Source organism: Benincasa hispida, chromosome 11 (assembly GCF_027475165.1).
Source record: "Benincasa hispida cultivar pf3 chromosome 11, pf3_genome.v1.1, whole genome shotgun sequence".
NCBI lineage: Eukaryota > Viridiplantae > Streptophyta > Magnoliopsida > Cucurbitales > Cucurbitaceae > Benincasa > Benincasa hispida.
In genome coordinates, this window is record NC_143488.1 from 9,084,896 (window position 1) to 9,156,135 (window position 71,240).

Here is a 71,240-nt window from a genome sequence, read left to right on the forward strand (position 1 = left end):
ACCGTCAGTGAAGCACACAATTACACCTATAAACGATAAGGAAATCGATTTCTTCGATAAGTTTAAATGGAATATATAAAAAATCAAATAAAGTCAATATAAATACCGATGAACGAATGGAATACTAAATAAACTAGTGTGACCAGATTAATGGCGACTTTATAATACTTGAAAAGTAACGACAAAAAACATGCAAGTTCCAGTTTCGAACAACATTGGAACATATGCATTCCTCAAAGCCCTAATTGTATGTGTTATAAATAGTTAATTGAAGATGATTATCGGTTAAAATAAAGTAAAATGTCGAAGTAAAAGGCAAAATATGTTACACTTATATGAGGATGAGCGAACAAATGGTCGACGAATACTGGAAAATGGAAATCGGAAGCAGAATGTGAGGAAATAAAGAAGTATGGATTAAAGCGGTCGACACATTGTTTGAAATGGGAGTGAAGGGCGGTGTTCAATGTTGTCCATCAGAAATGGGTAGTTTTTATCATTTTCGTTCCACTTTTAAATGAATGATTTGAAATAAACAGCCTCAATCATAATCATATTGCTTTTGAAAAATTAGATGAGTAAACATTAACAATCACACTAGTTTACAATCGAGGCCTATTTCGATTAATGGTCCAATTGAAATCAACTTAAATTACACTATTTTTCATTCCCCATGTAAACATAACCTAAGAACAAAAATATTATCAAACGGGATCTCAACAACCAGATTTATAATTTAATTACAAGTTTATTTAATGTTTGAACTTTGAAATTTAGACCACTTTTAGACATTATTTGGTTACTAAACTTCTAATTAAACCTTATTTAAATATTTTTTATTAAAAAAAAAAAAACCAACCCAATAGAAAAAAAAAGGATTTTTGGTTTTAATTTAAAATGAAGAAATAAAATAAAGAAAGAAATAAAGAAATAAAGTGGGGAAAAAAGAACTGAACCAACCAAGGTTTGTTGGCGAAGATTGGTTTGCTCAACGAACGCTTCATCGGCATTATTTCCCGGCTTCAAAGGTTTCTCTCTCTTCTCTCTCTCTGCAACCACTCCTCCATTGATTCTCTCAATTCTTCCTTTGTTACTCTCTTTCCCTCTTTCTTCTTCAATTCCCCGTCTCTCTCTCTCTCTTTTTTCTTCCCTTTTTAGGGTTTTCTTCAATTCCCCCCCTTTTTCCCCTTTCAGATGCGCTATTGACTTCCGTCCACCGCCTGCCGGAGCAACGACCAACTCTCCACATTCATCACGGCGTCTAAGTAGTGGGTTTCTTTCTTTTTGTCCTCAGGTTCACGATCTGAGGCCTCCCCACCCCCCCCCCCCCCCCCCCCCCCTCAAACAATGAGCGCTTCAAGGTTCATCAAGTGCGTCACCGTTGGAGACGGAGCTGTTGGCAAAACTTGTCTCCTTATCTCCTACACCAGCAACACCTTCCCCACTGTCAGTCTTTATTTCTCTCTTTCTTTTTTATTATCATTACCACCCCCTCCCCCCCTTTTTTTTGCCTTCTTTTGATTGCTAGGATCAACGTATATGACTTACAATATTTCATAATGCCTTTGTCTTGCCTTGTAATAACAATTGGTTTCATTTAGCCAATGGATATTGCATACATATGGGATCTAGAATTTTCTTGATATTCTGTTTTGCTTCTGCCATTTGGCATCAATTTCTTGTTTTATTTATGTAAGAGTTTATGTTTGAAGCGTGGTCTATGATTGCGTTGCAGAAATTGAAGGAATGGATTGATATTTTATTATTTTCCATGTTTTCTTTATTAAAAATGAAAAAAAAAAAAAATTGATATGATCTTCTTTTGCATGTTGCCTTTTATTTATTACTTTTCTCTAGAAGATTAGAATCTGTTCTTTCTTTTTAAACAATGTTTTCTTAGTTTTGTAAGAAACTTACATTTGGTAATCTTTCCTTCTGAAATGTGCTCGAATGTAGGATTATGTGCCTACAGTTTTCGACAATTTCAGTGCAAATGTGGTTGTGAATGGGAGCACTGTTAACCTAGGGTTGTGGGATACAGCTGGTATTTTGCTAATCCATTCTCTCTTTGTTTTTTTAGTGCTACTATTACTTTCTTTCTTGGGATTGAATTTGTTGTTCTATGTAACAGGACAGGAGGATTATAACCGACTAAGGCCTTTGAGTTATCGTGGGGCAGATGTTTTTATATTGGCATTCTCTCTCATTAGCAAGGCCAGCTATGAAAATGTTTCTAAAAAGGTAAAATAAGATATGGTATGGTATATAAGTTTTTCTCTATGATAGAATGATTTTTCCCACGTTTTGAACGTTTTTAGTTCCCAATATATAGTTACTAATGCTTTATTTCAATCTTTTTGGCATAATTTTCAGTGGATTCCAGAGTTGAAGCATTATGCACCAGGAGTACCTATTGTTTTGGTTGGAACTAAGCTTGGTAAGTTATTTTTTCTTATGTTCTTTGAACCTTTTTGTTATTTGCTTCTTCTTAGGATTTGGCTTATTTGTCAATATAGTTTCTATATTATGTTTGTTTAGGCTGTGCTGTCGTTTCTCATTTTAAATCCTCTTATAAAGAAAATATCATGTCTCGTTTGAAGAAGTATGCTTTCTTTCTAAATCAGGTAAGTATTACTCTGACTGATGAATGCCTGCGCTGATAACTTGATAAGTAATGTCTGCCGTTAACGAATAACACTTAATCTTGATTACCCATCTCGGATTACTATTACACATAAATGCATTTGATGGGAGTTGGAAAACTATAGGCAAGTATAAACAAAATACTGCTAAAAATATCAGCCAGAGGAGCCGAAACTCCAGAAACAAACCCGCCCCCAAAAATGAAATTCTGCATGCAACATAGGCTCTAGAATTTTGGCAATGAAATTAGTCGAGGTGCGCGTAAGCTGGTCCAGATACTTACGGATATAAAAAAAGGGCAATGAAAGGAAAAGGTGTGTAAAAATGTATGTTAGTAATATAGGCTCTAGAATGAAATTCAAGTGTGTATAACTTCAAACCTCAGACCAATGCACCACCGTATCACAAGAAAATATCTTGTTACCCTCCAACACACTGTAGTGTGATGAAGAGTTGAATTGCCCATAGAGTCCTCACTTCAAAAACGAAGAAGGAGATGCAGCAATGCCTCCAAAATCCTCCAATCCGCTGGGAGTAGGCCGTAAAGCTCATATGGAGCAATCTGTACCAAGTACTTTGCGAAACTGAGCAATGAATAAAGTATAATCCATATCCTTGGTGCCTTCTTAGTTTATCTCAAATATGTTAAAGAAGAATGTGAGTCTAAGTGGTGGGGAATCGTCTGTTCATTTTAAGAATCTGCCCTTCATGTGACCCAGTATTTTTTGTTTTTCTTCATTGTTATTATATATTGCACATTTAAAGAATCTGCCCCTCTCCTGTACTTTTAATTTATTTGGGCTGGTGTTGGCCACCTGGTATCTTCATGTGTATTTTCAGCTAGTTTTCAGCTAGACTTCATGTGAAGATTGCTGACGGTAGCTTGTAGAATAGTTTGTTGGTATACCGTCTCTATTGAGATATAATTAGAATCCTTCTACTCCCCTTTCTCTTCATAATTGCTGGTGTCAATTTATAAGGATACTGTATGTTTAACCTTCTTTTCGTTTACATTTTTTCTTGAAGAATGTAGTATTGTTCACACTAAAAGGAGAGTACAAATAGGGAGGAAGAGAACCCTTCCTATTAGCCAGAGCAGTAAAAGAAAGCTCTCCAATTGACTTGGAAGTCTAAAGTAGATTAATTATTAAGGAAAAAAATTAATAAAACCTTAGAATGGATACACCATACTTAAAAGCACCATTTTCTAGGATTTTAAAATGTTGAGGCGTGGACAAACTGACTCGGACACTCACGGATGTGTTAAAAAAAACAAGTATCTTGTGAAGTTGTATCGTAAAATAAACCCTATAATAATGACAATGTTGCGTTGCTGCCTAGATGTTAGTCCTGGGAGTGGCCATGTTATCAAGAATGCCGAATGTTTGGAATTGAAATCATATTTAGGACTTAGCATCTGACATCACCACCATTTTCATGGTTGAAGCTAACCAGTCGTGTGGTTGATCTTGTGGACAAGTGACACAAGATTTCAGTCACTGGATTTCATTTATTGGCTTAGAGCAAGCCTAGACTTCACTTGCTGCATAGAAGAAAGAAAAACTTTCTTTATAACTTTTTGGCTATTGTGATCTTGATAGTTATCTGGTGATGGATTTGTGTTTCTTGCTTAATTAGATCATGATATCCATACATTTAACTACATAATACAGCTGCTGATTGAGATAGGTTTCTACAAGTTAATGGTATTGATTTTGTCTGTTATCTTCTCCAATTCAGTGATGGGATCTATTTTTGTGATATTCATATTTATGGTTAATGCACTAATATGTGTGCCATCAATGACTTCCCTGGATTATTTATTACTTTTGTTGATTTTTCATGAGGTAGATCTTCGAGATGATAAGCAGTTCTTCATTGACCATCCTGGCGCAGTTCCTATTTCAACAGCTCAGGTAAATTGTTGTCTTGATTGGTTTTTTATTTTCAAGCTGTTCTTGTTGTGTTAATGTAATTTGGCTTTCATGTCAATGTCAGGGAGAGGAGCTTAGAAAGCTGATAGGGGCTCCTGCATACATCGAGTGCAGTTCAAAAACTCAGCAGGTATTTGTATACGTTTCGCGAGTGACCTAGTATTTTGGCGTTGTAGTTATGGACTATTAATTTGCTTTTCAACATGGTGTAACCACAGAATGTGAAGGGAGTTTTTGATGCAGCTATTAGGGTTGTACTTCAACCTCCAAAGCAGAAGAAAAAGAAGAGCAAAGCTCAGAAAGCATGCTCGATATTATGAGCAAAATTCTAGTTGTGAAAACATGACATCACCCTTTGTCTGCCTGTATTCTCTCATCCTTTTTTTTTCTTTCTTTCTTTTTGATTCTGTAGTGGCCTAAAAGTCTGATTTATTTTTCTGTCCCGCATTACTCGCAATCTCTGTGAAGCATCAACGGGTAGTTTGTTACTGCTATCCAGGAAACGACGTGGTATCGAATTAAAAAGACAACATGTTCCTGACCTTTATTAGCCTTTGGTTTTAATTATGTACTAATAGAGATCTGGATACTGGAACGTGACACCGGTTAGGAAGAAGCAATCTGTTTGGAAAAAAGGGCAATTGGAGTTTGTATGATGTGCTTGAAAAGTGTATGTATGGAGGGAAGAAGGGGAAGGATTTGTAATGCAAGTGTGTGCTTCAGAGAGAAACATTGGTGGATTCTTTTATTTATAAATTTGCATTCTGACTTGACATTAGTGGTTTTTTTTTTGTAGCATAGAGCCATAAATAGGTTCTTTGGAGTTGTTTTCTACTTCAAATGAAGCTCCCAAGCTTGAGTTGCTTGAGTTTTTTAAGTTATGTGATTTATTATTTTTCTCCTTTAGATCTCATAGATGGTTGAAGAATTGTTCTCATTTAGTAAAATACATTTTGCCAACTGCTTATTAATTCTGTGATTTTTTGTTTTCAAGTTTGTTTTTGTGGATGTTTTGTTTTGTCCAGATGGTTAATTTGTTTTTCTTTTGTAAAATGTTTATATAACCATTTTTTTCAAAAGAACAAAATGGTTTTCTACCGTCAAGATATCAAACTTTCTTCAAATGTGTGTAGGAGTGTTTTTTAAATTGTTAAAATTATGTCATCCAAATCATTCGGATATATGTATTTAATTACTCAAATTAATTTGATATTTAATGTTATACTCTTAAATGTAATTTTTACATCATCGTTTTGAGTGATTTTCAAAATGGCAGGTGATTCTATTTCATAATCGAGTTCAAACATGCCTTAATGCTGCTAAAATGGCTACTCAATAAAAGCAATGAATGGGATGTACGAAGTTAAAGGAAATGACAAATTTATAGTACCATCAATTTCAACTTAAAAACAAAAAAGGAGATATTGTGTGTACTCGGTATTGGAAGAATTTCAAAAGATGATCATTTCGGTCATTTTCTAATAATTTGGGGTTTTTTTTTTTTTTTTTTTCCTTTCTCACTATATATAGTCGGGGGATACATTTGAGAATTTCTTTATTATTATGTTGTTGTTATTTTTTAAACTTGTTAGGAAATAAAAAAAGATGGTCTTTATCTTTTAGACGAGAAATGGGTTCTTTTAAAACTTGTTACGAAAATATTATAGTTTTATTGATCGTCATCCCTTGAAGAGATGAAATTCATTTTTGTAAGAATCTCGTTTGTCAAACAAACACATTTCTCATCTCTTTAAGAATAGAGATACAAAAATTTTAACCATGTTTACAAATGGGCACAGTAGTTGAGGTACCTTACAACAAATGAGCGGGCATGGATTCAAACTCACCCAGACACATATATTTTTAAAAAGATTAACGGAATGGTTACATTACCAATTTAGTTTTGAGTAATTGAACCATAATTAATATTTAATTAATTCAAATTTATTTAAAATAAAATAAATTAGTGTATACGTATATGGTTGAATTATGAAGTATAGAGTTAATATATTTGTAGAGTTAGGAAGTTTATGTTTAGGGTGTAGAGTTGAGTTATTGGGCCAAAGATAATTGATGCAATTTTATGTAATATAAAAAAGATATATGATTTTGTTTTGATTATTTTGGTTAACCCTTCAATTGCACATGTATTTTTTCAAATTTTTAACACTCCATTGAGATGTCAATTAAGATCTTTACATGTATTTTACAATTTTTTACATGTAACCATTGTACTTGAGGTAGACAAAATACTCTTGTTTCATACAAACAACATAGTTACGATATGCTTTTGCATTAGTGGAATGAATGCGTGCAATATGCACAAAACAACGTACCTTCATCAACGGGTTTAGGGTTTTTAATGACATTTTATGTCAAATTGTAGGTTAGGGTTTATTGTTCATGTTGGTATTGTGAATGTGATAAAAGCCCCATATTAGCATATAAGAGGACGGTCATGAGTATAAGGAAGAAGAACTATCACTAATGATACGAGGTCTTTTGGGTAAAACCAAAAGTAAAGTCATGATAGTATAAACTATTATGTAAGAAGACTACTAGACACCAAGAACTAATAATTTAAATTTTGTATTCAAAAACACTTTTGTCAACCAAGTTTTTTGTTTTTTTTTACTATATGATCGGTTGAGTTGATCGTTAGAATTAGTCATTGGAGATGACTAATAGAGTTGGTCACCATAAGTGATCATCGAAGTTGAATGTAGTAGTCATGTGGAGTTGGACATTGAAAATAGTCGTTAATTGATGAAAAAGGTCTTCAATAGTCGGTGGTGTCGAAGGTGATTGTCAGAATTTGATCACGAGAGGTAGTCATCGAAGCATGTCGCTAATGATGGTTGTTGCCATAATTGGTCCTCGAAGATGGTCACTAGAATTGGCCATCGGAGTGCGCCAACATGTGGATCACTGGAAACATTGAGGAATGAGGGTACGAGAGAAGATGGAGCTTTTTATTTAATACACAAACTCAATAATAAACATTATAAAAAATATTATAATACCAACTTGTAAAATTCGTGTGCAAAACATTAAGTTGATTGAAAAATTCAACTCAACGGAAGCCAATGCTTCAAACATCCCTTAAAATTATAAAACCTACACTATATCATCTAAAAATTCAAAAACTCCACAAATATTAAACGAACTCATTTTGAACACGTGGTTAAGAAAATGAATTAAATTAATGATGAGCAAGGATTAAAAGATTCATTGCTACATCCGAGGGCTTGACATCTAAAAGATTAATTGATATGAAGGTGAATGCTAATAACATCTATAATTTAGTTAGAAAATAAAAACTCAATTATTAATTTAACTCCTTTTTTATAAATCATTATTTACAAATATATAAATTGATATCGATATATTAATCATATACAATTGAAAACTCGATATCGGTATCAACATCGGAGGATAATCAACATTAGAAACCAAACCAATAGCTAGTTAAATGTCCATGAATCCACCAGAAACATGAAAGGACCCATCAAAGACTATTCAACTGCAGATGGAAAAGCAAGTTGTAGGGAAAACCATGAAGATGGCGTCAAACAAAAGACATTATAATCTCTGGAATGCAGGATTTCCAAAACGTAAAACACAAGAATCTGGAATTTATTGTACCGTTCCTGTCTGGAATTCAATACTGAAGCTTAGTTTCAAAATATGCACAAATGCCTCGAGCATGCCAACCGTACAACCCGAAAAACAGCCAGTGGTTTGTATCAGTCTCACATTTCAGATCACGAAGCAATGAAGTCTTATACTATAGAATCAGATTTTACAAAATAGAGAAGTAATGAAAGTCATTTTTCTACTATCGGAACGAGGAAGCTTTAACTCTTTTAACTAGAATCTGGGGCCATTTTGTATACCAAAGAAGCAAGAAGCCAACTGGAAAATCGAAAGAGCAGTATATCCAGCAAACCGGCTCTTCAGATCAATAAACCAGACTAAATTAACCCTCAGCGTATAAGGTGAGCCAACGAAAACTGGCCGTAATATTGTCAATCTTGGCAATAATCAACTAGGCATCCAAATTCAGTTAAACTTTGATGGGTTCATATTTCTCACCCACTGCACCACCTTTCTGCTTTTGGAATTCGATGTACCGGAGTGTGCTGGCAAAGAATGCATCTGCCGACAAATCCGGAGTAGTAGTGTCGCTCTGCATTTCGGTTGTAATCAGTTCAATTAGGCCCTGGATGGTAGCTACAGTGATCTGTGGGTTGCCCTTCTCGAAAAAATACAAGTATCTGGAAGCAAACAAAACAAAAATGATCTATCTACCTACCAGGAGAAAACCATACTTAAAAGTGATAAGGCTCTGAAAAATATCAAAATATAAGAATTACTTGTTCAGTATCTCAATGAAAAGAGAGACAGGCCCAGTGCTACCCCTTGTTGCATTTGACATTTGCTGAGCTGCATTTGCTATTCTTAATGCACGCTTTAGGCAAAGCATCACCCTGGTTCATCAGGAGGAAAAAAGTGATTCAAAAGGACAAGATTTCACTAACAAACACTCTCTTTTCTATTTATTTTCTGTTTAAACGGAGCAGGCAGGTAGAGAACATCAGATGTTCCATAAGCTACAGTAACTTATTCCTAGTAAGCATGACAAAGAAGAGAAAAAACAAACATTCAAAACCATAAGTAAATGATCGGGAAAAACTAGATTTTCTTTTCTACACTAGCAAAATCGCTAATGCATTTATAAAGTCTCGACCTTCAGGTAATAACCATCTGTACAACATTAGAAAGATAAGAATTGGCTAGCTATATAGACCCACATCCAACAAACATAAAACGATTAACGTAAACTTACTGTAACTTTGTTACTCACCTCTCACCATCCTTCATATTATCATGATCGTCAAGCCAGAAGAGATGCGAGCAAGCATAAACAGCTCGACATTGATCAGGTTTTTTTAATAGCTTTGCAGAGTACTGCATCGCAAGGTAACTTTGTCAAGGTCTTGGCCAAAAATATTCATCTTAATGAAATCGTTTTTTCACACGCCATCTTCCAAACAGAAACATAAACATGAAAAGGACGTGAAATAAAAATTATAAATTGAGTATATGTAAAGATCTGGACTGGACATACAGGCATTTTTATTTGAAAGGTTTGATTGTAGAGACTTAAGAAGAGGTTTCAAGCATAAGCACAAAAATGCACTTGCCAAACATTATATCATTTTTTTCTGCATTTACTTGTCTAAACCTTTGCATTCCGACATGATGTGTCCTTAAATAGTTAAATGTTTAGTGCATATGAGCATCCAAACTAAGAGTTAAAAGTAATAATAGATTTAGATGCAATATTGGACATTCAAGCACATGCCAAATAGGAACAATATAGTGCCAGGACTCTGTAGAAAGTACCCCAGTGGCTTTGTGGGTTAAAGTATCTCTGTTTTCAACACCAAAAACGTGCATCTTCTGAAGAGTGCCTATTATTAAATGTAATGCAGTCACTTGAGCTTTCGAGTCCTGTAAAAGAAAAGTTGAACGACATCATAAGCATGGGAGGAAATAAAGGGACAAGCCTTGTGAAATAAGAAATAATTACCGCGAGCACAAAGGATCCAACTTACTGAAATTTCTTCTTCATAAAGAATGTATGCTTGGGTAAAAAATTCATAAGCAACAGGTTCTAGGTCACAATCATTTGCAGCCTGATCAATAAAAATGCATGTTAAAAATTAATTAGGATACCACCTAACAAGAGTACTCAATAACACAAAGAACAAAAGAACAATAAAAGATAGAAATATATACTGCAATATCAATACTGAAACTACAATATACTTCAGCACATTTTAGAGAGCTGAGAATCCTCTCCCAAATTCCCCAAAGGAAATCCCACAAAATTCTGCATTGCCTAACTCTCAACCCACTTCCTCTCTTTATAACTAAGAGAGAGCCCTACCAAACTTACTATCTAATTACTAATATGCTCCTTTTAATAATCATACTAATATTCTACAAATAACCCCATATATCTCTAACTGGGTCCCTTACACTACTCGCCCCTTGAAAACACACCTTGTCCTCAAGGTGTGGGTTGGATAATCCATTACAAGCCTTATACCCAAAGATCACAATTACCCAGTACGTGTTTTTCTTTTTCTTTTTCTTTTTCTTTTTTTTAATTTTTTTAATGAACTGAAAACATAGAACCCCAAACCAGCAGCCGTCTCTTCAGCCTTGAAAAGAAATTGGGCTTCAATTTCTTCCTTTGGACTCAGCCCAATAAGCAACCCATGACTCCACGTTCTTCTTTCTTCATTTCCACTGGCGTTGTTCTCCTCTAATGGGCTAGGCCCATTATCAATTTGCTGTCCAAAACAACACAACAGCCTTCTCTTAAGTAACCCCCACTTCCCATATAACAAATAATGAATATAACAACCCCTTTTTACTTGGATTGCCCCACATGCACAACTCTTCAATCGTTGGGCCCATAAATCATTATCTTCCTTAAAAGTAGCAGTGGGCTTCCAGCAATCCCAACCCATAACCAAGCCCAAAATAGTGCAGCCACTTTGTCCTTTCCATGTACCCACCTCCAGCCACGTTCTTCCGGCCTTAGAGATAAAATGGGTTTCCATTAATTCCCGACTTCAGCCCATAAAACAGCCCAAGAACACAGTCTCCCTAAGGCATCTTTATTCTCTCCCAGCATATGACTATATTTTCTGTTGCAACTTTTTCCAACAGTTGGGCCCACCGAATTTTTTGTCCCTCCTCTTCACAAAACTTTTCCTTTCCACACACCTTCTTCGCCCATGGTAGTCTGTCTCCCTCTGCAACTTCCGACACCTCCTTCATGAAGACTTCCAGCCTCACTTGCGTCTTCACTGCCACCCGTATTCCAACGACCTCTGTTTGTGCATCTGCTCATCCACCACCATCGCCCAACATCTCCACTTCCTCTTCCCGCAAATAATCTCGCCAGTTGCAAGTCCTCCATTGCGACTTCCTCCCATCTTTTCCATCGTGACCCAAAGCAATTCCGTTCACCGGTCCCTTCGTGATCTCAACCCAAGAATCAGTGGCATCTTCTCTCTCCATCCCGACCAACCATACTCTGCATCCTTGAGCAATGACCATTTATTCGTTTGTCCACCATTGAACGCCAGCACGTCTCTTCGTCAATTTTTCACCAACTTTCCTCTTCGCTTTTCTGAACATGTGTTCATTGGTAGGTGCTCCTTCCTCCTTTTCTTCTTCTGACTGCCATATTACCTTCTCATTAATAATGGTTGACCACATTTCTCCGATGCTTCTACCTCCTCTGATCGGTGTTTCCACTTCCATCGAGTCCTTGTCTCTGACCATCTCACCCTTCACCATCTCACCTTTCGCCATTGGTGATGGACACAAACGATCAGGTTTCTCTTCTACTCCGGCTTCTCCATCTCCAAGTCCTCATTCTTTTTCTCTTTTTCTTCTCTACTGTGGAGCAACCCATCACCTCCCTTCTCTTCTTTTGGTTCCACCAATTGTAACTCCTCGCCATGCCCGTGGGTTCTATCAAATTCGCCTCCTCTTCAGTGGCGATTTCCTTTCAACAGCAGTTGCCGGAACCCACAACTTTCCTTCTTCCTTGATGCCATTCGAGGCTTGTGAAGATCCTTCCACAGACAAGCCTTCGATTGTAAGCTCATTGGAGGTTACAGATTCCGCTCCCATCTCCAGCATTTCGTGTTTTTCTTCCCTTAAAGGTATGATCCTCTGAATTTCAACATCCAATAGTTTCATACATTGACGTAGGGATTGCATCATTTCTTTGATCTCAGCCATGTCCCTATTGAGATCATCCAACCTCCCTTCCATTGTTTTTTGAACCATTTTCTTTTCTTCTCCCCGGTTTTCTTGCAACTTCTTCTCCCAGGTTTCTCTTTTGATTCGTTCGCACTTGCGATCTGCCATGCTTTTCTGGAATTGCTCCCATGTACATGGAGTTTCTCCTCTCTCTGCTGCCTCATGTTCGCTCCCATGTCCATTGTTCATCTTCCCCCATTGCCAAACACAAACGGTATCCAAGAAAAAACAAGCTCTAATACCAATTTGTTAGGATACCACCTTAAAAGAGTACTCAAGAACACAAAGAACAAACAAGAACACAAAAAGATTGAAATATATATTGCAATATTAATACTGAAACTACAATATACCTCAGCACATTCTAGAGGGTTGAGATTCCACTCCCAAATTCCCCAAAGGAAATCCCACAAAATTCTGCATTGCCTAACTCTCAACCAACTTCCTCTATTTATAACTAAGAGCCCTACCAAACTTACTGTCTAATTACTAATATACTCCTTTTAATAATCATACTAATATTCTACTAATAGCCCCATATATCTCTGACTAGGTCCCTTACAAAATAACAGCTACATATCATAATATTCCAAACTACCGTGAACCAAATTTCTTGGCATACCTCACCACATTGTAGATACAACCGAAACAACTACCGTGAACCAAATTTCTTGGCATACCTCAGCACATTGTAGATACAACCGAAACGCCAATTCTGGGGCTGGAACACTGGAAAGGATCTCGATGGTCTGAGAAAAAACATTGGAACATTACAAATATTCAATTCAATATGAACAAGTTCACACAAGTTCTTTGAAACATGCATAAGCCGCCTGTAACACACAAGGCCACAGAAAAGCAAACTAGAGGAACAAACATATTTGGAGAAAAGAACCTTCCAGCTACAGTTGCAAATGCAACCGATTACACAATGCAGTTAAAAAAATTATTAAAAGATGGACACCAAGTTTACATAGGAAGAGATCTCCCGCTCCATTTAGGTAGTACCTGAGTTAATAGCTGAAAAATTTTCTTTGGGGTCGTTGATGTCTCATCTCCAAAAGGATTTTCTTCTTGGCCTTGCAATTGCCTAACCAACTGCAATTAATAAGCAATTCACAGTTACTACGGTTCCAAATGCCCCCTAACAAAATCATAGCAATCCTCTCTGTCATAATCATTCCTTCTTAACCGATAAAAAAAAATCCTTTTATGATTCACTCAGCAACTTTCTTCTCGACCTTCAAAATAATCCTTTTATGATTCGCTCAGCAATTTTTTTCTCGACCTTCACACTTAGCGATTGTCAGGAATAAGGTCTTCAATACTCAAACACTTCAAAACCTCCACTATATTGGAGGGGACAAAACCCCACTTATTCCAATAGCTCAAAAAGTCAATTTTATGACACCAACTACTATGAAAAGCTTTCATACTCACAGTAACTGATCTCCTATGTTAGAACGACAATAAACTCATAGTTATAAGTTATAACAATCAAATGTTATTTTAATACAAAAAAGAATCGACAAAAGAGTTTAGTTGAGCCAAGAGAGTCAAACCTTGAGAGATGAAAAAACAAGGGCAGGAACGGTAAATGGCAGACGCTTTATTCCTCCTGGCAGGATATGCTTCTTAACAGTACATATTATCTGCAATTAGAGTACAAGTCATCAGCAAAAGAATGGGCCTCACAACAACAGCTAGATGAACTTCCCCATCTATCTACCATCTACACTACAAGATAATCTGACTAATGGTCCTATGGTGCAATAAACCCCACAAGGTTTATCTCCATCTAGGGTTGATAGTTTTAGACATACTAGCTTCCATTACGGAAAAAGAAAGAATGTCAATGGGACATAGAAAATAACAACCCAACAACAGAAGCCACAAAGGAAGCAAACAAATAAATAAAAAGCCAATAAAAGACTACCAAAATTAAAATATCACTAGGATGGTCACCAAACGTATAAATTAATTAATTGCCTCAATCAGTTAACGACTAACACTGCCAAGAGATTAGTGGAATAAAGGAAATTCATTCTGTAGGAAGCCAGGTACCATCATGCATATGTTACCCATATGATTTGACAATACCAATCAAGTATGCAATATATCTCATTAAAATAAGATTACAGAATGCTGATCCCATATTCAACAAAAGCTGTTCATTCCATTTTGTCAAGTTCTATCAATGTCTTCCAGAAATAAGATTGAAGAGGCATTCACATATCCATGAAACAAAACTTGCATATATAATCTATAGCACCCAAATACCTTAAACATTTCATCTGGGTCATCATTATACAACATCTGAATAAGACGAGCAACAGAACTTTGCTCCTCCTTGAAATCATCTTCATCAACCTAAAGAATTGAAGTGAGGAGAGGACAAAGGAAAGATGAAACAACCTCGTCATGAAACAGAAACAAGTCCAAATGTTGACTTAAATATAAGAAAAAGAAAAGGATGATAAGTTAAATCAGTAAAAAGGATTACAGTTACAGATTATCAATATAAAAGCATAAACCATTATGAGAAACAAGGTTTTCCATAAAAGAAAAGAGAAAGAACCTCATCAGGAAGAGACCCATCTAAATCCTTGATAAGCCCTCTTATCAATTCAAATAATGCCTCAACCTACATAAAAGTAATCCATATAACTAGAAAGCATAATTAATAATAAAGACCAAACACCAAAAGGGATCATGTACATTGTCAGCGGTAGATATTTGAGTTTTATTCTTTGTTATGCTTTGAACAATAACCGTTGCCATGACTTTGATCGTTTCACCATCAAGGTACTCCATGACATGTGAATAGTTTGATAGCTTCAATGTAGTGACAATGTCATTATATTTTTCCAATGGAGCACTCAGAAGGGCTACAATCTGCTTTGTTGCTTTGCTGTCTTCAATTTTCCCTTTACCAGAGAGTTTCTTTACACATGCTCCCTGAAAAACAGATGATAACACTAACTTTTTATTATAACAGTTGATCCTGCAAGAAAGTACAGCCAGGAAATTTGGTTGTCCAAAAATCCATGTTTGACCATTTATTTTACAGCACAGTTTCTATTTCTAACAACCATTCTTTAAAGGTGTGATCAAATGGCTTACAGAGGTTGAAGTGACTGTGTAATAAACTAGTCTGTAATTTTAACAAAGTAATAGAAGTTAGAACGCGACTTGTAGAAAACAATTATCTCAACATGTTTTTCCTAGGTTTTTTTTTTTTTTTTTTACCTCTAAAAAAATTCAGCCCTACTTCTAAACAGATCCCTAATTTCTTAACCTAGAATTACTTGGATTAAAAAAAATGCGATTTATTTTTAACCCATTATCTTACCTACATGTAGACAATTGATAAAGAAAATTTGTATATTTAAGTTTGAAGTGGGTAGCAAATTTGATCATCTTTTATGGGTGGCAGTTCAATAACTAAAGTGATACATGGAAAATATGAACTTTAGCAGTCTTTACATCAATGCACTTGAAAAGCAAATATTACCAAAACAAGATCTGCATAATCAAGTCGATCTGGATGGACATGAAGCGTAAATGTGAGAAGTGCTGAGTATAAAGTTACAACTCCCACTGTAGGCATATCAACCTGTGCTTCTATCACCTGCAAAGTGAATATTGCACATATATCAAATTTAACTAATTGAAGTGATCTTAAAAAAGTTATGAACTAGAGAGTCGGAGACTATTTCTTTTTCAGGAAAAAAAAACACTTAAGATACTGTTTACGACCACCAAAAAACAGATATTAAGTAAAATGGTGATGATGATAATTAAAATTCATTTGAAAGGCGAAAGAAGAAAGAAGAAACTGAGGAAATCAGATATAGAAGATATAAACTAAATTTCAACTAAACGACCAACCAGGAAGATGTCGCATGCAATATCTTGTTTTTTTATAGGAAACAAATACAAATATTCCTCAAAAAAGATTTCTTTGGTTTTGGATGAACCCCAACTCCATAGTTGTGTACTCAACTAAAGAATTTATTTATTTCATCTATTAAATTTCTAACTACAAATCTCTAAGCCTAAAAGACAATAATTACCTTCCCAATGGCTTTGCTCAGTTTTGAAAAAGCTTCTACTTGCAAGAATTCTGGTAACACTTCTGCACTTGAAGCAGCATAATTTGAAAGCCTTTCCATTAATTGGGACAACACCGTCTTGATATCAACAGATGGCTGAAAAATACAATCATGAAAGGGATGTATAAGGCTAAATGACTTCCAAAAATGTTAAGTGAAATAAACTACATTTTATATTATAAGAATCCAAATGCTGAATGTGTTACTTCTTCTACTCTAATTGAGTGAGCAAAAGCCCATCAAAATCTGAGCTCTAAACAATTCCTAAAAACGAGTGGTATGCCTCTACTTCTATAAGTGCAGTATCACAAGCTCAATGTGCTCTTAGTAAGACAACTACCTGCTTGTTGATGGATGGCGATGCCTTCCAAGAGGCTCAAAACAACCTACACATTAGATGCGTTGCACAGAAAAGTTTCCATGCATGCATTAGAGGGAAACCATAATTTTTTTTTTTTTTGGGTAAGAGACCGACATTGAGAAAAAAATGGAAGGAATATACAAGGGCATACAAAAAAACAAGCCCAACAAAAAGGGGGCCCAAAAAGCTACAATAAGGATCTCCAATCCAGAAAATCAAATTAAGATCATAATTACAAAGGCCTAGTGATTGACCCCCATAGGAGGCATTAAACCCCATCACACCACCTCTCCACCTCTCAAAAATCCCTATTGTTTTTTCTCGAGCCAAACTCTTCAGGAAATAGCAAAGAAACTAGCGTGCTAAAAAAATTCTTCTCCCGAAAAGGCAAACTCAGGAGCACCTCCTCAATCATTGTGTAACAATACTGGCTCATGAGAAACTAAGAATCAAAAGCATGTCCCGTATTCATGATGAGACGACATTGATGGATAGTCCTAACTGACTCCCAACACAGAAGGTTTACGATGCACCAGTATAGATATACATTATCTTAAAGTGCCTTCATCTCAAGGATGAGAATAAGAGTAAAATTGTCGACATTGTTGAGGAAAAAACCAAAAACAAAAGGCAGAGATGAACATGAAAACAAGCCTTCCCTGGCACCTCCTAATGGAAAAGGCATCCAGTCTCACATAAACTTAAGAGAAGCAAAAATAAATAAATAAGCTCCGGAGTTGAATACATTTAAGATAGCCCACCAAACTACTTCATCAAAATAAAAAGTTCAGAAACTGAGTTCATCATTCGGTACCGGGAAAAGCCTCTTTAATATTTGTTGTACCATAAAAGATGGATTTTTAAGCAGTAACGTGAGTGATGGTATTGTCCCCACCTGAAGCTGGGGGCAGGCGCCCAACAAAACATCCAGCGTTTGTAAGTGATACTCATCAGGAAATACTTGAATGATGCATTCCATCAAATAAAATTGAGCAATTTCATCCTTACAATTAACAACCTGTGGAGCATAGGTATGATAATTAGAGTGGAAGTGACAAGTTAGGAGATTCAGCAAAATAGAAAAAGAAAACTGCAACATTTTGCACCTGCTCCAGGACTCTAGGAAGTACAATATCCTTGTACATATCAAGGTCAACACCCTCCACCTGACTGAGAATATGCAGATTCTTTCCGACCTAATAACAAGAAGAGGCAGGGCAAAACTTGTATGAGCGTACATGCAGAATGTACACAATGCCATTTTAGTGAAAGTAACCAGTCTCAGAAGTCTGATGTTACAAGATCACGTAGCTCGCTCCTTTCCTTCTCCCGTTTCTCCTTGTCCCGGGCAGGTCCCTGCAGACCAGAAAGCCCGACAGCAAGCCTCAACACAGGGTCAGCTAAGAGTATGAATGATTCACAAGCATTATAACCTGCATGACCATAAATCATGCACTCATGAACTATTTGTACCCTCATGACATGCAATCATCCTTGTACCATGCATGTTCAAACATGAGAGTAGGTGACAATATTGGATGACTAAACCCACCTGATGCTGCATCCGCACCCAAAGTTTGTTCATTTCTGTGAAATTTTGGAGTACAAATTCAACTGCATCGATGACAGTGTCTGCATCTCTGTAGGAGTCAAGAAAACCTCAGCAGATTAACTCAATAAGGATCAAACAAAGGCTGCCTATCATAAATCACATTTCTGTGACAAAAATAAAAGCACAAGTTTGTATGCTATTGATGCATATTATGAAGCACAAAGCTATGATTTATATACGTGTATAACGTTCGCAACAACTTGGGTGATAATGGCGCATGTTCAACATATCAAACACTCCAATACTTGTTGGATGCATACCATCCCTTGTAAAGCATAATAGACAGATGTCACATATTAGTTGAACATGGTCCTGTTGGACACAACTGAACCCTTGCTAAGCATAATAAATACATGTCATATGCCAAGCAATTGTTTGACACTTGCAACTAAAGTGTCCGGACTCATATTTACTTATTTACTTTTCAACAAAATGGACATCACGAGAAATATAGAACAACAATAACAAATTTTAGTAGTGAAAACTGTTAAATTAAATGATAGGCATTGATGACTTCAATTTTATAAGATGTTTAATCATTTGAAAAATAATAGTTTGATCCACGTGCTCTTTGAATTGATATTGGTCAAAGCAGTCAGCAATTTATCATTAGAAATAGACAACATAAACTAGTCTCTTCCACTTCTTGAAATATTTGCAAATTCTATTATATTTGTTACTTCTTTTGGAATATTTTACCACCTTAAATCTCAAGAATTTATATTTGACACCAAAAAATCTGAAGGTCAAGAATTTATATTTGCCACCAAAGAATATTTCGCCAGGATCACCAGTATTCAATGATTTAGTGTAGACAACTTTTTTTAAAATGAAATACCTGACTTACATTGAGCAAAAAACGAAAGAACACATGCTTACAAAAGAGGAAAAAAAAGCCAACAAAAGGGAAGTCAACTACAAGAGGGGACACAATCAAGTAAAATAAGACCTAATGAGTAATTACGAAAAAGCCTAGACACCGAGGCCAAGAGAGATCAGGGAATCTAGCAAAAGACCAAACATCGTCATTGGAGCTATCCCTGCCCCTGAAGATTCCATTGTTTCTCTAGCCACATAAGCCTCACAAAATAGCACACAGCCCACCAGAAAAGCAACCATTTCTCATGAAATGGCACATTGTGTAGACTGTTTTTTGTTCATTTTCATTGCTAAGCAAGCAAAAATTATGTTGTGAATTAGTTAAACCAGTGGCTTATTAATCATCTTAAGCCAACGAATTTGAATTCCTTACCCTTCATACTCTGACCCAATATCAGGTAGCTTATCCCTACTGACTTGAGAAAGATAACTCCTCAAAAATAGCCCACGTAAGGGATGCTGAATACCACGGCACATCTCGACCAGATCTTTAAGAATATCTTTTGCAGGAGCCTCCTTGGATTTGATGTACACTGATCCCACAGTACAAAGAAGGTACCTGGACAGTTCCATAAATCAACAAAAAGTTCGTACAGAACAGAACATATATACCAGTAGCAAGGCCCAATAGACAAAATATACATTTCCACAGTGTTTTTAAATGTCCAAGGTGCCTTAAGGCGCAATGGCCCTCTGGAGCCTAGGAGAGAGGCGCACAAAAAAGCACAAGATTTTTTTTGTGAGGCGCACTATATATAAAAATATTACTTAAAAAGAGAGTATAATTGAAGTCAAAATATGGAAAAAAGGGACCCCAAAGACAAGAAATTTTGCATTATCCTTTTAGTTAATAAAGAAGGAAAACCCTATTATTTTTTACAAATAATTGAAAAGCCCCAAGGTGCAGGGCTTTGATCCTTGGGACTTCGTAAAAGGTGCGCGCCTAAGGCGTGCCTTATTTTGTGAGCCTTGCTTTAAAGCGAGACGCCAGACCTGCACCTTGGGCCTAGGCGCGCGCCCGAAAGGGCTTTTTAAACGCTGCATTTCCAAACACTGATGGACAAATATAACTCAACATGGAGATTTTCAACCTAATCACCCGAGAACTTCAAACCAAGCCAATAGAGAGAAGCAAGGTAGCCAAACCATGAACTAAAACAAGCTTGTGTATCATAAATATCATTGACCACTAAACATAGATACAATTAATTACATGGGAGGCTAATGAGTAGTAAATATCACTAATACATTTGGTGCTTGAAATTTTTTGAGATTAAATTATATTTTTTTATAACTGAACAAAGCATTTCATTAAAATTCCATAGCCAATGTTAAGAAGATAATTGGCTTAGTTTAGGGCCTCTGTGTCAAACTCTCCTTCAATTATGCCATCACAATTACAAACAGAAAATTAGTAAGTGATTGCTAGAGGGCTGAGAAAAGACACTAAACTTGGGGTTGACCATAGAAGAAACCTTTTTGACAGAAAGCCATAGAATTGGTCAATTTTGTTTCCAAGCTAGAGGTTAAGAACGTTAATCAAACTGGGGACGGTGTCTTCGGACTCTCAACTACACAGAAAGGTTCTTCAAATCTGCAAATATCTACCTATTAATGCATCAACCATCACATTGGTTGCCAAAAAAACGTGACATGGCAAGAAAAAAAGGTAACGGATTTCCTATGGTAATTGACCTATAATAGCTTGAAGTATTGAACATCCAGGACAAGATTAAAGAAGAACCCATCTGTTATAGTCTCGCTCTCCTAGATTTTCTTGAATGGTACCTTGAATGAGGTACTGACTATTTGTTTGTTCAATGTGAATTGGCCAAAAATATGCTACTTCCTTTGTCGAGACATGGCCTGGCTTGGTGTTATACTAAAGATATCGGTGGCCGACTTCCAAAAATTCTCTCAAGTCCATGGTTTTGGGTAAAGCAAGATTGTTGTTCACAATTCTCCTAAAACTCTTTTATGTGGCATTTGGACTACTAGAAACGATAGGATTTTCAATGAAAACATAATATTTATTGTAACTTTTGAGATCTTACACAATACCTTTTCTTTAATGAAAAAACAACTTTCATTGAGAAAAAAATCAAAGAATACATAGGCATACAAAAAGGAAAAGCCCAGAAAAGGGAGCCAAACTACAAGCATGGGCCCAATCGAGAGAAATAAGACCTAGAAAATAATTATAAAAGAGAAAGAAACAAAGGCCTAGAGAAAAACAGAGAATCTAACAAGGTGTCATGCATCACTATAAGAACTCTCTTGTCCTCTAGAGATTATGTCGTTTCTCCACATAGTGCAACAAGCACTTGAAAATTTATGATTCTACACTACTAAACATCTACATATGTATGCGACATTGCTGACATTTATTCCCTTCTCTCTATACTCCCCTAAACTCAACTCAACAGTAAAATAAGGGATCAATGAGCATTGTGCTTACCAGTGTCTGAGCATTAAAACGCCAAACCTGATACGATTACTTAGTACACTAAATACACAGAGTTCCGCTCAAGATACTAAACAGTCTGAGCATTCAAACTTTTAATGACATCCATGTTTCTAAAGAATGAGAAATATCAAAGCGTAGTTAGCAGTAACAGTAAATCAGATTTCAGGTCAAAAATACTCACAGTCTGGGTAATATATTGCCTGCATGCTGTACAAGTTCGTACAAGTCGATTATAGAGCAACCCCGCTTCGTCTCCTCCATAAAGAAAATCTCTAGCTTTCTCAACTCGTCAAACGCTCGCATGTCTGAAAATGGTAAAAAGAAAATGAAATTTAAAAAAAAAAAAAAACTCATGAATTCTATTGCTTTCTTCAATTCCAAAGGCAAAAACAGAGTTACCCAGTGACAGAGAGAAATAGCTCACATAAGTCATAGTATTTATGAGGGGAAAGCTTCGAAGTCCGCAGCTCAGACAGCATCTGCGCAGAATACTTCAAAGCATCTTTAAGATTGTTGGAGTCCTGAGGCAACACCAAACCGAAATTAGGGTTCTAATTGAAAACCCCATCTCAGAATCAAGTCATTCCAAGCTTTCACATGAATTCCTCCTTGATCTATATAGTCCTTGAGAACAAAATATACACGAAAACAATTACAATTGCAACAGTTGAATAGAAATACCAGAGATCGGTGCATGTAGAACGCATTCTGCTGGAGGCCGGCGATCCCAGCAGCAAGCCACTTCTCCTCGTCCTCAACTCCGTCGGAAATCATTCTTGACGCCGTTTTTCGTCCCTCTGTGCACAGTTCTTCCTCCGCAGATCAGTTGCGATGCGATTCAAGTTGTGAACCCGGCTATGGCTTCCACGATCACCTGACAAATGTAGTTCGGGTCAGCGAGAGAGAATCGAAGGGGGCTTTGAGGTTAACGTCCCGCTATGCCCACACCCGTATAGTTGTTGGATCCGATTCCCTCCCAAATTTTAGATCCGAACCGATATTCTTTTCTGTTGGGGGTTAAATACGCGAAATTGTCATAAATAATCGTTCTCAAATGTTCCCATCTTTGAGGATTAGCACCTTTTTTAACATTTGTTAATATAATTTTGATCCCATCGAAATTCAGACAAAAATTAATTTTTTTCATTCTTTTAATTTTAATTCTACCCATTTTTCTAAATATTGTCTTTTTTTAAAAAAAAATCCTATATCTTTTCAAATTTCCTATATTTTTAATTAATATTATATCAAATCCTATACTCAATTTTTTTCTACAATTATCTTAATTTCTAAATTTCTAAATGAATTTACTAATCTCATCTAGAAAATATATAGAATATTGGTATTGATGCACCATATTTCATTGAGAAAGTCCAAATATATAGAATATCGGTCTTAATTGTTAATCGAAATTTTACTGGAAAGTGCCTAGGATAAAAGGGTTAATTTTTTATCTAAATCTTGATAGTTAATCTTGGTCGAGATTGATCAAACAAAACTATTTCAACGAATTTATGAAATGACACTAATTCTGAAAGATAAAAACTTGCTTGCTTTGTTCTTATACATTTTTTTTAATTTCATTTTAGTCTTTATATCTACACATTTTTTAAATTAATTTTTTTTATTTTTCAAACAATTTTAAATTTAACATTTTGGAGTTAATTTTATCAAAATCACACTTTAAATTAAACAAGTTAGAGTATTTGGTAAATCAATATTGAAAGGTTGTATTTTAGTTGTAATGGTTTTCACTTTCTTTATATTGATGCTCAAATCTGATTTTTTCTTAAGAATTGTTTTTAAAATTTACCTGGTTTAAATTACAACTTATTTTGTAGCTATTGGTTAATTGATGAAGTTTGTTATAGAAAAAAAATTATAAATTTAAAAAAGAAAGTTACTTGAATTGGGAAATTCTGTTATGTAGAGCTGAATTAATCAAATTCTGGTTATAATTTAAATTTTTTTAAAAAAAATGTTTAAGGATGCTTCATCAAATAGAGTCAATGCATTGCAGACAGAGTGAAGAGAGATATTCTTGTTTTTCCTTTTTTCTTTTTATTTTTTTTGGGAAAATGCGATATTAGATTCTAAAACAATTCTTTTGGTTTCGAATGGCATATATATATATATATAGACTAAAAGGTTAGAGATTTAGTATTTTGTCTTGTATTCGACTGGCTAAATTATAAAATTGGTCTTGAATCTTTGAACTTTGTATACATATTTAGTCATTTAACTATGATATTTTTTACAAAATTGAAAATTGGTTAAGTTAAACGTAAAAATTTAAATTTATATATGGTAATCAATTAGTTTAGTAATAAATTAAATCTGTCGAGTCCTAGACACAAAAATCAAAAGTTTGAAGACTTGAAAAAAAAAACTTTTAAAAAATTAATGGACCAAAAAAGTTAAAGAATTCAAAATCAAAAACTAAACTTGTAGTTGAATCTATTTGAAAATACTATAGAGATAAAATTTAACTATATTTTAATGTATTCATTTGTTCTATATGACTCGAGGCTACTAAGGAGAATCATGATTAGTCTATTTAAAATCGGTGGAATGGAAAATGATATTTTAATACCATGTTTGATACAAATTTTTAATATTGAAAATGAAAATATCTTATTCAATACATTTCATATTCTCATCCGGAGGGTTTTTATAACCACCAAATAAAGTGGATTTTCTCTATCTCCAATGATCTTTCTCTCCTTCTTACTTTTTATCTTTTCATTTTATTTGTTTTTCTTCTTTCTTGATATTGTTTAATTTATATAGTTTTTATAAATATGTTAAATTAGATTTATAATTGACATATATAATTAATTTTATTATTAATAATGCTATTATAACATTTTATCATATCATTATGAATTAATATGAAAAATCATAATCTTTAAAAAACATATGAATAGGCATAATTGCTTAAATCTCTTTTTATTGGTAAACATACATTGACATAATAAATTATTTATTAAAAATATAATATTTCAAGAAAACATTAATCAATTAACTAATAATAAAATCAGTAAATTTTGTTCAAATAAACAATATTGCACACTTGAACTTCTAGTTTTAATTAAACAATTAGTTAATTAACTCTTTAATTAACAAAATTATTGGAAAAAAAAAAAAAGAAAATAGATATTTAAATTAATTATCAATATTTTTAATAAAAAATTTGATAATATAAATGTACAATATAAAAAATTTAATAGATAATAAATATATTAAACTTGAGGATGACCGGGTAAATTTAATTAAATTTCAATGGCTTGAAATTCATTTAATAATCGAAGGTAGTAAAAATAGATTAACAAGCAAAAATTAATTATTGAAATTAATTAATTGTTTACTTCATAATTACATAAAAAAACATAATACATTGTTAGACATTCTATTATCATTTCCATACACATCAATTCTCATACATAACCAAATCATCCGAATATCTTATTCTCCAGCATCTACTTAAATCTCTTACAAGGCCAACCCTCGACAGTACTCTCACTGGACAATGCTGTAAGTCGAATAGAAGTCCAAGGTTTCAAATGATAAATACATTTGCTTGCAACATCCAGTAGATAGCGAACTTTTTGGTTGAAACAAAACGATCCCTTGGCTATAAATAACTCAAAACTATTGAGAGGAGTCATGAATCATTTTTTGTACGAGTTTGGTTGTTTTCTTTTGTCCTTACTCCTTGTCTTGCAATTATTGTGGTTGTAGTTTGCTTGGTCCTTGAACTCAACGGTGAAATTCCCTTCTTTCAGATTGTTTTTTTTTTAATGCCTCTTCCAAGACTTCAACAAATTCACAATCAATTAATTGGAATGGAAGAGATCAAAGAGCAACCAATTTCACAATCATGTCAGATTTAAACGATGGTAACTTTTGGCAGTACAAGCAAACAGTAATGCTATAAACCATAAAAGCAGGGGAAAACAGAACTAGCATAAAACCACTCTTTAGAATATATATATATATATAGAACTATACAAGTAACAAGTTCGAAATAGATTATTCCCACAGCTACAGTCTGAATACTTTCAACCCCCACTCCAACAGAACAAGAAGTTCCATTCCATGATACCTAAATCTGCATCAACGCAGGCTACAAAATTTGTAGAATTCCTATATTGGCTGGACCAGCTACAGGCAAAAAGGTAAAAATCCCCTATATACACAAACAAGAGACAACGAGAAATTGCCAGCCACTACAATCAACGAAGTTTATTTTGAGCAACTGCTTGGCACAACTCATCCTCGTAAAACAACACCCGGTTTGAGGCCAAGGATTTGCAGAGAGGTTTTGATAGAACAGATGGAACCATGCATCTTGGAGGAAAAGCTGATTCTTGAAAGAGAACAGCAGCAACCTGCCTCATCTCTGAAACTTTGAGACGAGATGGGGGACGAGGACCATGTCTTGGTGCTTTTGGAGTGTGAGGGCTTGGCAATAACAACCCTTTGCCCTCTCCCTTACTGTAAATCAATGTTTGAAGTCAGATCAATAGGACAAGACAAGATTACAAAATGGTGTTTCAAAAATACCATTATTCATTCAAAAGTTGAAACTTGCGATATTAAGATTACTCTTTATAAGCGTGTTTCAAAACTACCCTTGGAATCAAGCTACATTAGAATGTTCAAGGAAAATTGGAACTTTAATCTGTGTGGTAGTGATTTGGAATGAAAGCTGGAACAGAAACACAACCACACATATTCCAAGCCCAAATTTCCATCCAAAGTTCTAACAGGTTCCTACCCAAAGTAGTTTATCTTTTAAAGTAATAATTAGAGGTGTTTTGTAGCTTATCCCTAACATAAAGATGCCAAACAAACGAAATATTTAAATCAATACTAACTTAACAAAGGGCCAGTGTTCAGTAGGTCGAGGGGTGGTTGTTCTCAACATCTCCTGCCTGGACCGATCTGGAGTTGTGTAATTGAAGTGGAATTGCCTAGCCAGCAAAACCTGAGAGAAACAAAGATAATCAACCTCCAAAAGTTGTGGTACATTTGAAGCAGACAGACAAAAACTTACAGCCTTTCTGATCCGTTGAGAGACATGGAATACAGCCCTCAGTTGGTCGTGGTGTAAATGGCAAAGTATTTTCACCTTGAAGTTATAAATTGAAAACATCAGAACATCAGCAGCCAAACAACGCAGATAATTAATATCCATTAATACTGCAAATTACCATTACGTGTAAGATCATGTTCAAAGAGTATAGACACAGATACATCAGCAAATATCCAGTTTAGATCAACATGAGTGCATCAAATTTCTATGCCGTGAAACATGTCCTTAAAAGTTCAAACTTTGGCTTTGTCGGTTTGTAATTAAGAAGTATACAGCTAGAGTTTTAGCTAAAGTTGCTGAACACCATCATCTCTAAACAAAAAGGTTTTGGCCATTTACTAAAAGTAGGTCAAGTTGCCAGCCTCCACATGTTGGGAACAAACAGACACACACACACACACAAAAGTAGGTCATGAGTACTCTTTTCTCATAATATCCTCACAAAATGAAAAGGCTCGCAACAAAGTTTTTTCTTCTCATTAAAACAAGAAACACCTGCTAGACACTAGAGAAAAAACCATTGAAAATTCCACCTAAAAACGCCATCGTCCAGTAAATAAACAAGCATTTCACAATTGACAGCTCAAATAACAAGCTATCGTGGGGATCTCTATAAGCCGGCCTCCCTCATAGCACAAAAATAATGCAACCTAAAGAAGATTCATACAATTTGAAAAGAAACAGAAAATATTCAACTTTATGCATTTGATGTAGCTTTAAGATAAAGACAGTTTCCTCAATGAAACAGAAAAGAATGAGATGTATAATAATAATAATAATACCAATAGATCCATAGGTAGAGATTCCAGCCGTGACTCTGATTCACAGTCTTCAACCCGAGGAGTTCTTGGAGTACTAATATGGCTTATATGCATCACCAATTTCACGGGTGACAACATCAAAGGACTTCTATCAGAAACCTTATCCTCAAGCACCACATTCCTCTTAGTTTTCCCAGCATCCAACACAGCCACCCTTTTCCTTCCAAGATCAGTACAAGATTTAGCGACCGAGCCCTTGCTGCACCGCAGCTGCGCCAAAGCACCCGGCTTCAAATACTTCCCACCAGACCCCTTCGACCGTCTTCTCCGCTTCAATTTCTTCGGCTCCCTATCACTCGTAAAAACCTTCCCCATCCCTTCCTTAACGTCCCCAATTTACAGCAACCAAAATCGTCTTTTTCTAGTACTCCAATAAACCCTCAACATCAATAATTAAAACCAACCCAACAACAGAACCTGCCACATATAAAATTCAAATGCTTCCGATTTCATTAGCCACCAAAGAAACTGAAAACCCAAGAAGAGAAAATGACTTCTTGAGCATTCAAGAACGAATGAAAGAATAAAAACCCTCGGAAAGGTGGTGAAAAGCAACCCTAAACCCCTTAAAACATCAAGGCTATTACAAATTTATATAAAAAAAAAAAAAAAAAAAAAAAAAAAAAAAGAACACTCAAGAAACGCCGCAGCAAGAATCGAGATGGAACAAAAACAAAACAGAGAAAAGGGAATAAATGAAATCAAAACAAACCTCGGAATCGAGAGACTTCAGGAAAAATTCCTCGAAATGCGCAGAACGAAACGAGAGAGAGAGAGAGAGAGGGGAAGGGAGGGAAAATAGGGACGAGAAGAGAAAGAGGGGCTAGGGTTTCATCTTTATTTGAATTTCACGAAAGTGCCCGCCAAAATTTTTATTTTTTTGCTATGCCACAGTTTTGGAAGAGAACAAAAAACTGCAGAACACGTGTCGTGTAATTATTGGTTCTCGGCTATACGACGTGTAAGAGTGGGCCATGAGAAATGGCGGTAATTGCGTTGCTTAGATATAGAAAGTATGTGATTTTTTTTTTTGGGGGGTTTATTTTTAAAAATTAGGTGTGGGAGGGAAAACCAAAATATACTTTATGCAATTTGGAGGGAAATTAACATTTAACATAAAGTTTTTTTCCCTCATTCAATGCTTTATTTCATCTTTTTTATTTCATTGACTTGATCAATTTAATTAATAAATGTTAGTTCAGTTGGTTCATAATTCAATGGTGGAATTTTCTAATCAGTTTTAGTCCTACGTTTTCCATTAAAACAATGCTTCAAATTTTCAATATTTTTAACTTGACGAAGTAGTTTCACAACATGCATAAATTATACGATTCGATCTCTACCTCTAAATTTCAATGAAATATATCAAATTAGCATGATTCGATTGGTATAAAGATGTACTATCAATTTCTAGTTCTATGGTCTAATTCTTTCACCTCTCATATCATCAAAGAAAAATTTTCAATTAAATAATATTATCAGCTTAAATACAGCTTATTTTTTATGTATTCGAATATTTGAGTGCATTCTAGTCTATATTCATTGGATGTAGTATAGATTGTACCTAAATATTGTCATTTAACTTATATTAAGTTATTTATTCATTGGGTTTGTCTTTTAAAGTATTAAAATTATTTTCACTTTCCAAAGAGAATTGTAAAATAAGTTGTAGAGTGCATTGTTTTGATTGGACCAAAATATCCTTGGGTGGAAGTAATGGACAATAAAAATATCAAAGGGTAAAATTGTGAATGTGGGGTTTTGAGGCATGGACATAGGAAGCGGACCAAAGGGCTGTGAATGGGGAAATTTCATGTGAGATATTAATATTTAGAGAAGTACAAATAAACCCATTCATGCCGCGTGAATCACTCGTGAGTTGGAGCTTTCTCTCAGGCTAAGTTCGAGGGCATTACCGTCCAAGTCAATTTCACTCGAATAACATGATGAAAAATATTAATTAATTGAATCTCTAACATCCTTTAAATTTTATTATCGTCATTTTCACCTTTTTCAAATAAACATTTTAAATTTTAATTAAATTTCAAAAACTATAATAAGTATTAAAAAAAAAAAAAAAACTAATAAACTCATACATAGATTTCGTGTTTGTAAATGTATTTTTAAGAAATTAAATATGAAACAATTACAAATGTTGTGACATAAACTTTTAGTCGTGCGGTTAATTTCATATCTATATAAGATTTAACAAGTGTTTAATAGGACTTATGTGTGTATATATGTGTATATAATGTGTTTTTAAAATCTCGTATCTCCAGATTTTCGGTTTTGTGTTTAACATGTCATTGACATATTCAACTATTTTTAAAAATATCATGCTAAAGATGAAATTGTAAGTTTATGATATGTTTTGACATAAATTCATTTTTGTATATAGTAAATATAAATCGATAAATTTTTAAGAATTTCAAATATATGCATAAACCATTTGACATGATTGTGAAAGATCGTAGACTAACTAAACATTCCTTTAAAATTAAGAGAATACGAAATTAAAATTTTATGATCAAATAAACATAAATTGTAAACATCGTGAGACTATACTGCTCGTTTAATCAAAAACGTGTATTTTAGTATATATCAAAATTAATCATTTGTGCATTTTTTTCTCCTTTCAAATGCTCAGCAAGAATATTAATTTGATTATTTGGAAATTTTTTACATATCTTTTAAACTTAGATCTTAAGTACTTTTAATGTGATTTTCTACGCTTTTGTATTTGAGTTAAATGAATTATTGAAATCTTAGAGGATGAAAAAGTTTACACTGAAAAGCCTAAACATGACGAACTAAATTATAAAGTTTAAAATACTAAAAAAAATCATAAACAAAAACATTGAGATCTTAACGACAATATTGAATATTTAGCAATGGTAAATAAAAAGTAACAAGTTAAAAGAAAATATAAACATTTTACATTACAAAATTATTAAAAATGTTTTCAAATATAACAAAATACCATGTCTATTAGTGACAGACATGATTGATAAACAATAATATTTTAGTGGTTCAAATAAAAAATTAATTATGTGTAATAGTAGTAAAAAAAATGAAACGGAAATTAAAAATGAAAAAAATAAAAATAAAAACAGAGCATTGGATTCTAAATTGTGGAGTGGGAGTGAGATTTGAAATCCACGCAATGAAATATTGTTTGGTTGCACGAAATACATTTTAATAATGTCTGTTCAACAAAAGTCAAATCATTCAAACACATTTGTGACATACTTTATTAATGGATATTCATTTGCACGTGTGCTTCTTCCACTCCTCACGTGCTGTCGCGCCCTTAGGATCATGTGTCACGTGATTTTTAAAATTATTATTATATATATATTTTTTATTTGGCTAGATTACGAAAAGTACTTTTGAATTTTGCACCCTGTTTGTGTGGAGGATCCTATGTTAAGGGGAGATATCTCGCGTTTATAACGTATATAAGTTCGTCCTGTTGTTACTAATTGGTTTTTAAATTAAAATTTATATTTATCTAAGAAGAATAGATGTATCTGAGGGTACACTTGAATTTATATTTATCTAAGAACAATAGATGCATTTGAGGGTACACTCGTACTTGTGCAGTTCATCTAAGTACGCAATCACAAATTGCTACATGACAATTTTTTTTTTTTTTTTATACATGTTCTTACCCATTGTGATAGAAGAAGATACAATGAAACAGTTGCACTACAACCAAGTATTACTATCTATCAAACAATTTAAACTATAATTGTGTTATTTTGAAAGTTGCAGTTGTATGATAAGTCTTTTTATAAGTTATTTAGAGCTACTGTTGCAACATCGATCTATTGAAAATTTGAATAAAATTTGACACATTTAATTGGTATGGTGATGTTTGAGTTTCAATTTTTGTTTCAAGTTAATGTCACACTATCACATGTCTCGATTTTCATTAAACACATTGATGAGTATCCACTATAATATTAGTGTTTGTATGTACAATTTGTGTGATTCTATGCCTTTGCGAATATCAAGTTATTGATTTTAGAACCATCTATATATATTGTAATAGTTAGTTAATAAATGCGAAGTTAAATAACATGTAATCACAATAGGGGCAATATAGTCACAAACTTGCAAAAGTGTATCGAGCAATATAGTCACAAACTTGCAAAAGTGTATCGATTAAAATCTCAAATTACAAAATGCATCAATCTTATAGATTGATATATGAATCGATTTTAAACCATCGATTAATGATTTTTAACTATTTTCACTTGATGTTGTATAAACATGACCTAAAATAAGGTAAACAAAAATATACTCTCAAAATCCTAACAAGTGGGAAAAAAAACCAATAAATAAAAATAATAAAAAAATCACACAGTATTTTACAATCAAGTAAATAAACTAGAGGATGACATAAACGTTAAAAAAAGAAAAAAAAAAAAAAAGAAAAAAAAAAAGGCCACTTGTATCAATGAAAAACAAGCACTACCCATTTGGGTTCTTATTTATAATGTTATGCTAATAACTGTAGAAGGAACGTGACAGAAATGTGAAAATGATGTATTAGTGAAAATAGAATTATGGTCTAAATGGATTATTTAAAATTAGTACAATAGTTAACTTATGAAACGTTTGTAGCACTGAGTTGGTTATTAAAATCAAAAGACTATAATAGTTATTGTTTGGAGTGCAGACTTAGTTTGTGTTTGGGATGTAAACTACTCTTGTCTTGACAAAAAATAGTAGACACGGTAGCAATTAATAAAAAAGAGAATGAGTAAAAAATATTAAATATGGTAACAATGAGGTTTTGAAATAGTATTTATTATATTTAATTATATATCATAAATAATCGTATACACTATTATTATATTTGATATCTCGTGAGTTATAATAACTGTCTATAGTTGGTGCCCTTGACCGTCCCTAGAGTTGCGATATAAACTACACGATGATTGATTCATTTCACTTGCACTGAGCCACAATGGCTGGGCTGAGCGTGTCCATCTGGGGAAAAATATGGGCCGCTGTTAGTTTTTGAGCTCAGCAAATGGGCCATTACCGAAGAAGCCCAACAATCTGTCGCTGGGCTAGAAGGTAAATTTCGGGCCTATCAATTGAAACTTTTCGTGAATGACGTTGGTGTTGGAATGGTTTTGGATTTTTTTCCTTTCTTTTCTTTTTGAGTAGTGGCTTTGAAGGTCGGTTGCCATTGAAGTGATTGAGAACATGTTTTTAAAATCAAATTGAAACTTGTTTTTACTTGAATATATAAAAATTACATTTAAAAGTATAAAATAAGATATTAAATTAATATTAAACCATTTAATATGTATTTTATAATGATTTTAAATTTTTTTTAAAAAAAATCGTTTCTTACAATATTCTACATACGAGTTTGAATTATTAGCTAATTACTAAAGATAAATTTAGAGCGAAAATAGCCCATTTTCAAAAGGAAAAAAAAACTTACACTAAATTAATCACATCGTAGGATCTCATTTATGGTTTCAGAAACCAAATGCCATTGTTTAACTGTGACTAAGGATAATACAAAAAATTATGAAACCCATCTATATGATTTTACTAAAATCGTTATCTAAGGTTAAATAAAAACTGTAACTTTTATTTTACTCTAGTTTTAAAACCGCGGCCTATATCTCAACAGGAGTGTGGTTTAGTTTAGCAATTAACTTATCATCTCAAATTTGATGCATGTCACTTTTTACATAATTTATTAAAGAAAAATATCAATTTATACTCTCAAATTTTAAGGGACTGTTTTGGATAATAACTATTATAAAACTATAATAATCATCTATTGCTACATCAAATACTTTTTGTAGTCTCCAATTAGCTACAATCAACACTATTTCAAAATTATTATTTGCTACAGTTTTTACTATTTTATATTCATCATTTTTTTTATTATTTGCTACGATATTTACTATTTCGTTTTCAAACTAAAATAGTTTAACATCAAACACATATTATTATAACTGAAACTAAAATAATCTACACTCTAAACACAAATTATTATAACTTATGACTATAATAACCAATTTCTTGTCCTAGACACAGTCTAAGGGTTATATTGTACCAATTTAAACATTGAAATTTTGTAAGTATACCAATTTATACTTTCCATTATATTATGTTTGAAAAAATCTCGTATAAGATGTATAATCGTATCAATTAAACTCGTAAACTCTTGTAAATAAATCAATGTAGGTTCTTATTTATGATTTCATCTCAGAATCATCCATGCAGTTACTATAATCATCTATTTTGTAAAGCTGACATTTGAAAATTTTCAAAAATAATGATGATAAATTGTTTAAATTGATTGGTTTATGGTAATCTATGATTTTAACCGACTCAAATTATAAGTCTAATATTTTAATCGATACATACAATTTTAAACTTTAGAAGTTTAAATTGATATTTATTCATTTATCTATTAATAAATATGAGGTTTTTTAATCAATATAATACATGTAACAAAGATTCTGAAGCATACTTAAAAGGTAAAATCATTATTTTGAGGTGTTTAAAAATAGCACTAAAGAGAAAAGGTTGACTAATTTTTTTGTTTGTTCTTGTTGTTTGCATGAACTAGCTACACTTTGCAGCTTAAACAAATGTGTTTATTATTATTATTATTTATTATTTTAAAGTTAAACCATTAGTTTTTGCAACTTTTTCAGTGCAAGCCAAGTTATAGATGTTTGAACCAAACTCCACTCACATGTAGTTTTAAATTTGTTTCCTAGTGGAAATTCTAGTCATTAACCACCATTTTTTCCATTGACCCCCCTTTAAAATATTCTCAATATAAAATATATATCTATTTATTTCCATTTGTCTTAGTAAGAGTATTTGAAAAATTAATTAATATGATTGGTGGAAATAGCATACCATCACATTATGGAATAAGATTTTTTTTTTTTCCAAATAATGAATCTAAAAGTTATTATCAATGTAACTACATTAATTCGTCTCTCTCTTTATAAATTGAACCAAAAAAAGTATTAAACCTTACACGGAGGCCATAATTCACATTTTGATTATTTGAAAGTATATATATTTGAATATTAATTTAACCATTTATTTTCATAGTTAAGATATGCAACCTCGTTAATGTTTTGTCTTCTAAATCATGTAAGATCGAGAGTAAATACTTTAAATGATATAAACATATATATAAATACGAGGATCTCTTATTTTATTTATGAAAATTTAGTATATTCTAATTACTTGACAACTACATGATCTTAGAAGTTAGGAACTACAATGACCCATAATAAATTTATTAATATTGTTATACCCTTTCCTTGCACCTAAGAGATAGTGATGGGAATATTCTAAAAGGAAAAAAAAATGGAAGAAAGAAAAAGGAGATAGTGATGGGATATATATATGCACAAAAATATTGGATAGGTGTCAATTTTTTGACAAATATAACTTTAATTTATCTTAAAATATTATAATACATTTAAAATAATTTTGGTATAATTTAGTTTAGATATCGAATATATTTGGCAGGTATAGTAATAAAAAAATGTGAAATTATATTCAAAAAATAAATTATTGAATAATATTTTAATAGTTATTGAAATCATAATAAATAAAGTATGAGGAACAAACATCAATTATAAATGATTTGTTTGATAAATATAATTTGGTGTTAAAAACAATATGGACATACCAATTATAATTTTTGGTTAGTTCAACAAAAACCAAATTTTGACAGCTATAATTTAATGGCAACAACAACAATAATAAATAAATAAATAAATAAAAAAGTCACGGGGTAAGGGAACTAAAATGGGTCCTATTCGGTTCCATCTCTCAATCTCCTTCATTGTCTATCCTTTGTGATTTTGACATTTTTCTATTTTTGTTATTAAATAATCTAATTGTGAACGAGAAAAAAAAAAAAAAAAAAAAAACTAGAATAAAGATCAAGAAACAAAGAATCTTTATGGAACAATAATTAAATGTTAAGGTTTTTTTTTTATTATTATTAAATATATGTTGTAAAAATTAATTTCACATATATATACACACTATCAATGTGGGATATTAGAGGATATTTTATATTTATTTATAAAAGTATACAAGTGGTAAGTTGATTAACTATAATGATCAACTTTTGACAAACGAAAAAAAGAAACATACAAATCGCTATTTAATTACGCCAACCACCAAAATAGGAAAATGAAAGACCAAAAAAAAAGAAAATGCACACCAAAGGCCTACCAATTTCATCAATTGCATTATGCACCTCGATAAAATTTTGACAATAATTGTTGACTAGATTTACAATCTTCGTACATCATATTGAACTACTAAAGAGGGGTAATTGAGAGAAAGTATAAATTTGAAGCCCCTAATAATAATTTAGGCTTCTAACAGTTTGATAGACCACTCTCCAATAGAATTTTCGAAGTCGATATCTATAGGAGATACAATGTAATCATGAACCACCGACCTCACACTCCTTCTCACGATTTCAAGAAACATCAAAATTAATCTTCCATTCGTTTGAATAATAACGAAAGACTACAAAATATGATTTGACGAGCTAACCGTCCAAAACTAAAATGCTCAACTTAAATATAGAAAAAAAAAAAAAAAAAAAAAAAACATATGAACATTTATTAATATCGTGGTTGAAATTATAATATAATGATTATAGTTTTTTAAAAAAATGAATAAATAAAATGTATAGTTGGAATTGTTTAGAAGTGGATTCTACGAATGGAATGGAATCGAAACCCACATGAGCCGCATATCCAAACACATCCTATCCCTATCCGAAAATCACGGCTCCCTTTTTGGCCTCCTTAATTTCCAACACCAAACAGATCTGTTATAAAATAAAAATGAAAAAAAGAAAAAAGAAAAAAGAAAAAAATCTTCAACTAAAGCTATCAATTACTTGATTTTCGAGCTTTTTTTTTTTATTTATTATTATTTAGATTTTAATTTTCAGTCAATGAATCTAGTGCTAGCTCCATTCTTTTTACTTTATAGGCCAACTCAATTTGATATATAGTTTTTCAAAGTCAATATAAGGATAGAGATCTATAAAATATATAAGCTAAATTATTTTTAACAAGTAATTTTAGAGTACTTTATGTTTGTGAAATCTTCATGGTAAGAACGCATAAATGACAAAACATTATAGTCATAAATATTCGTGGATGAATTATAGGTCATATAAGTAAATAAAAATCTATCGAGTTGAGTAGATTAATAGAAAGTTGAAGGGTAGCTGGTGAGATAGACTAATAAGAGAGTGATCGAGGATAAGGGACTAGGTGGACAATAATGATCGACGCCAAATAGATCACATAATATAATATGTAGTATAATCTATTTAGGTTTTTATTTAGAATAGTTATGAGAACGAGCTCTCGAAGTAGATTTAATCAACGACTATAGAAAGAAGTACCAATTTTGTTTTTCATTGTCCTTAACAAAGTATGGTTCTAATCTATGTAATTTCTTATTAAAAAAAAAAAAAAAAAAAAAAGATGAGTGTAGTTTTTATGTTTGCATTAAGATCATCTTGATATTTGTTTTATTTATTTTAATTTTTAGGTTAAAATATCAAATTGGTCTTTATACAAGTTTGCTCAATTTTAGTCATATACTTTTAATTGTCTAATTTTAATTAATGTATTTTAAATAAATCTTAAATTTAGTCTCTATTAGTAGTTTATTATTGATTTTCAAAAAAAAAATCTTTTTACTATAAATTTTGAAGATTATTATCATTGTTTATCAAAATTTAATAAATATTAATTTCGCAAAATTTAAAATTTATTTAAAAATACATAAATTAAAATTAAATAAGCTCCATATAAAATATATGGTGTTTATAAAAAATATTGCACATAAAAACACCTGAGTTTTTGTTTCACATATGTTGAGCATGGAAATAAGTAGTTAAAATAATAATAATAATAACTTAAAGTGGTAACTGATATTATAATATGTTTATACATTATAGATAAACTAAAGATTAGTTTTAGAATTAAATATTAAGTTGAACGATACGTGGGGTAAGAAATTTATGTGTGTTGTGTTAAGCACAAATTTGCTTGTAACCAAATATTTAATGATTACTACTAAGAATGATGGCCATATATATAGATAGCTATCACTTTCAAATAAAACTAAAATTGAATAGATGTCAACTTTATATTAATTTGAAGAAACAACATGCACGATAACCATAAGTAAAAAAAGCAAAGTCTCTTAATTATCGTTGATAAAGTATTTTTCTTTATTTTTCACAACCACTTTATTAAAGTAAATCCTCCGTTTGATTTGGGGCAAAAAAAAAGCTCATAAAGTATTTGATTCATATCTCTCTTAGTTATCCCACTTCACAATAATTGATTATTATCATAGTCCAAACTCCAATATATCTACCTATTAAAAAGACATAACAATATTAAATTTTGACTTTTTTTTTTTTCAAAAAAAAATATTATACTACATTAATGAGAACGCAACTTATAGCTTATTAATAATAATAACAAAAAAGTTACCGATTGATGTCAAAGTTATAGTTTAAAAAATAATAATAATAATTAAAATATGTTCAAATTGGCTCAACACAATTATATTAGTTGAATTGAAAATAGTTAAGATTGTAGTGCAAGTGAAATCGAACAAATGAGTTGTGCTCCGGTTAATGACATTACTATGCTAATAGTAGACAATCTCATTAAAAACATATCTTTCAAAATGTAGACGCCTTTTCTTGTTGATAATATGATTTTCGTGGTTTGGGTTAAGGCCACATTTACCCCGATGAAAACATAATGATGTGAAAAATGGGTCATATTTAATTACATTTGGTGTTATTTACAGTTGTATTGATACATGGGTCTACTTCCAAATATGTAATAAAAAATGTATACTGATTGACGAGCGGAGTGTGTTCAATCCAATTACGTTTAAAAATTACGTCGTATCATTACCATTACCATTATTGTTGTTGAAAATGTCCTAAAACTCGCAGTTTGTAAACATTAAACATATTATATTCACAATAAAATTATTGTTGAAATTTCTATCGATAAATGTGTTATTGTATTGCACCCTTTTATAAATCCAATAAACTAACTCATGGCTATAATATGAATGCTTGAACTCTATATACAGAATAAAAGAGAATCAAGTTTTAGTATATGCCCAAAAAATGTCTATAAGTATATTAATAGAGTTGGGTATCTTATCTTGGGGACACTATAGATGCGGTCTTATTTGTATATTGATACAAATGACGTGATCCCAAAATCGTTCACATAGAGACATGCAAGTAGGGGCATCATATGCAGAAGACGTTTACATAAGACCGAACTACGAAATAGTCACTTTCCTTTATGATGATCGCTTACTGTTAAAACTAACTATTTCAATTCGATGACCTAAGGTAACTCGATCTTAATTGAGCTAACTATGAACTCCTATTTATTCAAGATTATCTTTTAATCTGCATAAGTGAGAGTGGTTCAACATCATGCTCAATAAGCCTCTCATTTTAGGGGTGAGGTCAGATAGATAGCTGGGGATATAGTCCTGTAAGAAAGAATTCACTCCCACCTATCTTAAGGTTAGCAGATAGATTGTTCCCTTAAGTACTGACTTTTGGCCTTGAACAAAGGGGTCATGCCGTCTCAGAGAGGGATATGGTTTATTGGTTGGACCATAAACAAATTGTTCGATAGAGGATCAGTGGAGACTTAAGAAGCAAGATGTATTACAGGGGTAAGACGGTAATTTCGACCTAGTTGTAAATACGAACGACCTGTGAACATAAATATATCTATGGTGAGGAGAGTGCAACTACTGAGCTATAGTGGTATGTCTCGATAGTCAACGAATCGTGGTTAATTCGGTTTAAAGAGTTCAGCCAATTCATCTCAAATTGTTGGAGCTCGTGATCTGTAGGTCTATTAGGTCCCTCTACTAGCTTAGAATAACGTGTTGAGATAATTTGTAATGTTCGAACTCAATTAGGGTTTGGATTTTTATTGATATAATCGATGTTTAAACAATGAATTAAATGTTACGATTTTAGAGAGTTGACAATATTTAATTATGATTTAAATATTCGATTAGGTGTCTTATTAATTTAATATTTGATATTAAATTACTTTTATTAAATTGGTTTGATTATTTTTTCTAAATTAATTTATTGAAAATTTGGATTTTTTAAATTTAAAATCATGAAATTAATTGGATTAAATTTGGATGTATGATTTTTAAAATTATAAAATTGATTTAATTAAAACTGGTTTTTAAAACCATGATTTAATTTAAAAAAAAAAATAAATCAATTTTACGAAAAAATGGATAATGGGTTAATCCCACTTTTTTCCAATGAAGAACACCTCATGCCACTAATTTGGAAATGGAAAATGAAGTGGCTTCTTCTTGTTTCATCCATCTGCATGATCAACTTCTATTTATTGAAGTCACTGGTCTGAATTTTTTGGTGACGAAACTGAAACTCTAAGATTCACAAAAGTTGAAAAACTATTTTTATGTCTTTCTCCAAACCCTATAAAAATCACTTCAAATTCTCCTCGATTTAAAGATCACACTTCAATCTAAGACCGGAGGATAGTAGAGAAGGCTTTGGTAGTGGTCTACTGTTGAGATTGGAGAAGAAATTGTAGAAGAATCACGCAAAATGAAGTATTTTGATGGAAACTACAAAGGTATTCTATAAACCCTATTTCTGGTTGTTTTTTTTTTAGTGAACATGCATGCCTTTCCTTCAAATTTGATGTAGTTATAGTGCTTAGATTCTTAATTATGTCCATATGTTGAATGTCAACCTCATCAACTGTTACTGTTCCAAAGGAAAAATTATGAATTTTGACACATTTAATGTTACTGTTTGACCCTCAAATGTAACAGTAACGGCAATGGTAACAGTAAATGTGACAAAATTCACATTTTTAAGTAAACACAATAAAAAAATAATCTAATTACATTTACAATTTAGGCTCATTATAATTGGTTCATCAATGAAATAACATTACAATAATGCTAATTTTTATTGCGGTTTAGTAAATGTGATCTAAATTTTGTAATATAGTTAAACTTCTCAAATTATAATTAAATTATTAATTTTTATCCATTCGAAAAGTTCACACATTTTCTCAGGATTTTCTTTTCTTTTTTTTTTTTTGGAAAAAAAAACTAACCTCGAAACTTAACAAGGTCAACTAATTCTATCTAAATATAAGATTGGCTCATAGACACATAATTAATATGGAAAGATGTGGGGACAGTAAAAATCGTATGTCGTTAAAGAATAAAGACTAAATTGAAACATGAAAAATTATAAATTCTAAATTGAAACAAAGTAAAAATGGTTGAGTATCTCCACCATCTCGAGCTCACGTCAAAGAGACTTGAATTGGAACATTAAAAGCCATTAGGTCAAGAGTCAAAGTTTATTATGGGGTCAACGTAATAAATCAATGCTAATTTGAATATTGGTTCCGTTTAATTACATTTAGTGTTGTTTATTCGTGTTATGTACTTGTATTGATATTGAAGGTCTAATTCTAGATTTGTAATTAAAAAATGTAAACTGATTGACGAGTGGAAGATGTTCAATCCACGAAAATTACGTCGATATCGTTGATGATGCCATTATTATTACTGTTAATTATGAATTTGTTACATTTACTATCATCGTTACTATTTGATCTTAAACATCAGTAAACGTAACAGATTCACAGTTTTAAGTAAACTCGATCCAAATCAATCAAATTACGTTTGCGATTGTGACCCATTATGATTAATCTATTAATAGAATTCCATTACCACCACAACTTTAATCAAGTAGAACAAAATCAAAAGGGTGAGTGAACTAGCTTTGATGGTGAACAAAGACAAAAACAAGATTTAACTTGACCATGGTTAAAAAGTGGGCAGCAGCAAGGGAGAGGGAGAGGGATTAAAATGATGGTGGGCATGTGATGCGCCATTAGTGGCAGAGTCAGTGGTTGGTTTGTTTGGGTTGCCGCATCATCATCATAAAAAGCATAAGCGAATGTCCCATTAACAATAACAACTCATTAACCCCTAATTATTCTCTCTACAACATGCTTCTTGCAGCCACATAGTATTAACATATATTAAATTCAACCAACGCATTAACCATATTTGGGATTATAATTATATTTAATATTATCTAATACATCTCATGGATGGATACCATATTTGCAATCGACTACATACGTTTGAATTCACGGTTTGTTTCTTTCAATAAAAAAAAGACAAATTACATTTTTTATCTTTAAATTTTTACCTTGTGTCATTTGAAACTTTTTAGTCTCTCAAATTTGAATTATAATTTTAAATAATTCATAGATCTAATTAATCATTAGTTGACTCAAGATTATCAATTACTGTTAAATGTTGATGTATATTTAATTACCTGCCAATTTTTACTCTAAAATGAGACGAATAAGAAATTTTAGGAAGAAAGAAAAGCAAACCTTTTTATTTTTTAGTGGACATACAATTAGAAATCACCCATCTTTTGCCTTATGAGAAAAAGCCAATTCATTTTCTAAATCTGGTTGAATCAATTAAAATTTGAGTTGACAGTTACGCTCTATTTAATAACTATTTAGTTTCTGAAAATTAAATAATAATCATTTATTCTATCTCTAAATGTTTTGATATGTGATCTATTTTTTTTTATTAATATTTAAAAAAATTAAGTCAAATTTTAAATATTGAAAAAAAATAGTTTTTAAAATTTTATTTTTTTCTAGAATTTCTTTAAAAAATTAAAGAAAGATGTAAACTATCATGAGAAATTGAAATTAAATAGATTTAATTCCTAAAAATAAAAAATAAATAATTATTATCAAATAGGGCTATATTTTTCATCTGTTATTTTGCTCCTTTATTTTTCTTTAACTTTAGTTAATTCTAAATTGATATTAAATAAAATCAAGTGAAGGATAGCTACAGAGTATGGTAGATTGAAAAACTGAACCGATCGATCAAAATCGATTAAAATGAAGTCGAACAGTCGATAATTAGCAAATTTTGATCGGAGTCGGTTTAGGAATTTTTGAACCAACCCTCAAGTCGGTCGGTGGAGATGGTTTGTCGAGACCCGACCAACCCAACTGAAACTCATATACATATTACTATTTGATATTTAATATATTAAACATAGAACTTCACACGTAGAGTTGTACTTGACTTTATGTTGTAATTTATAATTTGATTGTATGTGTCATGTGATATTTGTGATGTAACGTACACTCTCGGTTTTCACAGTTTTGTTTTCAAATATATGTATCATGTGCTTCTTTAAACAATCAAGCCAACACAATCCCAAACAATAGACATTTTAAATATTAAGAGTTGTCAAATCAAATCGTATCAATATTTTATTTTTAATACCTCTATTTCATTACATTGGTATATTAAATTTTGAATAGCAATCACAAATTAAGTGATAAAACTAAACAAGATTGACAGGATAATATTTAATCCAAATTAACTAAATTCATAGGAAGAAAAAGGAAAGTTAACACAATAAATTTTCACATGGTTGAAACTTGAAGGAAACATGAATAGGAAAAATGAAAGTTTTTTTTAGACATGAAAATAAAATAATTGAAGGTTAAATTGACTCTATTTCTTATTTTATTTGACTTCAACTTTTATAAATCTTTAAATTAGATTTTCTAAACCTAGTTTTTAATTAGTTGACTTTTGATAATTAATTTAATTTGTATTAGAATATTGCTATTTATTATGATAATGAATTATAACTAAATATAACTAACTACTAAATGATAAATAATTACAACATTTTTCTAAGTAAATAAAAAATAAAATAAAAAAAATTGACCAAACTGACTGATCGGACGTGTTTTTGCTCAGTCTACGATCTAAATGGTTTGATTAGGTTCATAATCGATTATGATCGGTTCGACATCGGTCTGATCGAAAAATCGACCCCGATCAATTGATGATCACCCTTAGTTACGAATCACCTTTCACTAAAAATAACTATTTCACCATTATGAAAATTATTTTTTAGAAAAAGAATTATGAAATTTAAATTGAAATTAAATTTAAACGTAATTTCATAATTAACCAAAGAAAAAAAATGAAATGAATTAAATAAAGAGAAAAAATGACAACTAACAAATAATTTTGGTGAGAAAGTGTTTAAACATAATGGGTACATGCCCACCCCTATTCCATGCCTATTTTAACCCTAAATTTAGTAACTGGAAGGTCCACTTCCAGCCTGTAAATAATAATAATAAAAAATAATAAAAACCCTTTTATTATTATTATTTATTTAATTTTCTCCACGGCCCGTGAAGAAGGTAAGGGTAAAAGCGTAAATTGGAATTCACATGGAGGCCACTGCACTTCCCTTTCTTCTTCCCTGTCTCTAATGGCGCAAGAGTTGTCACTGTGCTGCTGCAACCAGACCTTTCTCTCTCTTCTTTCTCTCTCCTCCGACAAACCACACCGAAACTGAAAAAGAGGACTACACTCAAAGAAAGAGAGAGAGAGATATTCCGAATTTCCACATGGAAGATGAAGAAGAATGAGAAGAACTATACAATTTTCCCGCAAAGCAATGCATGACCTGTGAGCTCTATTTTGTGACCATTCATCTTCTCTCTCTTGTAATCAGACAAAATTTCTCTTCATTCTTCATTGATTTGTCTATGTATTTGTCAATTTTTTTTATACTGCTGTGAGGTGAAGTCGCTGTAATGGCGGAGGGGAGAGATGCAGGTGTGAGAATTTAGGCTGTTTAATATTTTGTGTTTTTCCGGATTCTAATGTAGTTTTTATAATATTTTGAATGCTTTTTTCTCTGGTCAATTTATTACGTTGAAAAAGCGAGTCGATGGATGGAGAAAGAATATACTAAAGAGTAAAGAGCAAAGTGTAAAGAAGAGTTCGTCTTCTGGTTTTTAGTATTGTGAGTGATGAGTGGTGAGCGGTGATGTTTTCGTGGATTTTTTTTCCTGATTTGGATTTTTTTTTTCTTTCTATTGTAGCCGACATGCATTCTGGTGAGTTTGGGGCGCCGACGTTGAAGATCTTGTTCTTGATCTTCTGATTCGGATTTGTATTGGTGCCGATTGCATTGTTTCTTTCATTTTGAAGATTCATTACTCTGTCGAAGGTATTGGTTAATGTCAACTGCCTGAGGAACTATTTCGTTCTCTTGTAGCATCGTTGTAATCGGTGGTGGTGCTTTGATATTTCGAACTTTCTGTCAGAGATTCCGAGCTTGGTTTTTTTTTTTTTTATGGATCGAGTTGGAGATTATCCAGAAACTTTGTTTTTGTGATTTTGAGTGTTGTGGAGTTAAAGATTGATCTAGAGTTTTGAGAGGCAATCATGTCGTCGTGGGAAACGCTTGGGGAGATTGCAAATGTAGCCCAGCTTACGGGCATTGATGCAGTTCGTTTGATTTCCATGATAGTGAAATCTGCGAGCACTGCTCGAATGCACAAAAAGAACTGCAGGCAATTTGCTCAGCACCTGAAGTTGATTGGAAACCTGCTGGAGCAGCTCAAGATCTCGGAGCTTAAGAGGTATCCTGAGACTCGGGAGCCTCTGGAGCAGCTTGAAGAAGCTTTAAGAAGGTCGTATATTTTAGTTAACAGCTGCCAGGACCGCAGCTATCTCTATCTGCTTGCAATGGGATGGAACATCGTTTACCAATTCAGGAAGGCTCAGAATGAAATTGACAGATATCTTCGTCTTGTTCCTCTGATTACACTCGTGGACAATGCTCGAGTCAGGGTATGTATTTGATTCTGTTTTTTTATTCTTCCCCAAGTGTTATTATTTATTTGTTTATTTGCACAATAGGGTCTTCAAAGATGCGTTTTCCCCATGCATGTTGACTTTCTCGTTCTTTCATCTGCTTTCAATAAAAGTTATTTCCTTCATCAACAAAAGGGGGAACTTGAAAAGATCACAGCTTAAAATAAAGTAAAAATGGAAATAACTGCTAGATGGTTGTGAGCTTTGGAAAATAAAACCTATCATTGAAGAATAAACATAGGGAAATCTAGTACTGTTGTATACTTATCAGTTGAATTTGACAAGTTCATCGAACTTACTGCATCCAGGTGCTTATTTGAAATTGATCAAAGTTCTTCGTAGAACTTCTGGACTGATTGATTTGTAATGCTTGAGACACATTGTGTATTCACTTATTTGATAACGTGATCTGATTAACTTCAAATTCTCAGGAGAGACTGGAAGACATTGAGAAGGATCAGCGTGAATATACTTTGGATGACGATGACAAAAGGATTCATGAAGTAATTCTGAACCCGGAACCTTCAAAAGATGAGGCAATGGTGTTGAAGAAATCCCTTTCTTGTTCTTATCCAAACTTGCCGTTTAACAAAGCTCTACAAAAAGAAAATGAAAAGCTTCAGCTAGAACTACAACGGTCTCAAGCTAATCTGAATGTGGGTGAATGTGAGGTCATTCAACGTTTGATAGATGTCACTGAATCTGTAGCTGCAAGTTCTCTTCCTGAGAAGAATTCACCTGAAAAATCCCATAAAGTAGTGGAAAATACATATGTAGATGCCAACAACGGACATTCATCTGATGAAAATTTCTATAAGAATACTGATGCTCGAACAACCTCAAGGTCTGCTATTTTCTGTTTTCAGCATTTCAATAATAAGGTTCTAAATCATAATTGTGAAACCAAGGATCACCATGGAGTTACTCTTGCAATTTTAAATTAAAGACGCGGAGATCCTGAATAGTTTGACTTTGAGCGGGCTATAAAATTTCGAAATTATGAAGATTGTTTAGATAACTGTTTTTAGTAATTGTCCTGCCAACCAAGTTTTCTCTGCATATAAAAAGTATTCTTATTATTTGTTTAAAAATATAAAACCTTTTTAACCACTACTTCCAAATTGCCTCCAAATTTCTTTATCATAGAACGTACATTACAACCACCCCCGTAGACATGTCATATGTTATCAAAGTGGTTCATCGAGCTTGATATCGACTTATTTATTTATTTGGTGCAGAAAAAGTTCTGTATCATCAGGACATGATCTGCTCTCGACCAGGGGTTCTGATCGGTATGGTGAATGGAACACTGACTTACTTGATTGTTGTTCAGAACCTTCTCTGTGTATGTTATCCTCTTCACTTCTAGTTTTTAAAGGTCCATTGAGATTGAGTTCTAAAGGCAAAGGGCTTGTTCACTGAGCATAATTTAAGCTTATTCAGTTGGTATTGTGCATGCCGGAATTGATGAATTTGACATTGAAGGTTCAAGAGCTTGAACTACCGTTTTCAGCTTTTATTAAATATCTTAATTTGATATACTAAGACTAGCAGACTGATGGTGCTTGAAAATTCTATTCTCTTTAACTGAAATGTTTCAGTGCAAGTAACACTACTTATTTTCTGTTTCCAGGTCTTAAAACTTTTTTCTACCCTTGTGGGACTTTATCAAGGATTGCTACGGTTGCAACTAATAGGCATACATGTAAGTTAGCTTTGTGTCTTTAGATTTCCACAAGGAATTAGAACTAGAACAAAATGTCCTACATAAATTTATTTATATTCACAACTATGCCTTCTGTTTCTGCCTTTTTCTGAAATTATCTATTTGAATTAACCATCAGCACCAGCAGAAGCATGTAATGATTTGATGGCATATTCATTGATACTATCGTGCTGTTGCTATACTTGCTGTGTTAGAAGAAAGCTTCGCAAGATGTTAAACATCACGGTAGTTCCTTTTTCTGCTTGATTAATTAATATTCTGTTATATTATATTGCTAGTTCACTTGCATATTAGAGAAATGTTTCTCTTGTTTTGATCCTTCTTCCATTCTAGAAACCCTGGTTATTGATTGTTCGTGTAGGCACAACACATAGATTAGGCAGTTAATATTATATTTCTGGAGATCAAACAATGCAGATATGTAGCAATTATGCTCGACCAATTGCTGCTTTTTTCATGTTTACAAACTGAATAAGCTGGACCCTTAAATCGTCAATAAATAAGATTATTTGCACAAATACTATCTCCATAAAGAATTGAATGGAAAAACAAGCATTGAAATCTGTGGCAAATTGGCAGGGAGGTTTTGTTGATGACTTTCTCTCCCATCTTATGTGCTGCTGCTGCGCCCTGGTCCAAGAATGGCGAGAAGTTGAGATACGCGGGGTTTATGGTATGTACTTCCGTGCTCTCCAACAACTCTTTTACATTGCAAAGAAACCTTTTTCTTATTTGGGTTGATTGGTGATTTGAATTGACATTAGATCCGGAGGTTCAGAATGCTTCTAATGTCATTTGCTCCCCACCTAATATCGGACCTTTTATAACTTAAACTTTTGGGTTGATGAGTGATTTCATTTTATGTACAATTTACATTTTCGGATAGGAAACTTCAGTTAATTTTGGATGAGTCTCTGGTGTTTAATATATAAAAGCAATCATGCAGGTCCTGAAAAGACGAAAACAAGCCCTCCACCCTCCCAATACATGGAATCCTAAAGTACAGTTGACATATTCAACCATCCATAGTCTCGGAATAGTTTCAATTCGTGAGTTATGTAATGGATACAGGTAAATCTAGTTGGCATGAAACTGGAAGATTACATTGGCTTGCTTTTACGTTTATTGCTTACTATACACACAACCCCTTGCCTTTTTGTATAGTTGACTCTGCACTCTCTGTATCATATATTTGTTTTTAAACCTTTTATAGTGTTTGGAGTTTCTTACTCCCATGATTGTGCTTGAGTTCAGTTGTAGATTTTGACCAAAGTTCCCAATTGCATATTAATGGTCAGCTAGTTCCCTTCAGCTTAGTTTTGGTCATTTCTCCCTTTTATGACTCCAAAGTTGCATTTGGAGAACTGTTATTGGTCATTTCTCCCTTTTTCCATTATCTGTTCAAGTTTCTTATTGTTGTGTTTTTGTTTTTGTTTTTTTTTTTCCCTCTCTTCGGAAGCAAGTATTTGAACTTCTAACCTTTTAGTTAAGGGAATGTGTCATTAGACTCGTAACTAGTTGAGTTATGCTTAAGTTGACGAATTTATTTTATTTTAGTTAAATTTTCAAACATGTTGTGTGTTAAGTAGTCTTTCCACTTTCTAAGATTCCATATGTTTTTAAATTTATTATGACATTATGACTTTGTTTTATCGAATAATTAAGAGTAAGATGATAGGTGAATTGTAAAAGAAAAGTTTTTTAGAAGTATAATAGCATTTCAAAATAACTTAAATTTTTATAAAAACTTAAATTTTTATAAAAACTTAAATTTTTATAAAATTAAAATGTATAACTTATGTACATATATTCTGAGTATGATGAGCACACGAAGATGAGGGGTGGTATTTTGAACTTTCGACATTTTGGTTTAGTATATAATGTTTTAGCCATCTCGGTAATGCTTAGGTTAATAGCAACATATGTTCTTAACTAAATAGCAACATATGCTTTTTAGATTAGTCGCCATCTTATGATTGTAAAATATATATAAATAATTGGAATAGAAATATAATAAAACATAATAAATATATGGATAGAAATTATAATAGAGTACCATAGTCTATAAAATTCTCAAAGTAAAAAAAGACAATCTATTAAAAAAAAGATTTGACCTCTTTTAGAATGGTTAGATATTATGAGATTGGCAATATTTATTTTTAGTTTCATAAATATCATAAAAAATGTCATTGCATTGGTGGTCTCTGGCAAAGGGAATGTTCAGAAATGTAGTTTATGAAAAAATACTTATCGGATTTTTTTCCTGCAACATTATTTGTCAATTCTTTGCCGTTTTTAGTATGCGACTATTGTGGAAGTTAAGGTTGTTGGTATGTGTTTTCGCTGTGCATATTTATAAGACAATTAGTCATCTTTCTTTACTAGAGCAAAATTGTAATTGAATCGATTGTGTGAGAAGGAGAGAGTTGCATCACTGGGATACATACTCCAATTTGTTTATGTCTTGATTCATCTTAGGAGGAGTCTAAGATATTTGAACGAAGGGGACTTTATTCTTGGAAGGAAGAATACAATTCAAGTGAGAAGGAGCCTCATGACTTGTGGGGAGCTCGAGTCTTAAAGTGAGGGAGTCTTGGTCTTAGGGGGAGCCTAAGACATTCTTCACTAATACTACTACTTAGGGGGAGCCTAAGTTTCCGTGAGAGGGAATCTCAAACCTAAGGGAGCAAAAGTCTATGATTGAGTGATAAAATTGTTCGAAAGTCACTGTAATTGTGTACGTTGTAATTGTTTATCATTGATATTAGTGAAGTTATCTTTCCTAGGCACATTGCTCTCTTTAGACATAGGTGGTTTACTCTAAATTAGGTTACCAATCTCTTGCATTCATTTGTCTCTAGATTATTTCTTGTAATTGTTGTGTGGAATATTGTAATATTGTACATAACATAGTTATCATGTAGTTGTCAACTCTTTTATTATTTTCAACAATATTCACCTAGCTATTAAAGATAATATTGTAACTAATAAAATTTTACTTTTCAATTTTGAGTTTTAGAGGTTCATGAATTTTTAAAAGTGCAAGGTTAGTTAAGTTTAGTTCAAAAACTTGTTGCAACTTTCAAAGGTCATGGATTTTTTAAACACGAAATTGAAAATTCAAGAATCTATTGGACACAAATTTAAAAATTATAATCTACGACAAAAAAAAGTGGTTTATTACATTTCTAGTTTTTAAGGGCCTTCGCCAATTTAAATTCTGTTTTATGTTTTCAGATTAATTAAGTTTCACGAATATGTATTTGATAAGAATTTTGGATTCTATTTCCGGAAAATGTTTTCAAATTCTACTATCCAAATCGTACAAATTTTGAAAATAACATTTTTATGTTTTATGTGTATTCAAATTTTGAATTCAAAATTTTAAAATGTAGAACTATATTAGAAAAGATAAAAACGCCAACAAATCTAGTATTTCATGTTATAAACACTCATCTATTTTGTAAAAGTAAAATATGTATTATATAATATAGTATATATTATGATATTACAAAATAATTATATACAAAAATTTTCACATATAGCAATTCATAAATTAATTATCACTATAGTTTATATTCAATATAATATTTAATGAGTAATGGTTTATAAATATATTATCAAATAAAATTTGAAAAATTATTTAAATTAGAAATGAATTTATAGATCTGTTGTCAAATACATATACGAAAATATAAAATACAACTTTTTTTTTTTTTTTTTCCTTTGGATATCAGGAGAGAACTTCTCTATATGATGGTCTATATCTTTACTTTCCACACGGCACAGCTCCACTATGCCACGTTATTAGACATTTTATTATTATCATTTTAAAATACTTAGCGTGAAATTAGAGACTTGGTTGGATTTTATTTGTAATTTTATTTTTTCTATTTTTTAGAAAGTTTTATTTTTAAATTTTAACCAGGCAAATCAAATCATTATGTTTATGGCCATTAAGTCACAAAGTCACGTACTCAAAAAACCAAAAAAAGAAAGGAAAAAAAAAAGTCACAAAGTCACAATTTCTTTTATTATTTTATTTTTTCATATTTAAAGAAAAAAAGAATTATTGTTTGCTTAGAAATCTCCAAATTATCTATTTTCTATAAAATTAAATAGTTTTTAATAATAAATTTGATAAATTGTTCACTTAATTGAGAACACATAATTATATATTTTTTTATGATTGTCAAAAGACTAAAACTAGCAACGATGGCTCAAAATCGAACGTCAAATAGTCAATCTATACTAAAAAAAGGTTTAAATCTGAGTAGTAAATAATCAATTGAAAATTGAAAGTTTAAAATAATCACGACAAAATTATAAATAAATATTTAATATTATATATAACTTTACTTAACATTTAGCAAAATATTTTGATTATAAAATGATGTATTTTGATTTACGTAGGGTTGAAAATAAATACCAACCAGATCAAACCCCTTTGAGATTGATTTTAGGAGAATAAAAGTGATTTTAAAGCAATTCTAATCGTTTTAAGTGTTTGATAAAATTGATTGTATATTAATTTTTAAAGAGTCACTTTTTTTTTACTTACTTCTATGAGCAAAATCAAATAAGTAGCTTTCTAGAATAAGGTTCCGTTTGGGATTGCTATAACTTTTAAAATAATTGACACTCGTGCTTTTAAAAAAATAATGTTTGATAAATTTTAACTTAAACTTGAAAAAGTAGGTTTTAGTATCTGGTAAATAAATATAAAAACATTTTATTTTAGATATAATAAACAAAATAGACTTATAATCATTTTTTTTATTTTTTGTAATTTAAAATTTAAAATAATTGTTTAGTATGAAATTTTTGTTTGTTATAGATTAATTTTTAAATATTAAGGTAAATATCTTTATTTAAAAAAAATGAATATGATATATTTAAAAAAAATAATGCATTTAAATCATGAAAAATAAAAATAAATTTGATCAGGTGAGAAATAGATAAATTTATAAATATTTTTTAAGTATAAAATCGAGAACTAGATATTAATTACAAATTCTACATAATTTAAGGAGAATCTAAAAACTAAAAAGATATTGAAAATTTAAGATTACCGTGGTTTACCAATGGTTTTAATAACATATTTAATTTAAATCTTCAACTAACAAATTTTGGTTGTATGAACGTAACCTTCAACTTTTGTTACTTTATAAATCATTGCTCTTTTATTTTTTAAGTCTTTAACTTTCTTATTTTGTTTTTAATAGGTCTTCGACATATATTTTTTTTCAAATTCATATATTATTAGATATAAAATTAAAAGTTCAAAATTCGATTAAATATAAAATTTACTACTAGATCTAATAATAGCAGTCAATTTTTATAGATTACAAATATGTCAATTGTCAAGTGTCTATTTGATACAAAACTAAAAGTTGAGGGGCTTATTAGACATTTTATTTAATTCTAAGATTACTTAGGGGATGTTAGTTGAGATGAGATAGGATGTATGAAGATGGAGTTCATGTGTTTGAGATGTAAAGTTGAGTTCGATCACTAACACTCCCCTCACTTGTGGGCTTAAAATATATATATAAAAAAACCCAACAAGTAGAAATGAATATTAATTCTAGACCACCTGCTCTAATACCGTCTTAAATCACCAATTGGCCCAAAAACTTAAGCTAATTGATAAAAGCAAATTTAATTATATATCACTAACACTGTGTTTGGGATGCAGTTCATATGTTTGGAATATTTGGTGTAGTTTTTTGAACTCTAAATAATATGCTTTTATGATTACTATCTTTGTCTTAACTTTTTTGTTAGGTTGTATGTCCTAAAACTCACAGTTTATAAAGTTAAACATATTCTATTATCAATAAAAGATGGTATTGACATTTATTCAATAAGACTGTTGTTGAATATGTAAATTGTACTTGTCAAGACTAAATCCAATAAACTAAGATCCATGATTATTACATGAATACTTGAACTTTATGTGGGGACATAAAGATTGATCAAGTTTGAGTAAATAGCCAAGTATATGAATAAGGTTGTGTACCTTATTCTGGTAACACTATCGGATGCGGCCCGTTTTGTAGATAGTACAAAGGATACGATCTTGAATCGTTCATGTGGAGACATGAGAAGTGTGGGCGTCCTATGCAATGAGTTCGCATACAATCAGACCAAGAAAGAAGTCACTCTTACTTTATAATGTTGTTTATTGTTTAAGACTGACTATTTTGAATAGATGACCTAGGTAACTTGACCTTAACCCTGAGCTAACTATGAACTCCTGTTTATTCGGGATTATCCTTAGATTTACATAGGTGAGGGTTGACCCAACAGTGTTGGCTCAATAAGCTTCCCATTTCAGGGGTAAGACCGGATAGATAACTGGGGACATAGGGTGCAAGACGGAATTCACGCCTACATTATTTAGAGATAGTTAAAAGGCTTAATCCAGGTCTTGAACAAAGGGCCCACCCTCTCATTGGCCCGAGAGGGATTTGGATTAGTGATTGAATCACAAACCAATTGTTCATTAGAGGATTGGCGGAACTTAAGAAACAAGATGTAATTTCGTGGGTAAAATAATCTTAGACCCAGCCATTATTACGAACAACCTATGAAGGGTCGACTTACTAATTATGATTTAATCAAGTGGACAAAAATATATCTACAGCGAGAAGAGTGCAACTATCGAGTTATAGTGGTGTGTCTCGGTAGTTAACAAATATTGATTAATTTGGTCTAAAAAGTCTAGCCAATTGATCTCAAACTGTTAAAGCTCATGATCTGTAGGTCCATAAGGTTCCTTTACTAGCTCGTAAAACGCGAACACCTTGGATTAATGAATAGAGTGTCTTTGAAATGTTCAACATCAAAATTAAGTTTTCAATTTGAAGTGTTCAAATTGAATATAAATTTGAAATGTTCAAATTTTCAATTAGGGTTTGAATTTGAAATGTTCAATTTAAATTAGGATTTGGATAATTATATTTGATATATTAAACGTTTAATTTTGATGAAATTAAACGAAATTTGATAGTTTAAAATATTTAAATATTGATTACATGAATGAGATTCATGTTTATAGTTAGATGTTTGATTAATTTAATATTTGATATTAAATTATTATTTAATAAATTAAAATCAAATTGATTTTTTCAATTTTCAAATCAATTTTAGAAATTTGTTTTTGGAAGTGATTTAATTTTGAATTAAATCAAAATGAAATTGGAAATTAAGTTTATGAAAATCCATAAATTTGAAGTGTTTTGGTGGCTTCATCTTAATTACAACACCTATCCCACTTTCTCTTGGTAAATTGAAGTGTCATTTGATTAGTGGATGCATGTATATGATACATAAATATCTCCCATTCGAGTGTGGAAAATAGGATGCTGGCTTGAAATTTGGGTTTTCTACCGAAAACCATTTGCTCTCTCAAACCCTCTCCATCCTCTTATTCAATTCACTAATTTTTGTGTTTCACCACTCAAGTTCAATACTGAAAATATTAGAGAAGACGGTCTTGATGGTCTACTACTAATTTAAAGATCAAATTTGTAGAGAGCTACTTGGATTTGAGAAATTTTATCAAAGGTATAAGTTCTGAAACCCTCTTATTGAGAAAAATATTTCTGGCATACTTTTAGAACTCAAATTAAGTATAATTAGAGTGCTTATGGATTCTGAATGCTGCACGCTTGTATGTTCCATCACTTTTTTCATCTCAAGGGTTTAGCAACCAGCTTTGAACCATCATAAGTTGTTGACTACATAGATGGAGGATTGCACCTAGATGCCCGACTTCGTATCCCACCCTCTCCTCTGATCTACGCCCTCCTTCAGCAATAACTCTACCCACCTTTGTATTGAATAAAATATGGATTGCAAATTTTATTCTTTTAATTTTTAAAGTTTTTCTTTCTTTCTTTCCTTCTTTATTTGATGGGTAACGAACAACAATTAACCCATCAAATAAAATGAGAAATCAAAACTTTTAATTCATAATTTTTCTCCATGAATTTCATCATCATCTTCTTATTTTTCTTTGTTATTGTGTATCTTTACTCCGTCATATTTTTTTAATCGAATCTCCCTATCATCTTAGCAACCAATGAAATGCCGTCACATTTATTCAACAATTTACTTTCAATTCTTCCAAAATTGTAAGAACATTAGAGAACAAATATTTATTTTTTTTACTAATTATTGCTATAAAATGTTCTAGAAAAAAATCTCAAATTTATGGTTTTTTCGATTATATGTTACATACATTTCAACTACATACATATTTTTTCAAATATTCTTTAACACTCATATGATATGTGAATTCAACTAAATAAAATATGTTTTACAAATTTCTACACATAAATATTGTACTTAATGTAGAAAAATACAATTATCTATATAATCAAAATAATTTCGTCGAAGTTGGTTATCGAACATGTTTTTCACCCGAGTTTGTAGTCGGAGGTGGTTGTTGGAACCCAAAGTTGGTCACATGAAGGTGGTATTGAAGTTTGTTGTCAGAGTTTGTCGTTAGAAGTAGTTGTTGAAGTATGGAATTGGTTGTTAGAGTTGCTAGCTCGAGGATGATCATCGAAGGTAATTTTTGTTGGAGTTTGTAGTAGGAGGTGGTTGTCAAAGTCTACAAAGGTAGTTGTCGAAGTTGGTTATCGAAGTTTGTTGTCAGAGGTGGTTGCTAAATCCCGAAATTGATCATCGAAGTTGGTCGCGCGAAGATGATAGTCGAAATTGGGTCACCAGGGAGTTATACTCGTATTATCAGAGGTGATTGTCAGAGCCCGAATTGGTCGTCAGAGCTGGTCATCAGAGTTTCTATCGGAGGTGGTTATCAGAGTCTAGAGTTGGTTCATGGAGTGTGACAACGATAGTCGCTGATAATGGCTAATAAGTGGAGTCATAAAAAACATTGAAAAAAGTGAGAGTTGGAGAGAGTTGAGGTAGCAGTGTACATGGGCCGAGTTGGAGGAATTTTATGGACCAACCCGAAATTCGGGTTGGCTTTAAATGAACCTTACCAGTTCATTTTTGTAGGGTCAACCCAACCCAATCCAAAATTTTCGGGTTGGGTCACCGGTTTTGAGGCGTGAAGGACGGAAGATCGACGTAAGGCGATTGCGATTTACGAGTCTGCGATTGTGGAGCAGAGTGGATCGGCCGATCGGGATCGAAATCGTGGAATGGATTGGGGAAGTGAAGAAATGTTTAGGCGAGGGACGAGGGATGAGGTTTCACACTCATAGGTTTGTTTTTTTGTTTTTAATATATATATATATATATATATATATATATAAAATGTTTACTAATTAGGTGTGAAGGAGAAGTGGCTATCATAGAGTGAATTGGGGAGGTGAAAAATACAATTATTCCTGTCAGGTCGGATCAACCCGACCCTAAAAGGGAGTAACCCGAGACCCGACCCTTTTTTTAAGATACTTTTTAACCCAATCCAATCCAACCCTTATGGTTTGGGTTGGATAGTCTGGGTTAGTCAGATTATCGGATTTTTGAACAACTTTAAGTTGAAGTGAATTGGTAAAACTCAAATTGATAGACTAAATATTGAGTTGGTATATTATATGAAATCAAGTCAAATCAACTCATATTCATTCCTCTAAATATTTTTAAATTCATGGAAGAGAGAGAATTTTATAATTTTTTTTAAAAAAAGAATAATAATAATAAAAAAGGAAGTGGATAATAACCGCCGGGCAGCGGCTGGCCCGGTGGCAAGAAAAGAATAGTGCAGACGGTTTCCAACTTTTTCTTCTTCACAAAAAAAGCACAATCAATCGATCTTCTTCTCTTTCGTTTCTTCTCCAAATCCTTAATCAATCCATGTCTTCCTCCAAGAAGATCACTCTCAAGAGCTCCGATGGCGACTCTTTCGAAGTCGATGAGGCCGTTGCCCTCCAATCTCAGACCATCCGCCACATGATCGAGGACGATTGCGCCGATAACGGCATCCCTCTTCCCAACGTCACCAGCAATATCCTCGCTAAAGTCATCGAGTACTGCCGTAAGCACGTCGATGCTTCCTCTGCCGATCCCCGTCTCTCCGATGACGATCTCAAGGCCTGGGACCGCGACTTCGTTAATGTCGACCAAGCCACTCTTTTCGATCTCATTCTGGTAAAACCCTTTTCTTCCTTCCTTGGATCGATCCACTCGATTATCTAGGGTTTACTTGTTTCGTATGATTTTGTTTTTTCAAGAATCAAGATTAGGGATTTTTCTGAATCCATCGCTCTCATCTTCTCTATCGCTGATTACTGTTCTTCTTTATCTGACATGTTTGTATTTGTGCTGTTAGGGGTCGGCACTGTTTGATGTTTTAGAATTGGAACGTTGGTCTCAAAGGGAAATTTTTACTGGGAATTGTTTAGTATTGAAGTTGTCTGTTGTTGATCAATTGGTATAGTGTCTAAATATCGGTAAAAAATTCAATATGATAGGTCTGGTCTTTCCCCTTTGATGAATGAAGCCGGTGATGCTAAAAGCTTTTGTTATCTCTATCTTTTTCCGTTCTTGCTGAGATTTGATATTAATGGACATCTGTATCTGGGGTCGCTGTCATTTTTTCGAACTTTCATTGGGAAAATGAAAGAATACAAGGCGCCTCCACAAAAAAGGAGTGCAAAACGAACTATAGAAAGGATTCCAATCCAAAAGAACGAAACCAAAATCATAATTACTCGACGATTTACGCCCAAACAGAAGCACTAAACCTCACCAGCTCTCTAACTTCCTCTCTAGACTTCTCCACATCCCAAAAAAATTTTACTATTACGCTCCAACCAAATACCCCATGAAATAGAAAAGAAACTTTGCACCGATAACTGTGCGTACAATAACTGAGTATCCTACTCCCTTAAAAGGGAGCTCCAAACCACCTCCCCCAAAAAGAACCATCCCTATTCCGAGCTCCATTGATCCCAAACGAACTTTGCACCGATTCCAAAGGAAATTCGCAGATTGACACTCCCACAACAAATGACCTAGATCCTCCTGATGCCTCATGGCGACCACTATTGTGGACCCAAAATAAAGGAGGAATACCTTCAGACATAATCCAAGATATTAACTCTCTCTTAGTCCTAAACCTTTTTTTGGAACTTTTGTCTTCCACGGAGAGTCAAAGACTAAAGCCTTGGGAGCACCCGATCAAGCAGGGGTAGTGGATGAAAGGTTGAAATAGGAATGACAAAACCCGAAACAATAAGACAGTCTCGAAAGATAACAAGGAGATCCACCACCTCAACTGCCTTTCTATCAGATAGAGGACAATGAAAGCTCATAGAAATTGAAGAATGTTGAGGAGATGGCAACACCGAAACAAAAGGATTCATCTTCATTGTCAAATGAAATGATTGTGGCTTAGGTTAATGTTGATAAAATTGATTTATTTTCCATGGTTCTTCTATATGTCAACAGCTTTGATTTAAACTGTGTTGTCGCATAGAATTTCAAGCTGCCTGGGGATCTTTTACTATTATTGTCGTTCATAGTCGTTTCTTGATTTGGCGCCATGTAAAATTCTCTCCTTCATTCTACGATGCAGGCTGCAAATTATCTGAACATCAAGAGCTTGTTAGACCTTACATGTCAAACTGTAGCAGACATGATCAAGGGAAAGACCCCGGAGGAGATCCGAAAGACCTTTAACATCAAGAACGACTTCACACCGGAGGAGGAGGAGGAAGTTCGTAGGGAGAATCAGTGGGCTTTTGAATGATTTTAAGTCACAAAAGAGTGCTTAAGGTTCTTGATCAATAAGATCTGTACATGGTAGTAGTATATAAGCACTTATTTATGGTTCTTTTGTGGTATTCCTATTCACATTGCTTGTGAAATGTTTCTGCTTGAACAACCTAATCACAATTGTATAAACCTTTTTTTTCGCATAATCAAGTTTATGTGATGAAAGCATTGGCCTACTAAATTGTCTCAAACCAACATTATGTTAAAATTTTGACAGTACCTATGCTTTAGTTATCTTGTCTCTACGTAAAGTTGGAAAATATATTTTAAACTTATATCAATTGGTTGGAATGCCTTGAATCTGGTATGTGGTGCTTCAAAACTTAAGTTATTTAGGTATTTGCCATCTTTGCATTTTTTATATTTATAAACCTAGGGTTTAGAGAAATGTGTTATATAAACTCTTGAACTTTAGAGGTGTCTCAATTTTGTAATGTATTATTCTCTCTCACAAAATTGTTCTCTCCTTGTCCTGTGGATATAACTAACACACAGTTAGTGAACTGTATAAATCTATGCATCGATCTCTTTTACTTTACGTTTTTTTTTTAATTTTTTTTTATTGTTGATCTTAAACACAAATATTCATTCAGAAGTATATAGATTTTGAATCATTACTCACAGTTATTGGAAGTTAAACCAAGTTGTCGTGGTGGCTATATTGAATAATCTGATGGTCGGGTTTACGTATCTCTTCGCTAGCTCTAACTCTATGAACAAAAATGTAACAAAATATACTTCCATCCCATTTTATAAGATTATGAAATAGTAAAGGCATGGTAGTAGGCAAGCAATCCTAATTAGTTTGATGGTCAAGTTTCCTTGGAGTTTGGGTAACTAAAAGGTAGTTAAGGATTGGTGGTTGATGCCAATGTTAAAGCTTACACTAAATGGACATTAAAACCAACCAAAGACAATGTTATCAAATCGTGTTATATTCAAATGTGATGATAAAAGTTTACTTATCAGAAAGGTCAAAAGTAACTCTCCTGTTTAGGTAGCAATCGCTTTGTGTATGACTCTTTACAATCCTTCTTCTTCACCAATCCAACCACTCCTTCTAACCCACGCCAGAATTGCTCTCTTTTTTCCTCTAATCTCTTCTTTTTCATTAAAAACATCAAGCTAATGAGTTCCAATTCTCTTCATTGATGACAAATGGTTTTCAATAAGGTGTTCTTCTTCTTCTACAACAACTTCATGGGCTTCCGAAGTAGGCTGAGATGCAAGCAAGCAACCCCACTTCCTCACGGTGGAAATTTGAGCCTTCGACCTATTACACCTGATGATTGTGCTATTGTAACTCTTTCGAGCCCCGAGAAGGCATTGGAGGGCGAGACATGTTGCGTGTGCTTGTCAAGTATGGGGAACAAGGATGGGGATAGAGACAAGGGGGTTGGCACAAGCACGAGTGTTCTTCCTTGCTTGCACGAGTTTCATAAGGTATGCGTCGATCGATGGTTTGAAGAGTGTCGGAGAACTTGTCCGATATGTCGATATTCGATGGAAGGAGGAGGGAGTCATGAAGATGGGACTAATCAAATACTCACTGATGAGATGGTGATATGGTTTTCTTCTTTCCACACCTCTGGTTTTTGAGCTCTTTTGCTTTGTTAATTACATCTTATTCAAAAAGCTATGAAGCTTTTGCAAAAATGCTTCCCTTTTGAGATCCCAACCAGGTAAAATCAATATGATTTTGACTAATGTCAGTTGGATGGCTCTAGCTTCACAATATCACTACTGAGTTCTATACCTTTTTTTCTTTTGAGGATGAGTTTTATTTATACTTTTAGAATATCTTTTTTCCATTTAAAAATAAAGTTTGTTTGTAGATAAGTTAATTAAAAGAAGTGGAACCATTGAAATTCATGTCTAATCTGTTAATGATGTGGGGGAAGGGAGATTCATAATTAGCTAAAGTTCCCAACTTTCTAAAGCAATTATTCCTTGATTTAGTGGCTAATATGAATGAAAGCCAAGCAAAGGAAAGAAAAAAACACTCTAAATTTTGCAGCCAGTAAAAGTGGTTTACCAACCCCCATTTTGTTTAAACCCACAAGTTGTTGGGCCTTTGGTAAGACCCACATTATAACATCATCATAGCATCCTATGGTTGATTTCAATTCAATGTATAGTAATTTGGAAACAGGATGATGCTATATATATAATAAATAATAACAGAAAATTTATAATAATAAGTCTCTTACTCTTATCTACTTAATTAGGTTTAGAACTACTGTTTACTTATTTAATACTATATGAATATATAAACTGCATGTCAATTAATCTCACATAAATACAACTATGAGATCTGGTTAGGTTAAGTTTATTAGTTCGATTCCAACCGAATCGAACCAATTAGAGATGGTTTGTTGGTGTTATTTATTGCACTTACTATGGTAACAAAGGGAATATGATAGGGAGTTGCTTTCTCTCCTACACTTTGAGGCTGAGCTTCACAGCCTATGATTGACATGAAAGTGGCTATTCATTTTCCTTTTCCTTTTGAAAGTTTGGAATTTTGAACCTCTATTTTTTTTTTTTGGGAAACCTCTATTGGGGTGCAATGATTTATTTTGATTTGTATAATATCATAAATGAGTGATAACACTTTTTGACTAAGTTCTTTTTTTTTATGATATTTATCTTAGAGCAATACTTAAGTACAATTTAGGCTACACTAAGTATCACGTTTTCCTTTTTCTATTATAAAAAATATTTTTTTAATCGACATTATGCAACTTAACTACACCTAAGTTTTTCCTTAATTTTAAATGTAGAGTAAATTGATAAAAAGAATTACTCACATATATTCAAACAATGTCTTAGTCTTTAGATAGTATGAAGTTTTGTTATAGTTAGCTAGAAAATGAAATTTCTATCACATTCATAGTAACAACCAATGGTCAAATTTTGGAAAAAAAAAAAAAGTAACAAAAATTTATGAGTCACATCTAAAATTATAATAATCCATTACATTGTTGTATAAAAAATAATGTTAGTTTTAAAAACAAAGTTGAGGAGTTGGTAGCCTCTTTTCCTAGGATTGGACTTCAAACATTGGGTTTATTTTCAAGCTTTTTAGGGGAAGGACAACACTTTCTCTTTAGACATGAGAAGGCCAAAAAAAGAATAAATGGAAGGACAATAATAACACCACCTAACCTAAGAGTGACACAAGAAAAGTTAATAATAATGTATACCAATGACCATATATATATATATATTTATACACTATTTTTTACATTTAAAAACACCTCATTTTCTCCTCTCTCTCCCTCTATCTTCTTTTTACTGACAAAGGTACCATGATAAACTTTAAATTAATTAGACTTTACCAATTGATTTTTTATTTGAGTATTCAATTATGTTTCCTTTTGCTTTTGATAGGGTATTAAAAAGGTTTCACGAATAAGGTTATAATGACAAATTAGAGAGGCTATAATTCATATAAATTAACATGTGTTGGTAACCTAAAACTTAGGTTATCAAGAGTGGCTATCGCTCTCATTTTGTTGATGTCATAATTTGAAGAGAATTGTATTTGATCTTTACGTGATAATAATAGTTGATTTTTTTGAAAGGAGAAATAATGTGGTCTGTAAAAGAGAAAACCTACACACAGATGTGAGTACTTGCCACACACACTCCGTTGCTTAAGTTAGAGACTGAAACAAGATTGAAGCTACAGAGGTTCAAAGTAGAACTCAAGATACTTCATATGGATATATAATGATCTATATATAATGGGGATTAATTTAGGTTTTCTCCTATTCCCTCTCGAAATCTGGTTATCTGATAGCCTATTGGATTTTATGTGGGTTTCTTGGGAAGAATGCCCCATGCGAAAGTTGGGTTCCTCGGCCTTGAAGGTAGAGGCCAAAGGGGATGTTGGCTCAAAGGTCTAACTCCCCTCCCTTGGCCAAACATGTACCCTTTTCGCCCTTGTTCAGTCTTTTTTTCTTTTCTTTTTTCTTTTTTTTTTAAAAAATTAATTTCATCGATCTAAAATATACATAAGAATAGTATTTAATAAATAGATCACACCATGTTTGCCATAAATTAAATACAATTTCAACCACTTTTGATAGTAGTGAATAATCGGTTACACACATGCACCTGCACATGCACACACATAGTCCCAGATCAATGTATGACGTTAGAGTATAAGTGTACACGAATGAATCAAAATCACATTCAAATAAGAGAGAGATTTAGAGGATAGACATGTATGGTTACTACCTATACTAATGAGGTATACCTTCCTTTTCGTCTAAAGTTAAGTGTGTTTGGTTCAAGCAAATAAATAAATTTATGATTTAAAAGAAAGGTTAAATTGTATTTATTTATTATTTTTTCTTTAAACAAACTATATGCATTTTTTAAAGGAGCAAAGCTTGTGCAAGTTCATAATCCCACGCTTGACATAATCAAAATCTCATTTCCATGTTATACTACCTTGTAGGTTTAATAATTTTGAGTGATAATTGAAAGAAATAAGTAATATTTAATTTGTACGAATTTATGATTTATAAAAACTTAATATTAAAATCAGGGTTTAAAAGTTTGTTGGATTCGTGAGATAGATAACTTTATTGTTTAAACACAAATTCAATTTTACACCCAACACGTTATACAAATCAAACCATTGAAGTAATTTAAGTAGGACTTTATAACAATTAGATATAGATTTTAAGCTTTGAAAAAAGTTGCATGATATATATTTAGTCATGTGATAGAAGTAGAATAATAAATAATGATAACAATTAGGAAGTGTTTGGTTTATCCCAAGATAGCAAATGATAAGAAAACCTCAAAAGAGGTCGCTTTTATCCAAAAATGCAATTAAGGTAATATACAAAGAACCTGTTCATAAAAGACCCACAAGGGTAAAAAAGAAAAGACCCAAATCTTAGTGAATTTTTAACCTTTTTGTTTTGTTTTGTTTTTTTTTTTCCCTCTCCCATTTCACCCACAAAGATCCAAATCCAATTGGGTCAAATCAAATAGTTCTCACATGAGAAAAGAGGCAAAGCACAACATTTGATGCCCTGCAGACATGTGTCTCATTCCTTTTCCCACCATGTAAAGTGCTCAATCCAATTCATTTCAACCACTTCACCTTCAATTTTTTGGGTTAAAATTCCATTTTTATCCCTATACTTTTAATCAGGTTCAATTTTGGTCTTCGTATAATTAATTATCCAATTTTAATCTCTCTATTTTTAATAAATATTAAATTTAGTCTCTATTGTTAATTTATTGATTTTTTAAAAATATCTTTTGTAATTTATATTAACATTTTACTATAGAATTTAAAAACATATTTACATATTGTATTCTCTTGCGTGAAAACTATCATTATTATTTAATCAATTTCAGTAAACTTAACTTTGAGAGACTAAATTCAAGATTTATCTAAAGGATTTGTATAGACTAAAATTGAATAAACTTTAAAGTAGGGACCAGAATGGTATTTAATTTTTTTTTCCTTATACCTCTTCACTCCACCCTTTGATTTCTTAAAAGCTTCTGTCCCCTCTGTGTAGTGTGGACCAATATATATCTTGTCATTTTTGCAGCAAATTCTTGTGTATTTGTCCATGTTGACCCCAAATTGGTTGGATGTTCAAATATATTCCTTCATTTTCTCATTGGTCCAATTTTTAATCATTGAGCTTCAATTGTACTATACATAGAACAAATTGGAAAAAGAAAAAGAAAAAGGTAAACGATTAATTGTTGCAGTTACCTCCTTAAATTTTTGGCTTCATCAACTACCCTACTAGAAGTTATGAGAGTTTAAAGTTTATAGTTGTTTGATGGTAAAAGTACATTTTTTTTTTTCAGTAGTTACATATGAAATTATAGAGACATGGTTTAATTATGTTGATACGTTCTAGTGCAATCGCGAGGGTGCAGGCGGGATTAATTGGATTGTCTGTGGCTCCGTTGGAGGTCTCGTCTATGTGGATTGTGAGAAGGTGGCGGAGCATTAGACAATTGAGAATCTGGAGGCCTTTGTAGTCATCAGAGGTCTATCTAATCTCTTGCTTTTAAGGTTAGTTGTAGTGCTCCTCTCCGTCTGTTTGTGGAACAAGACTGTGTTGATATTGCCTATGTCTTTAATCATGAGACCAATTGTGATTTGTCTGAGTCAAGTTATTTGGTGGAGGAGATTGTCTCCTTGACTGAAGTCGCCTAGGTTGTGTTTTTTTGTCTGGTTTTTGAAATTGGCAAATAGACGACACACTGTCTTGCTCGTGTGACAATGTCTTTTGGTAAATTTGAGCTAGTTTTTGTAAATCTCTCTTGCGAGGAAACTGTATTTTGAACTTTAATTAGTTCTCAATATCTCATTAGAAAAACAGTGATATAATTTAATTGTAACCATTTTGGATAATATTTATTTGAATTTTATTTGTTATGAAACCAACAAATAAAAAAGCGAGAAAACGTAAATAGTAAAGATCGTCACAAAGATTTACATGACTCATTAACAGTATGTTAACTATATCCACGAATAAATGGAGAGGTCACTTTGTTATACAGAGAAATATCAGAAAATACATATTGTAGAGGCATCTTTAGAGTTAGAAGATTTATATAAAATGCACCCCTCAAAACTCAACTGTCAAATTTGTAAATAACATAAATGCATCTACAAATTCAAAGCATCTAACATTATTCATGGAAAAAAAAAATGTCTATTATTTATACAAATATTTTATATATATTATATATATATTTTCTTAACCTTTACTCACCTTCAAGAGACCTAGGTAGCTAAGTCATAGTAATTATAATTCATTGCATTAAATAATAAATACGTGTTAAAAGCTTAACTTCTTACTAAATATAATAGTTATCTTTAAAATATTACAATTTACAAAGGTAGAAATAACATTGAATACCAATCTTAACACCATTTCAAAATAAATAAATAAATCTTAAGAATCCGTTCCGTTTGAGGACACAGAGGATGGAAATGGGCATAAATTTTGTATACCCATATTTGGAGGTTTGGAGATATTTATTCGGAAAAATGTTTCTCTCAAACGTCTTGAATGCTGGTCCTTCCTACTTTTGCTTCTTTATTATTTTATTTTATTTTTATTTTTTCAAATCTTTTTATTTTCTCTCTGTTTTTCATTCCTTTTTAGTTTTTCTTTTTTCTTTTTTCTTTTTAATTTATTATTTCAACTTTTTCTTACCACTTTTCTTGTTTTTTTGTTTTTTTAAATATTTTTCTTCATTTTTTGTAACATATTTATTTTCTTATACTTTGTATTATTTATCTTTCTATTTTTGTCTTTTTATTTTTTTATTTCTTGCAATCGTTATCATTTTCTTCATCTGGTTCTTTTTTTCTTCTATGAATGAAACTTAAATTATGTTGTTTAAAATTATTTTATTGACTTAAAATGATAAATTAACTAACAACTAATTATTTAAAATCAACTAGAGTAAATTTATTATTGGAAATTAATTTTGGTTGAATTTAATATTTTATTATTACATAAGATTGTTATTTATCAGTCTTTTAAGAAAATACTAATTAATTAATTAATAATAGAATAAGTCAAATTTTAAATGAAATAATCTTGTACACTTGTATTTGTAGTCTTAATTTATAATTACAATAAATTTTTAAATTAAAAATATTGTATGATTATTTAAAATCAATTAATTTATATCAACTTCTTTGTTTATATGTAAGACTTATAATTGACATTAATCAATTAGCTAATTAATATTTAATTAACAAAATTATAGAAAAAATAGATATTTAAATTAATTATCAATATTATTTTTTTTAATTAAAAATTGATAATATAAATATGCGATACGAAAAAATTTAATTGATATAATCAACTAAGGATGAGTGCGTAAATTTAATTAAATTCTAATGGCTTAAAATTGATTTAATAACTTAATGTAATAAAAAAAAATTAATAAACAAAAAAATAATTATTGAAATTGTTTTTGATTAATTTTATATTTTATAATTTCATAAAAAGAATAACACATTCCCACACATTCTATTTTCATTCTCATACATAATCAAACACAATTATCTTTAATTTCCATGCATTCTATTTCTACATATCCTAATCCCGTACTTATTTCCTGGGCATTCATAAAATTTTAAACCAAATGACCCCTAAAAACTTTTCTTTTTCCACTATACTTATCAATAACCGAATTATTAGTCTAATCATAAATGTTATAGATTTAGTCTATTATCTAACCAGAATTATTTCGATTATACAAGTTTTTCGTCATTCTAACTCCCAACATTTATTGTTGGGAATGAATGACTTTGGGCCGAAGTCCATAGCAAAAAGCAAAAGTGGAAAAGGTAGGGGTTTTGTCCCACATTAGAAGATTAAGCATTGGCAAGAGGGTATAAATATAAAGGTATACAAGGGAGCTTCCAAATTGTTGTTTTGTCCCACAATGGATTGATTTGGGTTCGGGTAAGTGCACTAAAAGAACTAACTTTTTACTACCCTTCCATTTAAACTTTTACCGTTTTTCAAAACGTTTTTATTAAATTCATATCCATAATTTTTGGATATGTTATTATTGGTGACCTAACCATTTTTTGCCCATTTCTTCTTCTTTATACCGAAGACATTTTTCCAGATCTGAAACATGGAATATTTTCGAGCTTTCTCTTCTTTCAAACACGGTTTTGAGCAATATTTTTCCTTTTGATTCCATTTATTTCTTCGACGAGTGTACGTTTGAGATGGAAAAGTTGTGTAAATCTTGGGGAGCAACCAACAATTGCGATTGAGGTTGTGCCGAATTTTGCTTTCAAGGCAGTGGATCTTCTATGCCACAGCAACAATCTAATTTGAAACTACACATTTATATTAAATAATTCAAAATTTCAATTTCATCCAACATAATCTCTATTCTCAATCCACAAGTACCCCTCAAACAGCTACAAGAGACATAAACGACACGTAGAACAAAAATCGAATGCTGATTTGAGCTTAATTTTGGAGAACAATTTTAGCCACAAAATAGGATAGAATGCATTTTTTTTTTTTTTTTTTCTTCAAATCCCTTTTAAAAGTCACTCTCTATGAGAAGAGGAGTCAGGCAAGTCATCTTGCTTTATGGAAGAAAAAGAAGAAGAGCATAGAAGAATATGATGTGTAAAAATGAAATAATGAAGTGAAAGAAAGGTTACATTTAGTTTGCAAAGAAATGTGATAGTGGTGGATAAGAAAAAAGGACAATATAACTGATAACACTACAAAAGAAGTAGAAAGTGATGATGGTGGAAATTAGTACCAAAAAAAAAAAAAAAAAAAAAAGATGCAATTTTTTATGCTCTTTTCCTTTTCTACCCATTAGATTCCCTTCCACAGTTCCTATGTGTCCATTGCAATTCCATTTTCAATGGTCCACCCTTTTGTGCATTTTGATCCCTTTTACATATCCTCCCCCCCTTTTGAAAACCCAATTCCTCAATCAGATATTTCTTATGAATTTTTATTATTATTTTTATTTTTTGTAGTTTGAATTTGCATTGGAAAATTGAATGTGATTTTTTTTTATTGCGTCCGGTAACAATTTCGTTTTTCAATCCTTTGTTAAACAAATACTTGAATAATCCCAAATCAAATTCTAAAAATAAAATTATCGTTTTCAGTTTTCAAAACTTGACTTGGTTTTTGTAAATGAATTGAATAACAAAACATATAAATTTACAGTTGGAAGTAGAATTTATAAGCTTGATTTTAAAAAATATATAATTATCAAACAATGCATTAATTATTATTATTATTATTATTTTTACAAATGTATTGAATTGTATTACAAATGAAGAGAATCTCACGACCTGAGATCAAGATAGAATCAAAATACAAACACAACTAAAGGAATTAAGATAAATAAGAAAAAAAAAATACAAAGAAATTAAAGGCATACATAACTCAAGAAAAAAGGTCCAAAGAGAAGCCCCAAACCACTATTGTATAATAATTATTTTTTGTTATTTATTTTAGATGTAGGATTATGATTTGTGAAAATATATATCTCTAAACAATCATTTTTAGAATGAAGACAAGGGCAAGAGGATATGATAGTCTTTTTAAGCATCTTAGAAGGGTTAGTTTAGTTGGTACCTAAGTTTATCTAATTTGGGGTTTTTTCTCTAATTAGAAATAAAGAATGATTGTGTTGATAGTAGGTTTTTTCTACTATTTTGGTTAACTTTTAAGGTCAGCAATTGAACTCATTATATATTTTTATATATATCATTGTATATATATATATATATAAGTAGATCTAATTGAAAAACTTAAATATGAAGCTGGTATTGATATAATCATTTACCTTAAACTTTGACACCTTAACTAATTAATTAATTGATTGATACACGGGTGAATCTTTATCATCATTATTATTATTTTAATATGCCCTTTTCATGATTTTGAATGTGATTGGCCTTGTTACTTTCCCCCCCTTTTTTAAATCATCTAAATCAACATCACTAGCCACCTTAAACTTAATTTAAATAGCAAGGTGTATATATATATATATATTTTGTTTTCTTTATTCTTTTAATAATCACTACTATAAATAAAAGTATTAGATTACTGAATGACCTAAAAACTTAAGCTGATAAATAAAGATAGATTTAATTATATATCAATTAACATAAAGTTTTTTCTTAAAAAAAATCCTCACATTTACATTTGTGAGATAAATATTTCGAAAACTAACATTTAAGATTGTTTTTCTTTCCTTACAAAACCAAAGTTAAGATAAAATAATTATTGATACTTTAACCGTTTGAGTCATGAGCTAAGTAGCCACACGTCGATTTTCTCGTTTAACATATTCCTTGCCAACTTTGTGAACCAATTGAAATAGCTTATGCATTGATAACCATTTTACTGCAATTCAAAAATTCAAATGCTTTCTCTCATTTCATCCCCACATTTGTAACGCCATATTCTTATCGAACAAAAATCCAAAAACTATTCAAATAAAGAGAGTTTTTTTTTTTTTTATTTTTTATTTTTTAAAAGAAGTCAAAGATAGGGAAAAAAAGGGAGAAAGAGGGAGCTGTTGGTTCCATATTCAAAGTAAATTCACTTTTATCTGCCCTACACAAACACTGATCATCAGGTTGAAAATTGGTTCTGTGTTAAATTTTTGTTACCTAAAATCACAAAAGGGTTTTGTTGCCAAACATATCATAAATTACTTCTTTTCATCCCACAAAATTAACCTCAGACATAAACTCTCAAAAACCCTCTCTTATTACTAAAATGGGGCCGTCATTGTCCGCTGGAGCCTGTGTTTTCTCGGGACTTGTGCTGTCGCTGCTGCCCGTAGCTGCATAGAGGCATAACCGTCTTCTTAACGTTTTCGTTTCTTGTTTCTCGATCGTATTAATACTTCAACATGGAAAAAATGGTTTTTTTTTTTTTTTTTGTAAAGTAAGAGAAATGTCTTTGTTAATAAATTAAATCTCTTGTTGGTCTTGTAATTAACTTAAATTTAAAATATAAAAAATCAGATTTTGGTATTTTTTTTTCAAATTTTGTATATATAATTATGGGGAAAAAAAAAGGTATAAATTTACCTCTTCTTGCTGTCTCCTAAGTCTTGCATTTTCTTCCATTAAATGTGCCACTTCAAGCTCCAGCTCGTTTGTGTAAGCCTGTGGATATTAAACCCAATTAAAAAGAAATGAAAATTATGTTCCTTCAAATTTAAAATTAATATAAATTTTTTATATTAAAAAAATTAGGAATTTATAAAACCTGTTTTCGGGCCCGAGATCGGGCGGCGGATTCGCGATTTTTGATCATTCGTTTCTGCCGCCGATCGCCGGAGTTATTGTTGTCAGAATCAGAGACCCTTCTCTTTCCGAAGGGTGGTGGGCCAAGGACTTGATCGAAGGGGCTGTGGAAACCGGCGGAGGCGGAGGCAGGATCGGGGTGGCGGAAGTGGGCAGCGGAGGCGGCAGCGTTATCCGGGAAATGCAATTCCCGGGCGGAATTCAAGGACAAGACAGTGGGTGGCGGGGCAACGGCAGCGACGGCGGCTGCGGAGGCGGAGGAGGAG

At 32.1% G+C, this 71,240-nt stretch overlaps 7 protein-coding genes across 14 annotated transcripts in view; 4 read left to right on the top strand and 3 right to left on the bottom strand.

Annotated features, from left to right (window-relative positions):
* Positions 1-905: 905 nt before the first annotated feature.
* Positions 906-5,355, top strand: LOC120090539 (rac-like GTP-binding protein ARAC1). The gene is made up of 8 exons (XM_090307251.1): positions 906-1,028; positions 1,195-1,446; positions 1,957-2,044; positions 2,132-2,241; positions 2,374-2,437; positions 4,495-4,559; positions 4,642-4,707; positions 4,796-5,355. The coding sequence occupies exons 2-8, from the start codon at positions 1,348-1,350 to the stop codon at positions 4,895-4,897; spliced, it is 594 nt and encodes a 197-aa protein (XP_090163377.1). The 5' UTR covers positions 906-1,028; positions 1,195-1,347; the 3' UTR covers positions 4,898-5,355.
* A 2,826-nt stretch (positions 5,356-8,181) lies between these two features.
* On the bottom strand, positions 8,182-22,921 carry VPS35A (vacuolar protein sorting-associated 35A-like protein). 2 transcript variants are annotated; one of them, XM_039047743.2, is made up of 21 exons: positions 22,547-22,921; positions 22,290-22,386; positions 22,047-22,170; positions 19,772-19,957; positions 18,460-18,547; positions 18,207-18,263; positions 18,014-18,103; positions 17,803-17,925; positions 16,508-16,642; positions 15,946-16,062; positions 15,150-15,389; positions 15,010-15,075; positions 14,712-14,801; positions 13,994-14,083; positions 13,440-13,529; positions 13,112-13,180; positions 10,199-10,279; positions 9,987-10,094; positions 9,445-9,548; positions 8,954-9,067; positions 8,182-8,854 (listed from the first exon to the last, which is right to left on the bottom strand). In XM_039047743.2, exons 1-21 carry the CDS (start codon positions 22,637-22,639, stop codon positions 8,644-8,646), a joined length of 2,373 nt encoding a protein of 790 aa, XP_038903671.1. In that variant the 5' UTR covers positions 22,640-22,921; the 3' UTR covers positions 8,182-8,643. The 2 variants fall into 2 exon arrangements, with proteins under 2 accessions (XP_038903671.1, XP_090163376.1); XM_090307250.1 differs by having other exon boundaries at positions 18,207-18,340; positions 22,547-22,856.
* Positions 22,922-25,828: 2,907 nt separating this feature from the next.
* Positions 25,829-28,682, bottom strand: FBS4 (F-box family protein). 2 transcript variants are annotated; one of them, XM_039047668.2, is made up of 5 exons: positions 28,497-28,682; positions 27,746-28,201; positions 26,925-26,999; positions 26,746-26,855; positions 25,829-26,362 (listed from the first exon to the last, which is right to left on the bottom strand). In XM_039047668.2, exons 2-5 carry the CDS (start codon positions 28,097-28,099, stop codon positions 26,101-26,103), a joined length of 801 nt encoding a protein of 266 aa, XP_038903596.1. In that variant the 5' UTR covers positions 28,100-28,201; positions 28,497-28,682; the 3' UTR covers positions 25,829-26,100. The 2 variants fall into 2 exon arrangements, with proteins under 2 accessions (XP_038903596.1, XP_090162701.1); XM_090306575.1 differs by lacking the exon at positions 28,497-28,682 and having other exon boundaries at positions 27,746-28,398.
* A 15,473-nt stretch (positions 28,683-44,155) lies between these two features.
* On the top strand, positions 44,156-50,309 carry LOC120091328 (protein MID1-COMPLEMENTING ACTIVITY 1-like). Of its 5 annotated transcripts, none has more exons than XR_005485689.2 (9): positions 44,171-44,493; positions 44,875-45,628; positions 46,084-46,496; positions 46,891-46,997; positions 47,286-47,357; positions 47,497-47,603; positions 47,958-48,051; positions 48,325-48,449; positions 49,857-50,309. XR_005485689.2 is itself a non-coding variant. In XM_039049312.2 (8 exons), the coding sequence occupies exons 2-8, from the start codon at positions 45,221-45,223 to the stop codon at positions 48,375-48,377; spliced, it is 1,254 nt and encodes a 417-aa protein (XP_038905240.1). In that variant the 5' UTR covers positions 44,156-44,493; positions 44,875-45,220; the 3' UTR covers positions 48,378-48,694. The 5 variants fall into 5 exon arrangements, 3 of the variants coding, with proteins under 3 accessions (XP_038905240.1, XP_038905241.1, XP_038905242.1); XR_016524604.1 differs by having other exon boundaries at positions 44,181-44,455; XM_039049312.2 differs by lacking the exon at positions 49,857-50,309 and having other exon boundaries at positions 44,156-44,493; positions 48,325-48,694.
* A 6,670-nt stretch (positions 50,310-56,979) lies between these two features.
* On the top strand, positions 56,980-59,314 carry LOC120089796 (SKP1-like protein 1A). Its single transcript, XM_039047193.2, has 2 exons — positions 56,980-57,509; positions 58,939-59,314. The coding sequence occupies exons 1-2, from the start codon at positions 57,216-57,218 to the stop codon at positions 59,110-59,112; spliced, it is 468 nt and encodes a 155-aa protein (XP_038903121.1). The 5' UTR covers positions 56,980-57,215; the 3' UTR covers positions 59,113-59,314.
* Positions 59,315-60,296: 982 nt separating this feature from the next.
* Positions 60,297-60,737, top strand: LOC120092136 (uncharacterized). Its single transcript, XM_039050348.2, has one exon. The coding sequence runs from the start codon at positions 60,297-60,299 to the stop codon at positions 60,735-60,737; it is 441 nt and encodes a 146-aa protein (XP_038906276.1).
* A 9,408-nt stretch (positions 60,738-70,145) lies between these two features.
* LOC120091648 (protein FD-like) overlaps positions 70,146-71,240 on the bottom strand; it is a 1,328-nt gene continuing 233 nt past the window's right edge. The window contains exons 1-3 of one of the 2 annotated variants that reach the window (XM_090307379.1): positions 70,937-71,240; positions 70,756-70,833; positions 70,146-70,505 (exon numbers count right to left, since the gene is read on the bottom strand). The exon at positions 70,937-71,240 is cut by the window's right edge and continues 232 nt beyond it. In XM_090307379.1, the coding sequence (XP_090163505.1) occupies positions 70,434-70,505; positions 70,756-70,833; positions 70,937-71,240 (454 nt within the window). In that variant the 3' untranslated portion in view covers positions 70,146-70,433. Of the gene's footprint in view, positions 70,568-70,755; positions 70,834-70,936 lie in introns of both variants that reach the window. The other variant, XM_090307380.1, reaches the window with a different exon arrangement.

Coding starts and splice junctions, on each gene's coding strand:
- LOC120092136 (XM_039050348.2), top strand. CDS start 60,297: ATGGTTTTCAATAAGGTGTTCTTCTTCTTCTACAACAACTTCATGGGC.
- LOC120091328 (XM_039049312.2), top strand. CDS start 45,221: ATGTCGTCGTGGGAAACGCTTGGGGAGATTGCAAATGTAGCCCAGCTT. Junction 45,629..46,083: donor TGGACAATGCTCGAGTCAGG/GTATGTATTTGA, acceptor TCAAATTCTCAG/GAGAGACTGGAAGACATTGA. Junction 47,358..47,496: donor TGCAACTAATAGGCATACAT/GTAAGTTAGCTT, acceptor ATTAACCATCAG/CACCAGCAGAAGCATGTAAT.
- FBS4 (XM_039047668.2), bottom strand. CDS start 28,099: ATGGGGAAGGTTTTTACGAGTGATAGGGAGCCGAAGAAATTGAAGCGG. Junction 26,856..26,924: donor CTCAACGGATCAGAAAGGCT/GTAAGTTTTTGT, acceptor TGTTTCTCTCAG/GTTTTGCTGGCTAGGCAATT. Junction 26,363..26,745: donor GAACACTGGCCCTTTGTTAA/GTTAGTATTGAT, acceptor ATTGATTTACAG/TAAGGGAGAGGGCAAAGGGT.
- VPS35A (XM_039047743.2), bottom strand. CDS start 22,639: ATGATTTCCGACGGAGTTGAGGACGAGGAGAAGTGGCTTGCTGCTGGG. Junction 18,548..19,771: donor ATTGGGTCAGAGTATGAAGG/GTAAGGAATTCA, acceptor TGACTCCTACAG/AGATGCAGACACTGTCATCG. Junction 9,068..9,444: donor AATATGAAGGATGGTGAGAG/GTGAGTAACAAA, acceptor CTGATGAACCAG/GGTGATGCTTTGCCTAAAGC.
- LOC120089796 (XM_039047193.2), top strand. CDS start 57,216: ATGTCTTCCTCCAAGAAGATCACTCTCAAGAGCTCCGATGGCGACTCT. Junction 57,510..58,938: donor CTCTTTTCGATCTCATTCTG/GTAAAACCCTTT, acceptor TCTACGATGCAG/GCTGCAAATTATCTGAACAT.
- LOC120090539 (XM_090307251.1), top strand. CDS start 1,348: ATGAGCGCTTCAAGGTTCATCAAGTGCGTCACCGTTGGAGACGGAGCT. Junction 2,045..2,131: donor AGGGTTGTGGGATACAGCTG/GTATTTTGCTAA, acceptor TCTATGTAACAG/GACAGGAGGATTATAACCGA. Junction 4,708..4,795: donor GCAGTTCAAAAACTCAGCAG/GTATTTGTATAC, acceptor GTGTAACCACAG/AATGTGAAGGGAGTTTTTGA.